At 39.3% G+C, this 68,873-nt stretch overlaps 1 protein-coding gene across 1 annotated transcript; it reads right to left on the bottom strand.

Annotated features, from left to right (window-relative positions):
* Nucleotides 1-14,294: 14,294 nt before the first annotated feature.
* drd1.S (dopamine receptor D1 S homeolog) lies at nucleotides 14,295-51,662 on the bottom strand. The gene is made up of 3 exons (XM_018254697.2): nucleotides 51,312-51,662; nucleotides 49,199-50,083; nucleotides 14,295-17,444 (listed from the first exon to the last, which is right to left on the bottom strand). The coding sequence occupies exon 3, from the start codon at nucleotides 16,986-16,988 to the stop codon at nucleotides 15,633-15,635; it is 1,356 nt and encodes a 451-aa protein (XP_018110186.1). The 5' UTR covers nucleotides 16,989-17,444; nucleotides 49,199-50,083; nucleotides 51,312-51,662; the 3' UTR covers nucleotides 14,295-15,632.
* Nucleotides 51,663-68,873: the final 17,211 nt, after the last annotated feature.

The raw sequence follows: 68,873 nt of genomic DNA on the forward strand, positions 1-68,873 counted from the left end.
GTCTAAATATCAATAATAATACCGTCTCCAGAAACACCACCTGAGTGACGTTTTTCAAGCAGCAATAATATATTCCGTATCCACGCTGTAGTAGTGTATACGTTGACCTTGTAGGCATTATTTGCCCAGTGTGTTTTCATTTTCAAACCACGCCATCTAGCTGTGTGAGCTTGTTCACATTCTGTCTAAATATCAATAATAATTACCGTCTCCAGAAAACACCACCTGAGTGACGTTTTTCAAGCAGCAATAATATATTCCGTATCCACCGCTGTAGTAGTGTATACGTTGACCTTGTAGGCATTTTTGCCCAGTGTGTTTTCATTTCAAACCACGCCATCTAGCTGTGTGAGCTTGTTCACATTCTGTCTAAATATCATAATAATACCGTCTCCAGAAACACCACCTGAGTGACGTTTTTTCAAGCAGCAATAATATATTCCGTATCCACTGCTGTAGTAGTGTATACGTTGACCTTGTAGGCATTGTTTGCCCAGTGTGTTTTCATTTTCAAACAACTGCCATCTAGCTGTGTGAGCTTGTTCACATTTTGTCTAAATATCAATAATAATACCGTCTCTAGAAACACCACCTGAGTTGACTTGTTTTTCAAGCCAGCAATATAGTTCCGTATCCACGCTGTAGTAGTGTATACGTTGACCTTGTAGGCATTGTTTGCCCAGTGTGTTCTTCTTCTCATTCAAACACTCCATCTAGCTGTGTGAGCTTGTTCACATTCTGTCTAAATATCAATAATAATACCGTCTCTAGAAACACCACCGAGTGACGTTTTTCAGCAGCAATAATATATCCGTATCACTGCTGTAGTAGTGTATACGTGACCTGTAGGCCTTGTTTCCAGTGGTTTCTTCTCTCATTTTCAACACGCCACTTAGCTGTGTGAGCTTGTTCACATTTTGTCTAAATATCATAATATACCGTCTCTAGAAACACCACCGAGTGACTTTTTCAGCAGCATAATATATTCCGTATCCACTGCTGTAGTAGTGTATACGTTGACCTTGTAGCCTTGTTTGCCCAGTGTTTTCTTTTTTCAAACCCGCCATTAGCTGTGTGAGCTTGTCACATTTTGTCTAAATATAATAATAATACCGTCTCTAGAAACACCACCCGAGTGACGTTTTTCAGGCAGCAATAATATATCCGTATCCACTGCTGTAGTAGTGTATACGTTGACCTTGTAGGCCATTGTTTGCCCAGTGTGTTCTCTCTTCTTCATTTTCAAACAACTCCCATCTAGCTCTGTGAGCTTGTTCACATTCTGTCTAAATATCAATAATATTTACCGTTTCCAGAAACACCACCTGAGTTGTTGTTGTTGTTTTTTTAAAAATAATGCCAGGCAAAGGCAGGCCGCCACGCGCAGAGGCAGTCAGGGGCCGTGCTGCTATGCTATCCTGTGGCCCTAGGAAATTGCCCAGTTTTAAAAAGGCAATGACCCTGAACTCCCAAAATGCTGAAGAGGTAGTTGACTGGCTTACACAGCACACCCCATCCTCTACCGTTTCTAACTTTACCACAACATCCTCATCCTCCACTGCTATGGCCACCCCACGTAACACTTCCTCCACCACCGGCGCCCCTTCTTCACTGGAGTCAGAGGAGTTATTTTCACATGAGTTTCTTGAACTGAGTGATGCGCAACCATTATTGCAGAAGAAGATGAAGGAGATGAGGACGTTACACCAGATTTAATTCTGGCAGAGAACACAACAGAGATGGACATAATGAGTGATGAGAGGAGGTCCCCGCTGCTGCTTCCTTCTGTGAGCTGTCAGAAGAAATTGATGCATCTGAGGAGAATGATGATGAGGAGATTGATGTTTTGTGGGTGCCCAGTAGAAGAGAGCAAGAGGAGGATAGTTCAGATGGAGAGACGGAGAGTCAGAGAGGCAGGAGGAGAATAAGACTTAGAAGAAGCAGGGAGGACAGCTCGCAGGGAACAGTAGGGCAACAACATGTATCGGCACCTGTGGTCAGCCGGCCAACGCACCCGCCATTGCCGCCAACGCCGCCAACTTCTACTTTACCGCCAGATGCCAGCCTTCAAAAAGGTCAGCAGTGTGGGATTTTTTTAATGTGTGTGCCTCTGACAAAAGCGTTGTAATTTGCAATGAGTGCAGTCAGAAACTGAGTCTTGGGAAGCCCAACAGCCACATAGGTACAACTTCTATGCGAAGGCACATGAACGGCAAGCACAAAGCACTTTGGGAGCAACACCTCAAAGGCAACAGGCAAACTAAAAGCCACCCTCCTTCTGGTCCAGCATCTTACTGCTCTACCTCTGCTGTCCTTGACCCGTCTGAACCACCCTCCACTCCGCCTTCCACCTTGACCACCAGTTCCCATTCCCAGTCATCTGCCCCCAGCCAAGTTTCTGTGAGGGCCATGTTTGAGCGTAAGAAGCCAATGTCTGCGAGTCACCCCCTTGCCCGGCGTCTGACAGCTGGCTTGTCTGCACTCTTAGCCCGCCAGCTTTTACCATACCAGCTGGTGGACTCTGAGGCCTTCCGCAAATTTGTAGCAATTGGGACACCGCAGTGGAAGGTACCCAGCCGCAATTTTTTTTCAAAAAAGGGAATACCACACCTGTACCACCTGTGCAGAGCCAAGTCACCGCATCTCTGTCACTTAGTGTTGGGCCAAAGGTCCATATGACTACTGACGCATGGTCCTCCAAGCATGGTCAGGGCAGGTATGTCACCTACACTGCCCACTGGGTGAACTTGGTAATGGCTGGGAAGCAGGAAATGTGTGGCTCAACAACGACAGTGGAGTTGGTGTCACCGCCACGGATTGCACGCGGTTCTGCCACCACCTCTACTCCTCCTTCGCTCTCTACCTCGTCTTCTTCCTCTTCTTCTCCTCTGCTGCTGGGTCCTCCTCCTCCTCCACACCTGTGCACCCCCAGCTCCCCTAGGCTATTCGACGTGCCAGGTACGCCGTTGTCATGCTGTCTTGGGGATGACGTGCCTGGAAAGCAAAAACCATACCGGATCTGTACTCCTGTCATCTCTGCAGTCACAGGCCGATCGGTGGCTGACCCCACACCAACTGAAGATCGGAAAAGTGGTGTGTGACAATGGAAGCAATCTGTTGGCAGCACTGAGACTGGGCAATTTAACACATGTGCCCTGCATGGCACATGTTTGAATTTAATAGTCCAACGTTTTGTCTCAAGTACCCAGGATTCCAGGACGTTCTCAGGCAGTCCAGGAAGGTGTCGGCCCATTTCAGACGTTCCTACACAGCCATGGCACGCCTTGCTGACATTCAGCAGCGGTACAACATGCCAGTCAGGCGTTTGATTTGCGACAGCCAGACTCGCTGGAATTCAACGCTCCTCATGTTGGAACGTCTGCTGCAACAACAAAGAGCCGTCAACGAATACCTGTTTGAACTGGGTGGTAGGACTGGATCTGCAGAGCTGGGGATTTTTTTCCCCCGTTACTGGGTGCTTATGCGCGATGCCTGCAGGCTCATGCGCCCTTTTGAAGAGGTTACAAATATGGTCAGTCGCACCGAAGGCACCATCAGCGACCTAATACCCTTTGCTTTCTTCCTGGAGCGTGCCGTGCGACGAGTGACAGATGAGGCTGTAGACCAGCGTGACGAGGAGCAGGAAGCGCACGATTTCTGGTCGGAATCACCAGAACGAACCCAGGCACCTGCTGCAACGCAGGGAGAGGTGTCAGAAGTGGAGTCAGAGGAGGAAGGTGGCTTTGTGGAGGAGGAGGACCAACAGGAGCAGGCTTCCCAGGGGGCTGGTGGTGACCTTTTGGGGACCCCTGGTCTTGTACGTGGCTGGGGGGAGGAGACCGTGGATGATGCAGTCCTTGATAACGAGGAAGCGGAGATGGATACCTCTGCATCCAACCTTGTGAGAATGGGGTCTTTCATGCTGTCATGCCTGTTGAAGGACCCCCGTATTAAGAGGCTTAAGGAGAAGGACCTGTACTGGGTCGCGACGCTACTAGACCCTCGGTACAAGCATAAAGTGGCAGAAATGTTACCAACATACCACAAGTCTGAAAGGATGCTGCATTTACAAACCAGCCTGCAAAACATGTTGTACAATGCTTTTAAGGGTGATGTCACTTCAGGAACTCATCAACATTCCAGGGGCAGAGGTGCCAGTAATCCTGCCACGAGCGCACCTGCAAGGACAAAGCACTTTGGCCACTCTGTAACGTCAGACATGCAAATGTTTTTCAGTCCAAGGCAGCGCCAGAACCCTTCGGATCCACCCTCAAAGAACGCCTCGACCGGCAGGTAGCGGACTACCTGGCATTAACTGCAGATATCGACACTCTGAGGAGCGATGAACCCCTGGACTACTGGGTGCGCAGGCTTGATCTGTGGCCAGAGCTGTCACAATTTGCCATGAACCTCTTGTCTTGCCCCGCCTCAAGTGTCCTCTCAGAAAGGACCTTCAGTGCAGCAGGAGGGATTGTAACTGAGAAGAGAACTCGCCTAGGTCACAAAAGTGTGGATTACCTGACCTTTATTAAAATGAATGAGGGGTGGATCTCGGAGGGTTACTGCACGCCGGAAGACTTGTTCTGAGTTTCTGATTCTGCTCCCATGCAGCTGTCCTTCTCTGCACGCCTCATGACTCCACATACAGCTGTCCTTTAGCGTCCTCCTCCCTCCACCACCGTTACAAACTAGGGTGCAAACCCTACTGGTTTAATTTGAATCCAGGTAAATCCTGAGTTTTTCTGGCCTCTGTGCTTCAGTGGCTGCAACCAAAAAAAACAGAATATTTTCAGCATTTATATGGCATATTTTTTCTGGCCTCTGTGCTTCAGTGGCTGCGACCAAAAAAAATGAATATTTTCAGCATTTATATGGCATATTTTTTCTGGCCTCTGTGCTTCAGTGGCTGCGACAAAAAAAATGAATATTTTCAGCATTTATATGGCATATTTTTCTGGCCTCTGTGCTTCAGTGGCTGCGACAAAAAAAACAGAATATTTTCAGCATTTATATGGCATATTTTTCTGGCCTCTGTGCTTCAGTGGCTGCGACCAAAAAAATTGAATATTTTCAGCATTTATATGGCATATTTTTTCTGGCCTCTATGCTTCAGTGGCTGCGACTAAAAAAAACATGAATATTTTCAGCATTTATATGGCATATTTTTCCTGGCCTCTGTGCTTCAGTGGCTGCGACCAAAAAAATGGAATATTTTCAGCATTTATATGGCATATTTTTTCTGGCCTCTGTGCTTCAGTGGCTGCGACAAAAATAAATGAATATTTTCAGCATTTATATGGCATATTTTTTCTGGCCTCTGTGCTTCAGTGGCTGTGACAAAAAAATGAATATTTTCAGCATTTATATGGCATATTTTTTCTGGCCTCTGTGCTTCAGTGGCTGCGACTAAAAAAAACAGAATATTTTCAGCATTTATATGGCATATTTTTTCTGGCCTCTGTGCTGCAGTGGCTGCGACCAAAAAAACCAGAATATTTTAAGCATTTATATGGCATATTTTTTCTGGCCTCTGTGCTTCAGTGGCTGCGACTAAAAAAACAGAATATTTTCAGCATTTATATGGCATATTTTTTCTGGCCTCTGTGCTTCAGTGGCTGCGACCAAAAAAATTGAATATTTTCAGCATTTATATGGCATATTTTTTCTGGCCTCTGTGCTTCAGTGGCTGCGACAAAAATTTTTTATATTGTTAGCATTTATATGGCATATTTTTCCTGGCCTCTGTGCTGCAGTGGCTGCGACCAAAAAAAAATTAATATTGTTTGCATTTATATGGCATATTTTTTCTGGCCTCTGTGCTGCAGTGGCTGCGACAAAAAAAAAATTAATATTGTTTGCATTTACATGGCATATTTTTTCTGGCCTCTGTGCTGCAGTGGCTGCCACAAAAAAAAATTAATATTTTCAGCATTTATATGGCATATTGTTTCTGGACTTCTGGTTCAGTGGCTGCGACAAAAAAAACATAATTTTTCAGGAAAGTACACATGCCTAATTTTTCAGGGTTCTGCAACAGTGGCAAAATCGCATCTTTTATGGTCACCGCAGGTGATCAATAAAGTAGACCAAAACTGGGCCCACACTGCAGAATCAGTGTTTTTTGGTTCACTTCACTGTACATTGAATTACCTCTGCCTGACCATGCACGTGCGCACAAGCACGGTGACTGCTAAACACACCACTACAGAAATATTGCCACCAACAGGACGAACATCCTGGAGGTGACAAGCAACTAGTAATTAAAAACTATTATTTGCTCACTTGACGGTATCATTCATTAAAGCTCTTTGCGTCTTTTTGCGTTGCAGTAAGCACCGCGTTTCGTCTTTGCGTGTGAACAGGCTGTAACTTTTACACGACTTGATTGGCATGTAGACGCCGGACGTTTTAAAGCATTTTATTACACAGGTTTAGAAATGTAGTGTGATTTCTGCCCTTTACAGCACAAAACGCAGCGCTGTGTCAACAATGGATTTTTTAGAAACATTTTTGCCCTTGATCCCCCTCTGGCATGGCACTGTCCAGGTCGTTGCACCCTTTAAACAACTTTAAAATAATTTTTCTGGCCAGAAATGTCTTTTCTAGCTTTTAAAATTCGCCTTCCCATTGAAGTCTATGGGGTTCGCGACGTTCGCGAACCGTTCGCATTTTTGACGCAAGTTCGCGAATATGTTCGCGAACTTTTTTTCCGACGTTCGCTACATCCCTACCCATTAATCTCACTAAGCTCCCACTGTCGTGGCACAGGTAAAAAATTACCTTGGAAGTCCTCGCCCTCAACTTTAAACCTAGCTATTTAAAATCACCTTGAGGACTTCACCACCTCTTCTAACGTTGTCATTGGTACCTATGTGTACCAAGACCACTGGGTCTTCCCCAGCCCCACCCAATAATCTGTCCACTCGTTCCACCACATGCTGAACCCTACCACCAGGCAAGCAGCAGACTGTTTAGCATGAAGGGTCCTTGCGGCAGATTACCCTATTCACCTTTCTAATAATTCTAATGTTGATTGGACAGGCCTAAAAATCCCGTCGGATCGGGGCTGCATCTGTTCGTTGATGCGGTCCCACGATCCGACCGCCCGTTAGCCATCATTAGGATCAGCCCGATATTGCCCACCTGAAGGTGGGTATATCGGGGAGAGATCCGCTCGTTTGGTGACATTGCCAAATGAGCGGATCTCTCCGTGTATGGCCACCTTTAGATGAAGGTATCTAAAAGATAGTTTTCACCCAGACAGCCCTTCCAAAAACCAGGCTGTCCGGGTGAAAACTGGACATTGGCAACCCTAGGACAGAAAGTCATCAGCAGCCCATACTGTGAGGAACACTACTGTGATGATGTCAGCGCACTATGGCACCAAATTCAAAGGTATTCAAAGGGGCCTGTCATTCAAACTAATTGCCTGTTGTTAGGTTCATCTTGTGAGAGTTCCTGGGTGCTATCCTGAGTAATCCTGTGTTCTGATTCCTGTTTTTGACCCTGCCTGCCTGACTTTCCTGATTTTTGTGATCTGCCTGGTAAACCGACTATTCTGATATCCGTATTCCGACCCGTGCCTGTCTTGACCATTCTGATTGTACTCCCGGCTTGACCGTTGCCTGTTTGACTACGCTTTACGTCTATTCCTTGAATTATGACCTTCTGCCCAAAGTGACCCTCTGCTCGTCCAGAACCCTCGCTTAGCTCCTCTCTTATTAAGACCTGGCAGCATCCAATTAGCCAAGGGCTCCTCCCGAAGTGAAAGGCGGCTGTTAAAGGCAGAAGCAAGAGCCAAGACCAGGGCGCCTAACATTGGTTCTGGATTCTGGGTGCCGATCGTGACACATACACAGTAATTCTTTTAATAAAGTTATTTAAAACATTTTGAAATAAATAATTTATTTCTGCCCTGCTATATTTTTAATGTATAGGAATGTGGGAGACTCTCTGTATTTCTGCATAATAGAGACTCTCTTCTAACTGTGTTGGCCCTTCTGCTAATCAAACTGACCATACAGTTAGATTGCAATGCAATTAGATTGCAAACACTACTGAGGCAGTTGCTGATGTGAATGAATAACTGAACTTCCTCTAAGTTCTGCACAATATGTTGTAAATGTTTTTTTTAACATAACTGGAATCCATTTTGAAGGTACAACATCATCAGAAACTTGGAAGGTCTTAAAAAAACAATATTTAATCAATATATGTGATAAATTGCCTAAAATAATGCTTTTTTTCCTACACATTGGGGCAGATTTACTAAGCTCGAGTGAATAGTTCGAATGAAAAAATAGTAATTTTTTGGGTAATTCGACCATCGAATTGAATGATTTGAACGATTCAAAGTAAAAATCGTTCAAACCATTCAACCATTCGATAATCGAAGTACTGTCTCTTTAAGAAAAACTTTGACATCATATTCGAATTCAAAGGATTTTACTTCGAGGGCCGAATTCGAGGGTTTTTTAACCCCGAAATTCGACCCTTGATAAATCTGCCCCCTTATCTCTGACATGAATATTAAAAGATTCCAAGAGGCTGAATATTTTGTTAAATAATTGGGAAGACTACATTCAAACTTTTATTGTACAAATTAAGGAAATATCCTGTGTTCGGAAAGCCTCAGATCCCAAGCATTCCATATACTGTAATAAATGTTACTTATATCTTGGAGTCAAATCAGTTAAGTGCCATGGTTTTTTTTTTTTGAGTTGTTAATTTGTGATTTTTGGGATTCTTACCAGCTGTGATATTAACTGAGATTAAAATTACATACACTGTTCTCTTTACTGGTACAGGCTTTCCTTGTTCTCTATATTGTTATTTCATTTTCCAAACTGTTAAACTTGACATTAAATATCAAGACCAGCTCTGTGAAAAATAAAAACATAATTTTACCGCATCTGTTCAACATTAAATAGCTGTTAGATCTCTAATTATGAATTTGAAATTCACACAAACTCACACAAAGCATCATTTTCAGACATCTTCTCTAGCTGAAAACTGAATAACATGCTCAGAATCCTGTTAATTTTGAAATGTTACTCCAATTGTATCATAAAATAATTATACTATTTCTTAAGCAAATGTTTTTAAAGGTATACATTTTTTTAACTAGTCACCTGTTTACCTGAAAAGGTAAAATATAAAATATTTATAGGATAATTCTACAATTTACGAATGTGCGCATAATAAATTATTAGTAGAGGGGAAATGACTGCTTCCTTATAGAGTGTTAAGAATTTGAAAATAAAATATCTTTTTGGACTTGTGTTAAAACTTTGGAACCCACTGGGCCCTAATTAAGCATCAGCCAAAAAAAAATGGAATGACTTATTCAGTATCAATTAGTGCATAATTTACTTCAATCAGAATTCAGTTCACATGAACAGTAAAACCAGTATCTGGAATAGAAATACAATTGCATAAAGAATAAATATTCCATAAATGTATTAAGACTTTTTATTGTTCATTTCTGTTTATTTGAACATTTCTGCTTAAAGTAAATAATACCTTGTCTTGCAAGTAGACTTTACATTCAATTTCTTTTCATTTTTGGAAATATTTAGTAGAAATTATAGGCATACTTTGGGTTATTCTGTGCAGGAAGGCTCATTAGTCTGCTTGTATTAATATATTTATGTCAATGAATCTGAGTTACTATAATTACTTTGATCAGTTAATCTCATCCATATACACTGACCTCGCTCCGCTTATAAAAACAAAATCAAATTCTTGCTGTGTTGTACAAAGTAATTTTTGACTCAGATATAACAGTTTTATTCTACAACAGTGTATTGTTTTACAATTCCATGACTGGATGTTATAATATCCTTTTAATTCTACAAGAAATATTTTTCTTGCAGCGAGTCCTTCACTATTGACACTTTTTGTACTTTAAACATCGAGGTCAGCCATTTTTTCAGGCAAAATACATTTCAGAAATTTGAAAGCAACACAAAATACCTGACTACATAGTCACAAAACCCTGTCTGGTTACATCTGAAGGCCAAAGAACCTTAATATGTTCAGTATGTATCCTACTCCTACAGTAATTTGTTCTCTTTTCAGAAGCACCAGCCACCACTATGATTTATGAAAGCAAATAAAAAAAACACATCAATTTTATCCGTACAATAGCTCTTGTAACAAAGCAGGGAAAGCCTTTGATAAATAAATGCATTTCTGAGTAACAGCATAATAGGATTTTTATGAAGCTCTGGGTGTCATAATAGATGCATGCTGTGGCCATGAAATCAGAAAGAGTTCTCCTCAAAATCTATCCATCTAAAATAGTTAGTTGACTAATTTAGGGTTGTTGTTTTTTGTTTCATACAATGGGGAAAAAAGTTAAAATTGTGCAATATCAGTGCTGATTTTTTATTATTTATTGAGCATTGTTATAGCAAATTAAAAAATGAAAATATTGTACATGAATTAGATGCTTCTTGTGCCATACAAATAAAACCATAATTAAATAATCCATTTGTTATCAAGGGAAAGTGTACAAGTGTACAATATTAAGCTGCACTTGTGAGTAGCTCTGTACAACTCTGCAGTTGGAGCAGACCTTCTACAGGTGACTAGTTTACATGTAGGGGCATATTTACTAAGCTCGAGTGAAGGATTAGAATGAAAAAAACTTCGAATTTCAAAGTATTTTTTTGGGTACTTTGACTATCGAATAGGCTACTTCGACCTTCGACTACGACTTCAACTTCGAATCGAACTATTCAAACTGAAAATCGTTCGACTATTCGACCATTCGATAGTCGAAGTACTGTCTCTTTAAAAAAAACTTCGACTACCTACTTCGCCACTTTAAACCTACCGAGCATCAATGTTAGCCTATGGGGACCTTCCCCATAAGGTTTGTAAGCTTTTTTTGATCGAAGGAAAATCCTTCGATCGATGGATTAAAATCCTTAGAATCGTTCGTTTCGAAGGATTTAATCGTTCGATCAAACGATTTTTCCTTTGATCGTTCGATCGAAGCATTTGCGGTAAATCCTTCGACTTGGATATTCGAAGTCGAAGGATTTTACTTCGATGGTCGAATATCGAGGGTTAATTAACACTCGATATTCGACCCTTAGTAAATGTGCCCCACAGAGTCCATGCAAAAACATTTATTTCAGTGGTGTGGGCATTTGTGCTAGATGTTACAATAATGTGTGTTCTATCTGTTTTTGGGATGTTACTGTGAAGAGGATTGCACTATTATGAAAAGTCTGAATGGCCAAAACATTAATTAAATAAATGTGGGGATTAATATTCATAATAATAAAAGAAGTATTGTGACAGTAAATATATAGTGACACAAAAACAACGTGGTAGCTGGAAAAACATTCATGTTAATTTCAAACAAAACGGGACCATTTACGGTACAGAAAAGATGGAACTCGATGAGGGTACCCAGTCTCCTTGTAAAAATACTTGAGTTGAAGTAAAAATAAATGCACATAATTTATGTAATATGTTTAGGATTTTATTCATCTTTGCTTTATGTCGGTAATGTCTAGATAAAATTACTCCATCAGTAACTCTTTGCTGTGTATGTAATAATAACAATATCTGAAAGGCTGATCCATCGTGCATTGGCTGACCTTGTGCATAGGAAGATTTTATTTTCATACCGATCCAGTCAATGAACCGGCTGATATCCATAGTACATGGATATCGATCTTCAAACTGCTAAGTTTTAACCAGCGTAACCCTGGCACAGCTTGAAAGGGATGCTTGGAGTAGTTGCAAAGTTTTTCATTCAAAAATATGTGTTTTCCATGGATAAAATAAAATATAAAATAGTCATAGGATGATACTACAATCTACAAATGTCCACGTAATAAAATATGAAGCATGACAAATGCAACTGAAAATACAGTATCATGTTATGGCTGTTGTTAAACGAGCAGTAGAACTGAAGAATCTAGCCTAAAAATGAATATGCTTTCTGACTGCCTGCGGTGGCTGACCCAAGAAAATATAATATAAGATAAGAAATGCAAGTTATTTAAAAAAATGAAAACTGCTAATTATTTGAGAATTTCATTATCTATATAATATTAAAAGTAACATGCACTGTAAGATTACCTTTTCCTATAATATGACGGAGGTGGCTCATAAAACAGTGTGTATATGTGCATATACTGCCTATAATGCTATGGCTTATTTACTTATGTTTCATACTGATGTTAAGATGTTGAAGTCTATGTAGCACGAGCAGTATGATTTAGGGGCAGATGTATCAAAGGTCGAAGTGAAAATTCGTATTTAAAAAATTTGAATTTCAAGCTAATTTTTGTGTACTTTGACTAGGGAATAGTCCAAATTCATTTTGAATTTTGAAAAAAAACGAAAATTAGAATTTCAAAATTTATCATGTACTGTCTCTTTAAAGATTTGACTTTGACCATTCGCCATCTAAAACCTGCCGAATTGCTGTTTTAGCCTATGGGGAACTCCTAGAACCAATTTGGAGTCAATTGGTGGACTTTGAAAAATCAAAGTTTTTTTTTTTGGAAAAACTTTGAATCGAATTCGATTGAATGCGCTATTACTTTGATTCATACGATTTGAATTCGATTGAAAATGAACCTATTCGGCAAAAAAAAACCCTTCATTTTAATTTTCGGTTGGTCTTTTTTAATTCAAATTTCGAAGTTTTTCAAATTTAAAATTTGAACCCTTGATGAATCTGCCCCTTATTGTCTGCTGCAGACTAAATGGCACTGCCATGGGTCATGCCTGGTGATCACTTTCTCTATCCAGACACAATCACATTTTATTGGTATTTGAAAGCTAAACACAAGGAAAGACATTGATATAATTTGATGTCATTAGAACATCAGAGATCATCAAATTCATCTAAAAGGTATGGTATCTTACCCAAAAAAATGTATTCTAGATGAATGAAATAAAGTGCTAAATGAATTGTTTCTTCATACTACATTTTACTAGGTACTTTGTACATTGATAGATGAGCCCCTGCAAGTATTTGGCATAAAGGGCAAGGTAAGTGTACAGAACAATTCCATTAGATTTATACAATAACAGTATTCAGAGGGTTTGCTTCTTCACAGTTTGCATATATTAAGTAGTTTTACTAAACATTTGCTAAAATAGATGTGCCATCTCTCTTTGCATTCATGTCCAGGAAGGGTGAAACAATTTGTACCTAAAGACTTTTTTGTTCATTATATTTTTAGAAAATTGGCAGACAGGTTATGTAATGCACAATTTAGATATAGACAAATGGTTTTTAAAACCGAGAATGTGCATCACAGTTCAAAAAGTCCCTAAATAGTGTTCAATTTCAGATAGTTGAAAGATGCACTCAATTTAAAACTTACCTTTTATTTCTACCAAACAAAAATGATAGATAAGGGGAAAACATAGACAACAACTAATTCACAAAGCTACAATTCAGCTCATATTGCTATTTAATCAAAATGTCTCTTAGCCTGATTAAAGGGTGTTGTACAAAATTTGTGGCAGCAGTTACCATTATTCCCATAGGCAGTTGCCCATATTTTCACTGCTGTTTTATTTTTAAAAATAAAAAATTATATAGCCTTACGCGCTTTGTGCCAATAGACACTTAATCATAGACTGTACCACTACTTCAGCCTATGATTAAGTGCCTATTGGCACGAAACGTGTAAGGCTATGTCATTTTCTATTTTTATGGCCTAAATAAAGTTCTCCGTTTTTTTACAAGCCTGTTTGTGGGATCTGTGAGTGCCTGCCGTTTATATTGTTTCATTGCAAAGAATACCTAATAATAATCAATCTTCCTTTGGTCTTATATTTTCTGTACAGTGCAATAGTTTCCACATTTAAGGTACCAACTAGATCTTACCATCTGTTCATGTCACCAAACAAGTAGGTTTGTCTAATTGGCCACCCAAGCCCCATGCATAGGCAAATATGCTTCCAACTTGGTCGAGAATAAGCCCGTCACCATCGATCTGCTCATGAAGGGTATAAATGAAACTCGTAAAATAAAAACCTATACATTTTTCTTTATTTTATACAAAAAATTTACATATTTTTGTTCTATTATACTTGCAATGAAATTATAACAGCTGCATACTATCAAAAGATGGGTGACATACCATAAACTTTTCACAGAAGATCTTTGTACTTTTTGCTGAACCTGAAACTTTTCTCCTCTACTCATGATACATGGACGTGTCTTAAATATTTTATTGCATTTTGGTGGGAAATTGCATTATCATGTCTGCAATGTCCTTTTGATCCTATAGGCTAGAAAGTGAAAACAATAATTCAGTAGATGGGTAATGATACCACTAGGCGCAGTGATTCTGCTGCAAGGTGCCTTTATTAGCAAAAGGAATGGTTTCGAGCTTAACAGCTCTTTATCATAAAGATGAGAAAGAGCAGTTAAGCTCGAAACATGTCGTTTTTGATAAAGAGCTGTTAAGCTTGAAACATGTCATTTTGCTAATAAAGGCACCTTGCAGCAGAATCGCTGCGCCTAGTGGTATCATTACCCATCTACTGAATTATTGATTACATTGCCCTGGATGGAGGCAAGGGTTCCTGATACCTGAACAATATAAGGAAGGGTAAATATACCGGTGTATATTGACTTAGAAAGTGAAAACTGCATCTAAGGGACCAAAAACACTGACTGCATATACTGTATATGGGCAAGAACAGGAATGTTTGGCCTGATCACTGTATTTAAAGAGTCTTTACACTGAATTTGCAGCTTTTTAATACCATGGGAGAAGCTATTCTTGCTATACTGGAAATGGCATGTTCTATTGGATCAGGGGTGTTGACTATAGATATAAACAAAGCTTTATTAATTGCCAATGCTACACAGTTAATTGCCAATGCTACACAGTTTTTTTCTGACAAGCCTAAAAACAAAATTCCACCATATTGCACATACATGTATCAAAGATTTGCATGAATGAGACACAGCTGATAATAAAGCTACTGACTTATACTTTGATGCAATCTACTTCAAGAGGTAAACACAGATGCTGAAACATGGAGCGAAGAGTGATTGGCTGCTCGTTAAATATCTGTTATGCTGCATGTATCTGTGAAACTCTGGACAGCAATCACAAACTAAGTTCATTAAAATAAACAAAGTAAAGGTACAACTTTATAGATTTTTCTTTTTTAAAAACATTTCTTAAAAATATCAATTTAACATAATATATGAACAAAGTTTATGCTTACAATGATCTCTCCATTAAAAAAATATTCCCTTCTACTATAAGGCTCGGTTGCTTTTTCAAAATGGAATTACAAAGGCATGTACTTATTTTACATACTATACAATCCATTCAGGTGCATTAGATACAAATGTTAAACCATTTGTCAATTTCACCATAACTTTTTGTAACCATATTATGCAAGTTGGTGTTATGAACTACAATCCAAAAACACATTCTTTATATTATAATTTTCAATATTAAACCTTGAAATTGGCCGCACTTTATTTATATTTTCCACTGAACACCACAAATAGTAGCACGCTTATAAAATACAATGGAGTGTTGGAAAAAACAGATGCATTGTTGAACTTAAAAGTACTCAAGCAGTCGCTTGTTTAATGTTTGTTAACTTTCCACATTTCCTTATCAGGTTTTTTGCTGCCCATTCTGTGTAATAGGGTTTATCGTTTCCAGTGAGACATCTGCATCATAATCCAAAATCCCTGAAAATGCAGGAGACATTTTCTCCAAGCTTTTAGACAGGCCACTTTCATCTTCTTTTTTCAGCACTTCATCTTCAGGGCAAATGATGGCGTGGGGGATCAGGTAAACTAAATTGCACTCGTTTGGTATTGAACCTTTAGGCTCTTGCTGGCATGAGTAGACAACAGCTCCATTGTTGTTAATGCTGACAGTCTCTATGACATTGTTTGATGTAGGACAGATCCTGTAGCAGCCTAGAAGGTTTGAAAACGCTTTACGAAAATCAGCATTAAAGGCATATATGATGGGATTCAACGATGAATTTGCCCACCCGAACCATACAAACACATCGAAGGTGGTAGAGCTAATGCAGAATGGTTCTGTTCCATTTCTGATTAAACTGGGATCACAAAATGGCACTATGCAGTTCAGTATAAAAAAGGGCAACCAGCAACATACAAAAACGCCCATAATAACTGATAATGTTTTTAAAACCTTTGTTTCTCTTTTAAAAGAGGTTTTGAATGAGCTTTCTGGTTGCTGGCAGTCAATGCTGTTTCTGTTGCCAGTAATATTTTGACAGTTCTTGGCATGCACTGCTGCCCTTTCTAAAGCTGAAATGCGCCTTATTTGTTTGGCTGCTATTCTGTAAATCCGCGTGTAGGTTACAATCATGATGGCCACCGGTATATAGAAGCTAATTAATGAAGAGGAAATTGCGTATGTCCTATTTAGACTTGAATCGCAGTTGTCCATTGTTCTATCATGTAAAGTGATGTTCAGGTCGAAGAAACTGGTGGTCTTTGCTTTGTGCCAGTTGAGCTGTACAGGAATGAACGATATTAGAATTGACAAAGTCCACGCAACACTGATCATGATGAAGGCTACCTTTGGTGTCATTTTTCTTTCATACCTGAATGGACTAGAGATGGCCCAATAGCGGTCAACACTGATGACACAAAGGTTCAAGATTGAAGCTGTTGAACACATAATATCAAATGCAACCCAAATATTGCAGAAAGTACCAAAGGGCCAAAATCCAGCAATTTCAGCCACAGCTTTCCAGGGCATGACCAAGACAGCGACTAATAAATCAGATACAGCTAAAGAAATCACAAAAAAATTTGTGACTTTGGATCGAAGGTGGCGAAACCTGATGACAGCTGCACAGACCAACGTGTTACCCAGAAGAGTTGAAAGAATTAAGACAGAAAGGAAACAGCCTGTAAGAACTCGAAAAGATGAATCTCTTTCTGTAAGTAAAACGTCTTCATCCATACTTGTGATATTTAATGTCATGGCATTCTCCAAGTGGAATTCATGGCATTGATCAGGATGAACCGGATCCGTTATTATTTGCCAGTCTACAATCCCCAGAGGAAGAAGAAAAGTCAATTCCAATTTTCATTTTAAATGACTACGATAATATAAACACTAGCTTTTCTTAGGGACGTTTTTTTTCAGTCCCAACAAGGCATCGAATAAATTCATTTGACAGTTATACTAGTGTTTTGCCTTTTTTTTTTTTTTTTTTTTAATAAAGTGCGGATGTAAAAGTGAAAATTTCTCAATGGTCCTTTGTAATCACTGTCGCCTGGACTGGTATGTGAAATTGTAATGATCTCTAGGCAGCATTCTTCTCAATCCCCAGCATGTTTTGCAAATGATTCCCAGGCAACACACTTCTTTTATTCAGCTCAGTGCGGTAACCTCTCGAAGTGACTCAGAATTCTTTACGAGAAGTGTTCCAACAGACTGTAGGTAGAAAAACAGGAACATTTTTAGTGTTAATGCAAAGAAACAACCACCCCTCCCTAACTTGCTTCATCCTACACTATTCTAAATTCCTGATTTTTCATTCAAAAGGAAATTCTTAAGTGCCATAATGCAGCTTTTATCACCATTAAAATGACGTGACAAGAGAAGTTATTTCAGCATTCACATCTTAAGCTCTATTTGCAAATGCATGAAGATTACAGTATATATTTTTTGCATTAATGCCCTGCTGAATGCCTCTATCTATGGCCCAGAATTACAAAAGGTGTGATTATAACAGAATAAGATGAGCATGCTGACTGTATCTCATAAAGACTTCTCCAGTTTGTATGACTGACAAACTATATTACTGCACTTTGTGCCGATATCACGCTCCTCCCAAACTGTCACATAAACTCAGGCCATGTGGGAAATATACACATAAATAAATCTGCTCCTTTATGTCTTTAGTGATCCTACTGTGACAGGGCCAGATTTACTTTTTTGCAGCCCCTAGGTCCTAACGCCCGCCTGTGAGTGCCCACCAGGTCCTAGTGCCTGCCGGTGCACAAGTGCCCGCGTCTCCCAATGTTACTCTAGATGCGCCCCTCAAATTTTGATGCCCTAGGCCCAGGCCTTTGTGGCCTAGCCACAAATCCGGGCCTGACTGTGACCCATTCACTCCATGAGTTGTAAAAATAAAACTTATAAGCCCTTTGATAATTTAGCACAGTTTTGGTCTACATTAAAGCAACAGTACACCTGAAAAATCGAAAATATATATGTTTCTATATTATTGCCATTCTAAAGCACTAGTTTTTTTTACTGGATATGCTCCCTCTTCCTTTTATAAACAGGGCAGTTTATTCTGTATCTACCTCTAAGCAAAAAAACAGCAGCCTTTGAGCAGCTCTTTATCAGAGGCTTCTAAGTAGACACTAATTGGGTTATTGATTAAAGCCAGAATGTTTCTGTTTTGAGTTTTAAAGGGGAAAACACAGTTGTTCTAGGACAACAGTTCAATAGTTTAAATTTTTAAGTCTTTAAATATAATATAATTGAAATATAATATAATAATTATGATATTATCCATTATCCGGAAAACTGTTCTCCAGAAAGCTCCAATTTATAAGACTGTCATATCCCATACAGAATCCATTTCCTTTTTCTCTATATTCTGTAATAATAAAAAAATACCTTATACTGGATAGTAACTAAGCTGCATGAATCCATATTGGTGGCAAAACCATCTTTCATGTTTAAATGTTTTAAGCAGATATAAGGTATGGTGCTTCATATTACAAAAACACCTTATTCTGAAACCCTAGATCCAAAGCATACTGGATATTAGATCCCATACCTGTGTGATATAGGCAGCAGTATCCAGTCTGCAATTGTTCCTTGCATTTTGTTGTGCGGATGTTCAAAATGGAATTTAAATTTGTACCACTGGCCCTAGAAATGAGTCAGTGTTTTGAATGATAGATGAATGAAATATGAAGAGGAGTGAGTTTGAACAGTATTAGTTAAACAATATATATATATACCTGTAAATTAATGTGGTATTTTAACATCACATTTGTTACGTATTATGCAAATAGTAACATTTTAAAACAAGTTTGGATCTGATTTTTGAGCGTTTTGGCTTATTAGCTTTTACACTATGTCTTTCAAATCGAAATTACAGTTTCTAAGGTCAGTTACCCTAGAAATAATAAAGTTACTTTATTTTATGTAAACTATATTGTTCTTTTCATGCCCATACCTATAAACTGTACAAGCTACTGTATACAAGGGGTATTGAATCTAGCAAAAAAAAAAACGATGAAAACTTAAGACTTGCAGCACAAAAAAAGAACATGTAGCAAAAAAGTGGAGCCCAACCAGTAGGTCTTTTTTGAGGGTAAATGCTTATTGACTGGTCTGGTGTATCCATTGGACATATAAGCCAGTGGCAATGTAACATTGGATGATTGAGGGAGAAGTAAGTAAATTAGGTGGTCAAGGTACGCCAGCCCCGGACCCTAAACTTCAGGGAGTGGCAAACCAGTATATACGACAAGAAAAAAAAACTATATTTATTAGACAAAGTTAAAAATGTTAAACATCTCCATAGGCCCTAAGCATTCTGTATCCTAAGGATACTTAATCATGGCATTTGTGGCCGTGTCGATTCCTTTGAGTGATGGATAACTCTGTTTGTCTTGTCGTATGGACAGGGTACATTGCCCATTTTCCTAAAACATCTACGCAGCAGCAATCACTGAAACCATGACTATGAAGATTTTCATTCATCCAGGTCATGGTATATCTAGTATAGGTAAATCTAAAAACAACTGGACTTGCTAATCAATGAAGAAGTTTCACTACTCATCCGAGCAGCTTCTTCAGTTCAACTGAAGAAGCTGCTCGGATGAGTAGTGAAACGTCTTCATTGATTACTCAGCAAGTCCAGTTGTTTTTAGATTTACCTATACTAGATACACTGAAACCATGTTAAGAGGGTTTCCCATAGCTGTGGTTTAAGGTAAGACTATGTTATAGAGAAGTCACAAATAAAACAGAACAATAGCACAATAGACAGGCAAATAAGAAGTCATTTTCCATTCCCTTGGACAGAAGTACAAGGTCACTAAAGGGGTCAAGAGCCCTTAGTGTTCATGGATGACACACATCTGCCTGGAGAATTCCTAGGATCAGCATCTTCTCTTGCACTATATAGAAAAGCCAGCATGAGAGCACAATACAACAGCATGGTGCTGGCCAGCCCTGCTGCTATAGGGCAGGTTGCTTCTTACCTTGTGTGTTGGAATAACACTCATTTGGGAACATGTAGGAGAAAAGTCTATATACCACCCCCTGCTCCTCTTGAATCCCTTACAAATGCAATAGAACCCATTCTTTTGCCATTTGCCCACTGCCCATAAGGTCATGAAATACTCAGAGATCTACTCATTGGAATGATCAATCATTGGCACAGGAGCCAACTTGGTCTTGACCACCTTATGAGATGGCAATAAATGGTTACACACAACAGGGTGTGATGCTCTTTGATCTTGCATCATTCTTATTAGTGACAAACACTGACATACTACTGTCTTTACTGATTTCAATTTCATTAATAAATACTTATCCAAAGGACTCCACATGCAACACTGGCGTTTGTCTCACTGGACATGCCAAATATACTTTGGCTATAATTTTCAGGCAAAGCTTTTGGAAAATGCTTTGGTTGATAAAGTAAAGATCGAGTTTACCCTTTAATGACCTGATTGTGCATTTGCTACAATAGCAATACATGTTACAGCTTAGATTTTGTGATCATGCCCTCTAGCTTCAAATAAAGGACAATCCAATATAAGTGATTGCTTGTGAATGTGCCTGAATGGATTTCCTTACACGACAACCACAACAATTTTTTAATCTTACATTTTAAATTATTTGCCGTAAAGTCAGAGTCCATATACATAATAATCTTGAATGAATTGGTATTTTTAAATGTTCCAATTGATTGTGCTCTTTTTAAGGGTTATGTTTTTATATCTCATCACATAACACATTTCACAGATAGTGATGTTCTAGATTGCCATTAACATATCATGTAGTGATGGGCGAATTTGTGTCGTTTTGAAAATGCAAATTTTGACGCCTGCATCAATGTTGACGCCGGCGTTAAAGTCAATGGGCGTCCGAATAATGTTGACTTTTGCGACGTGCGTCCGAAAATTTTTGATGTCTTCAGAATTTTCTCTGCAGTTTCACAAATCTATTCGCCGGCGGCAAAACATATAAATTCGCAGCGAATTCGCTCCTGGCAAATTTATTTGCCATTCACTAATCTCATGTCACAAAATGTGACTGCCCAAGAGCATTGTTATTGGACAGAATTAAACATATTTCAGACAGTACACAGAAGCACACTGGCTTGCCTTCCAGTCATCAGATTCTATACTTGAGTCTGAGCACCATGCAGAGAGAATTTGGCATCAGCTCTTATTTGGCCTATTTGAAAAGGCGATATGGCGACAATCCATCGGCGGCGCTCAATTTCTCCTCCCTGCCTTCTATAGGAGATAGCCAGGGAGGAGAAATCGAGCGCTGGCAGATGGATCGCTGCCATGTCGCCTTTTCAGAAGAGGAGCGCAAGCGGAGTATCGGTGAGATATTTCTTAATAAAGTCTGTGCGAATATAAAGTTAAATGTGTGCTGGTGTTTTTTTTTTTCGTTAAGGGCAAACTAATTTTTTATAAAAAAAAATTTCATGTTACTGTTCCTTTAAGACAGGAAGTTAAAAAACCTTTTCAATATATAAATGATCCTGCTTGGCCAAACTATACAGGCTCATTGGCTGTTGCGTTTGTGGCGTCCAAGGTGTATATTTATAAAAGAGTGAAGTTAGAGGTCGCCACAGTCCACTAGAGTGAAATTCCGCCACTCTCCATTCATTTCTATGGGATTTTTAAATGAGTATTTCTCAATGGGTGAAAGTGAAAGTTCATCCTTTGATAAAAACACCTTTAAAAATCTCATAGAAATGAATGCAGAGTGGCGGACTTTCACTCTAGTGGACTGTGGCGATCTCTAACTTCACTCTTTTATAAATATACCCCATGCAATACTCAGTTAATGATTCAGCCTTGTTTTTAATCTGGATAATAGACACAAATCAATTTGATTTCCCAAATCCTTAGAAGAAGATGTCATCCCTCCATGCACACGCATACTCACCATTCAGTTGGAAATGCACTAAACAGGCTCACAAGGCTTACACAACGTTGCTACTGTTGTTATAAGATATACAACGTCACATTTTCTTCCAGAAAAAAATAATTGTTTATGAAAACCTTTGGTATAAAACAGTTATGTTCATTTCAGCACACAAAACATATTGTGAACTTGTCACAACCCCCTTGTAGCAATGCAAAGGTTCTGGCCTGGGGATGAGACACATGAACTGTCAAGTAGCCTGGGGCATACAGAGTGTAGAAAGGGTTTAAACAAACATAATGCTTATTTAGCATTAGATTTTTCATTTTTCAGTCTTTTAATGCTTTTATTTTTCTTTTCTTAGATAACTGTGCATCCAACGTTTCGGCCCGCATTGGGGCCTTTATCAAGGATAAAAGCACTTTTATCCTTGATAAAGGCCCCAATGCGGGCCGAAACGTTGGAAGGCGTGTATGGTAGTGAAAAGGAAAACGTGTTTGTGTATTTGGGAATGTGTATGAATGTAAGCATAAAATGAAAGAGTGTAAAGGAGAACTAAATGAGTAAGACAATAAGTGTGTGTCAATAGAGAAGTGTCTAATGGGACGTTGGTTTTTTCAAGGCTAGATCCTCCCATGCCGCTAGCATTTATGGCTTTTAAGAGAGAAAGATTGCACAAACCAATGCACAACATGTGAGGGGGACCACCAAAAATATAAAGGGGTGGGTATGAGGGTGCAATAACCACATGAGCTTAGCCAAAGCTTCCGGCAAATACAAAACTAGGGGGGTTGTGGATGCACACCTGAGGCCAATTTCAAAAAGTTTAAAGCCCTGTCTAAATGATTCAAGTAAATATGCAAGTGCATGTAATTTTGAAACAGGGTTTTTTTGTTACAAAGTTATGATCATAATATTGATAAGCCACCATACCACGTCAAGGTAAAACCCCACATGGTGGTCCCTAACTTATTTATCTCTAATCATAGTAAAAAAGGAATATCACCTCTCTGTGTAGTACAAATTCTTTATGTAAACATCTCCTGTGCTTTGGTTTCAAACTCTGTGCTAAATCCTCCCCCGCCAACTGCTGAGCGGCTTTTAAGAGGGAGAGACTGCCTTAACCAACGCCCATTTTAGAAAAGTAGAAGTAAGGTGTTGTAATTAAAAACAAAGTAGAGTGATATGTGCAGTTGCACAATGGTGTGTATACATGTGTAAGTGAAATGTGAAGGTGTGTATGGTAGTGAAAAGGAAAAAGTGTTTGTGTTGTAGGATATAAAAGAAGCCGGTCCCAGTACCACAGCCACACCAACCCCTTCACCCACAGCGTAACAACCTCCTAACGAAATTAAAATCGTGAGAGAGTAGGCTCATACTCTTTTACGATTTTAATTTCGTTAGGCAGGGCGTCGCAAGATACCTGAAATAAATGGGATAATTGTCACCACTGGGAGGTTGTTACGCTGTGGGTGAAGGGGTTGGTGTGGCTGTGGTATGGGGACCTGCTTCTTTTATATCCTATAACACAATTAATGTCCTTACCATCGAGTTCCTATTTAACGACCAGGAGGGTGTTCACTGTGGGAGAAGGGGTTGGCTTGGCAACAGTGGGTAAATGGAATCATAAGTTCATCGCCGCAGCAAGCTTAGAGCTGCACTTACTTATTACTTCTTTCAGTACCTGGGAGGGTTTATACTGTGGGCGAAGGGGTTGGTTGAAGCGAAAACGCCCGAAATTCGCCCATCACTAATCGCAATGTGATTATAATACCGCTGTGCAGAAATATAGAATTAACACTTGCGATAAGTCTATTAGCGCATGCGAAAATACTTTGGTGAATCGTTCCTTAAATAATGCGTCTTAAATAACGCACAAAACAGAGCGTTAAGGAATAACAACAACCTTTAGTGAATCAGCCCCATAATGTTGAACAAAATCTTCCCTGCAAACAGTATTCCCAGCTGGTTTGGTTCTATTCATATTTAAACATGTTTCTATGCGGGAAAAAAAGAATTAAAGAGGAATGTGTTTTTGTTTTTTTTCCTGTGCTTTAATAAATGTACCCTGATCCACAATCTATTCTGAGTGATTATTCCCTGCAGCATGATATATAAAGATATACATTTTATCAATTGCTTAACCTGTTTGATTGAACATCTCAAATGATCCTGGATTAAAATGTTGTTGCTAATGCCAGAGCTCACTTAAATAATGAATTGGCTTCTTAGAATGCAGTCAGACCTTTCCAGCTGGCTGAAATCCATTTTTAGCTTCAGATCGCAGATCACTGGTCTCTGACTTGCAGGTCTCCTCATTCACAGTTCAGTTCTTTCAGAAAAGAAAAACAGCAAAACTGAATGGGATTCGTGACCAATAAATGGAAATTTGTGATTTAACAAATCAATTCTACACCTTCCTTCCTCTGTTTTCTTTTGAAGAGCTGTTAACAAAATGTCCCAGCTTTTAGTACTCCAGGATACGTTGTAGAGGTCAATGTCAAGCTGAAATAAGACCTAGATTTGTCTCCAAACTGATTGATAGAGGGTCAGACTCCTTATTTGTTGGTAGAAGCCCATATGTAAATGTGAAGATATAATTTTATGGGTGTAACAGGTATTTATACATACATTTTCAGGGTTCCTGAACAACCTTCATTGTAAGTTATAAGCAGGCACAAAGGAGCAGAACTGGGTGGGTCAGAAGGCAAGGGGGACAAGGGGGATGGACTTCTCACTCCACATCTTTGCCAGCATCCCCCTTAGACAGTCTAAGTGGGTGGGTGGCTAATATACAGGTATCAATCGGAAAGGGAAGTGCACAAAGTAAAGGCATTGTCTAAAAGGTACCAGAACAAGACTAATATTCTAGTGCTCCAAAAGGTAGGGGGTTATTTACTAAACTCCAAATGCCAAAAATTCAAAAAAATTGTTTTTTTTAGTATAAAATACAAATTGTTAGTAAAAAAAAACCCCACCAATTATTCGGAATTTATTATACCCTGTGGATGGAAAAAGTCCAAATTCAAAAATTCGGCATCTCAGACCTGCCGGGGTTGGTTATAAGTCAATGGGAGAAGTCCCAAAGATTTTTTATCTGCACTGGGTTTCGTGCAGTAATCCGAAGATTTCCGAGTTTTCAGAGTGGAAAATCCGAAAAAATTTGTACAATTCCTCTTTTTGATGATTTTTTCCCACAAATTTTCCGGAAAGTGTATTAATAAATAAGGCGAAAAAACCTGTGCCGGTTTGGACAGAGTTTTTTTCAGAAAATATTGAGATAAATTTGGACTTTGATAAACAACCCCCTTAATTCTTTCTTGAAAAGATTGAAAGAGCACTCCTAAGGGAGGAATTCAGGGATGGAATTCCAGAGGTATAGAGCAGCAAGATAGAATGTTTTGAGATAAGAGGTGGCAGTAGCTGTGGATCGTATGAAAATAAGGTGGCTCTGAGAGGAGCGGAAAAGAAGGCCAGGAACATAGAGTGAGACAAGTGAGCAGAGGAGTAGAGGGATTGAATGTTAGCAGAAGCATTTTATATGCTATCCTTAACAGTCAGCCATGCTAGGGATTTTAGTTGGGCTTGCACAGGTCTACTCTTACGAGAGAGCAGGAGTATCCTGGTAGCAGAGTTTAAGAGTGACTGGAGGGGAGTCCGGAAGACCAGTTAGTAGGAGGTTGCAATAGTCTAAACGTGATAGGATAAGGGTATAAGGGCATGTATTAGTGTTTTGTGAAAGAAAAGGACTTACCTTGGCTATATTGCGGAGGAAGAAGCAATACATTTTGGTAGAAGGAGAAGAACTGGTCGAAGATAACCCCCAAACAGTATGCTGAGTTAACAGGGTTAATGGTCATGCCATCAATAATAATGGTAAAAGGAAGAGATGGGCTAGGTTTGGGTGGAGAAACCATGAGCTCAGTTTTGGCCAAGTTGAGCTTGAGGTGGCATTGGTTCATCAAGGAGGAGATAGCTACTAAGAAGGCTGCGATCTGGGACTGAACGTCAGCGGTTATGACATATCTGGATGTGATTAGCATACAGGTGATATTTAAGACCAAATTATGATATAAGATCTCCTGAAGAGAGAGTATACAAGGAGAACAACAGAGGACCCAGTACAGAACCCTGAGTCACCCCCACATCAGGGGGAGAGGATTTGTTAGCAAAAGTAACAGAGAAGGAGCAGTCTGAAAGGTAAGAAGAGAACCAAAATGCAGCTTGATTATGGAAACAGATTGAATGGAGAATTAGCATTAGGACAGAAGATAAGTCCAGTATAATTATAATGTCCTTTGCAGTGATGAGATTTCTCCCATTTCAATTCGCCAAAAATTCGGGAATTTCCCATGAAATTCGCAAAACGGTGAAAGATTTGTGAAATGCGAATTTTGATGCCAGCATCAATATTATTATTCGCAGGCACCAATTCTGATGCGAATTAAATTCAATGGGTGCCTATTAATTGTGGCCGGTGAATTTTTGCGGCAATTGCGAAATACGGAAATTCAATGTGAATCCGCACATGCCAAATAAATTCGCCCATCACTAGTCCTTTGACATTAGCAGTCTGGAGATCATTTGCAACTCTACATAAGGCATTGTCAGTGGAGTGTGAAGTTCAAAGCCAGACTGCATAGGGTCAAGAAGATTATTGGTGCAGAGAAAGTTAGTAATATGGAAAAAGACAAGAAATTCCAGAAGTTTAGAGGTAAGTGGTAAGAGAGAGACAGGCTGGGTCTTTTTCAGAATGGGCTTGGCCTGTTTGAATAACAAGAGGAAAGTAGCAGAAGTTAGCAAGGAATTGAATATATGAGTAAGTACTGGAGTAAGGATGGGAGCACACTGTTTTAGTAGAGGTGATGGCTTGGGATCAAGTGAGCAAGTTGAGGACAGGAGAAGTTTTAAGACTTCAGACTCAGTTATAGGAGCAAAAGAGTTGAAAAGGGAAAGAAAAGCTTTAGGAAGAGTGAGAATATTGATATCTGAATGGTGGGAATATTGTAGATAGAGTCAACTTTGCTTTTAAAGGAGAAACAAACACCTTATTAAAAAAACCCGTACCCCCTACCCCACATAGACCCCCTCCCTCCTCGCCCCAGCCTAGCTGCTACCCCAGGTAAATGCCCCTAACTTTTTATCTACCGATCGGTGCAGATTCAGGGATCATGGTTCACGGCAGCCATCTTCCAGGTCATCGTGTCTACTTCCGGCGCTTCAACAATTTCCGTGAATTTCTGCGCATGGGGAGACCGGGAACCGGGAAATTTCTCCAACTGCGCATGCGGCACCACACCAGTCTCATTGTCAGATTACCGAAGACCCGGAAAATGGCTGCCGTGAACTCAAATCCCTGAATCTGCACCGAGGGGTAAGTAAAAAGTTAGGGGAGCTTTTCTGTCACTGTGCAATTTAGTTCACCCAGCTCTACCATTCTTCTTCCCTCTAAACAGTGTCAAGGTAACTAACTAAATTCTTTACAACATCAAATAATGAAAATTTCAGTGCAGCTGAATCTACTAAAACTTCAGTTTATTGGCCTTTAAAAAACATTTCCTTTTCCATCAGGGCTAATAAAACATTTCCTGTTTTTGTTTAATTTTTTTTTATCAGTGCCATTATCCATTGTCTATATTATGTAGTATATTGGTAAAGTGTTCATTATATGACATTATGGGGCCTGTTTATTAAACCTCAAATTTTTCTGGTCGAGTTTTTAAAAACTTTTTAGAGAAAAAAAATTAAAATTTTTCGAGATTTATTATGCTCTAAAGCTTCTAAAAACCTGAATCCGAAAATAAACCTGTCAAAATCATGTAAAAGTCATGTAAAAGTCAATGGCTGATGGTGCCTTTAATATTTGGACCATGTTTTTCTCCTTCACGATTCTCTATATTTTCGGGCTGTTTGGCGCTGGTTTTCGCTCAATAATCTGATAAATTTGAGTGGCAACAATTCTAAAAAGTCACACAATTTGAACTACTGCACTTTGTCAAGACTTTCTGACACGGGCACTTTTCGATCTGAATTGTTATTAATTAAAGCAGATCGTGGATGGGAATTTGGTCGAAAAAAATCAGAAAAAAAAGTTTTAGTAAACAGTCCTCCACATATAGATTTATTTTAATTTTTGTCCTTGCTGTTGCTCATAGTGTAACACAAACTATGGGCCATGCTACCTACTGAAGTATAGAACAAATCAGAGCATTTCACCAAAGGTAATTAGCAAGGTGTAAATGACATGCCTTTCCTGGATGTGAATTAAAAAATAGAAGTAGCAAGCACTGAGGCACACAGAGAGCAAACCTTTTTAGAGACACTTTTATCAGCCAGACTCCCTAGTAGCTATTGTTATAATGTGTGCATTTATAGCAGCTATCTGGGGCTTCAAATGTACCTTCATTCTATTGTTGGCTCTGTTTCACTTGAAGCAGATCAGACCATTTAATGATAGAGATATTATCAATGTGAGACCATTTCGGTGCAATAAATTTCAGCCATGAAATCCACAAAAGTCTTCTGTGCACCAAGCAGCAAAATAATATATGCTAACATCCCAGTAATCTAAAATGGAAAAGCTTAGAACAAAGTTTTTAGTTGAATTTACTAAGGAGGTTCGAACAATGGATAAAAACCCACTCAAAACCCCACCATGCAATGTATTTTGCCATAATCCCAATGCTATTGCCTCGCCACTGCAAAGAGTTACATGTCTTTATGCTTGATGCCAAAAAGCAAAAGAATTGGGCCATGCAGTGAACAGCAAGTATTTGGGTGCAAGTTGTATCTGCAATGTAAGAAGCCACACACACACACAAGCTGTTCAGTAGGCTTGGTGCCTAGCATTTTAATTAGCTGCTGATGTTGCACCTAGAGTTGTGCCCACTTGTAATAAATGTATTTTTTGTTTGTTTAACGTTGTGTCAGAGTGTTGTGTAAAGGACCACTGTGGAAAAACTTGAATTGAGACACTCACTATGGACCATGGCACCAGTGGGAAGGAACAATGAGCAGATTCTATAAAACTTATATTCGTTGCTACTAGGGGTGCACCGAATCCACTATTTTGGATTCGGCCGAACCCCCGAATCCTTCAGAAGGATTCGGCCGAATACTGAACCAAATCTGAACCCTAATTTGCATATGCAAATTAGGGGTAGGAAGGGGAAAACATTTTTTACTTCCTTGTTTTGTGACAAAAAGTCACACAATTTCCCTCTCCGCCTCTAATTTGCATATGCAAATTAGGGGTAGGAAGGGGAAAACATTTTGTACTTCCTTGTTTTGTGACAAAAAGTCACACAATTTCCCTCTCCGCCTCTAATTTGCATATGCACATTAGAACTCGGATTTGGTTCGGCTGGACAGAAGGATTGGTCCGAATCCGAATCCTGCTGAAAAAGGTCGAATCCTGGATTCGGTGCATCCCCAGTTGCTACTCAATAACGTGAAACATACTGCTGAATAAAGAGTTGATTTTCTTGTTTCTTAAACCTTGTTGGTGCATACATTATTCGCTTTTTTATATATATATTATTTCTCTTTCGGAATGAATTAAGCTAAGGTCTAACCACCTGAAACAGAAGCAGTGTGTGGCAGCACTACACACTGAGCATCTTATTAGTAGGATAATCTTGCTAAAACGAGCTCAGTTCAATTAAAAAATGGAGCTGTTTTACTATGATTGCCTGGCATGCTTTTGTACGAGAAGCAGCAAGCTCCATTGTTCTAGCTGCTTAATTTAACTTTGCTAATGAGCAGCAGGAATAGAGCATTGAAACTTACACGGTTTCACTATAAGTGGTATAATCCTTTTCAAATGGCATTACAGGAACATAAGTAATTCAGGATGATGCAGTATAAACATTAATTGCAGTATCCCTTTTTGGGTGCCTGGTTCTATTTCTAGAACAAATACCGCAGTCTTAATAGTTGACTGAATGTAAAGTTACAATAAATAAAGCCATTATAAAGCAAATTCATTAAGTATTTGGAACTAAGAAGTGGTTGTCTCTATTGTTTAGGACAAGTAAGAATAGAAAAATCAAGCAATTTCCAATCTGTATATGAGGAATATATTTTTTGAGGCAAAAGGAATAGAAAATAAAAACTCTTTCCATCTCATCAAAAATATATAGGGAAATTATTAAAATGTTATAAAGCAATGGGATATCACTATCCCTTAATGCAGTTTCTATTTTTATATCAATAATTATTTTCCTTTCATATCCACAAGTATTTTTTATGCTTTATTATTTAGGCAAGTCTATTTCCCTATACAACAGAAAATGGCAGTTTATTAGACCAATTCGCAATAAATAATGGGCTGTTTTTATCCTTTTGTCTTGTAATTGCATTCTTACTCCTTCTTATTCTTTTCCTCTCTATAACTGTTCTCTTAGTATATGCTTTGAACTTTTACTTACTGTTAAGTGCTCACCTAAATGAAATCAATACCTTTCCCTCCTGCCCTCCTAATTCAATTCAGCACATTATAATAAGTGACTTTAATAATGTATAAGGCATTAAAGCAAGAAGATATTAAGATGATCCCAAATGGCTTCATAGTATCTGTACACAATGAAGACCATTTCTTGCATATGCTGCCTAATTAGTGATGGGCGAATTTATTCGCCAGGCGTGAATTCGCGGTGAATTTGCGCGATTCGCCGCCAGCGAATAAATTCGCGAAACGGCCCTGAAAATTCGCGGCAAAAAAACGCCGGCGTCAAAAACGGGCGCTGGCGTCAAAAAACGAGATTCGTTCGAAATTCGCAAATTTTTCAGCAAAGCAAAATGGCGCAAATTCGCCCATCACTAGCCTAAATCTAAAAATACATTTTCTTTTATTCAAAATGTTATTACGTCAATTGATTTCCTTTGGGGCAGTTTATTTCCTAGACAATCTGCAAACATAGTACCAGACTTAAGGTCGCCATACGAGTGGATCTTGAGGTGGGCATCATTGGGTTGATCTGATCACTTGACCCTTGGGCCAAACGATCAGATCAGGCCTTTGGAGCAAGATCACATCAATCAGCCAAAGTGGTCCTCGCCCCTATAGAATCTTCAAACCTGGCCAATCCACATCCGCCTGATTTTCAGCCATTAGGGATGTAGCGAACTGTTCGCCGGCGAACTAGTTCGCGCGAACTTCGACTGTTCGCGTCCACCGAATGTTCGCGAACGTCGCGCGACGTTCGCCAATAGGCGTTCGCGTCAAAAATCGTTCGACCATTCGATTCCTTCGACCGCTAAAATCGAAGGATTTTCGTTCGAATCGAACGATCGAAGCCATTGGATTGAATGAAATCATTCGATCGAATGGCTTCGATCGTTCGATTCGAATGAAAATCCTTAGATCGAACGATTAAAATCCTTCGATCGTTCGAATCGAACGATTTTCGGATGTTCGAAGTTCGCGAACTGTTCGTGAACTGTTCGCATTTTTTGCCGGTGTTCGCGAACGGCGTTCGCGAACACATAAACGGCAGTTCGCTACATCCCTATCAGCCATATGGTGGTGGGGTAGGCCCGTTGGACGACCACATATATAAATTAATAAATTGCCAACAGGTTTTATCTGCCCATCTATGGCCACCTTTATAGAGGTAAAGAACCTGTGATCCAGAATGCTGAGGACCTGGGGTTTGCTAGATAAGGGATCTTTCTGTAATTAGGAACTCCATACTGTACCTTATAGCTACTGGAAAAAAAATCTATAGTGTGGTGCCTCCAATAAGGATTCATTATACAGTGTATATTGCTCAGTTAGAATCAAGTACAAGGTACTGTTGTATTATTACAGAGAACAGGGAAATCATTTTTTTTTTAAAAAAAGATTTGATTAAAATGGAGTTTTTAAGTAATGGCCTTCCTGTTATTCAGAGCTTTTTGTACAATGGATTCTGGATAACAGATCCCATACTTTACTTTAAAACATAACCAGCTACAGGTCTCACAACAATCAGTGGCTTCTTTCCATAAATAAAAATGAAAATGCTGTAATTAGTGATGGGCGAATTTGCGCCGTTTCGCCGAAAAATTCACGAATTTCCAGTGAAATTCGCAAAACGGCGATAAATTTGTGAAACAGTGCCGGCATCTCGTTTTTGATGCCGGTGTCTGTTTTTTTAGACGCCGGCGACAATTTTTTTTTGACGCCGGCGAATTTTTGCCAGCGAATTTTAGCGGCCGTTTCGTGAATTTATTCGCTGGCTGTGAATCGCGCAAATTAGAAATAAATTGACGCAAAAATAAATAAATTCGCCCCTCACTAGCTGTAATATCATTAAATACACTAAATACCGATTTAACTTACCACCGACATATAGGTGGAGAATTAAATAACCATTTACTTATCCATTTCTTTTATAGTTAGGATCTCATTAGTATGGGTAGTGTCTATAATGGATTAAAATGGTTCTATACTGAGTGCCTGTCTGAGTCCTGTTTCTCCATTGCCATTATAAATGGCAATTGATAAATTTAAACAGTAACTCAATACACCATAAAGAATTATCACCAGTTATTTTCAACAACATAAAAGAGCTGATTATCAACATTCGAAATAGAATATTTACAGCAATTTATATTTTGATGCGCTAAAACTCATGAATTCAAATGATGGTATCCAAAAATAAAACGTTTGATGCTTATAACGCACAAAAAACGTTGGCATCTAAGACTTCATGAAAAAAATCAATGGGAGTTTTCATAGCCAAAGTTAAATGTTTTTTTTTTTTTATCTGAATTGTTCAAGCTTTTTTAATTTTTCAAAATGTTTTGAAAATGATGCGTAAAAATATTTTTTAATAAATGAGCAAACATTTGAGTTTGGGAAAATCTAAGTTTATTCAGTTAAAATAATACTCGATATAAACAGACCTCCCTGTGTCATTTCCCCCCTCCTGTTTTGAAATTAATCCTTTTGTTTTAATCTGCAATCCTGGCTTGTTAATGTATTGTATTGTATCGTCCTGTTATAAAATCATTGAAAGAGCTGCGAGAAGCATGTGCAAAAGGTTTGGGACACTAGTCAGTATTTAGTAACACCTCCATTTTAACAAATCACAGCTTGTAAACACATTTGTATCCAGCTCTCAGTTCTTCTTGTAGGGATATGTGCCCTCTATTCCTTGTAGATCTCTTCAAATTCTAACATCTTTTTGGGCTGTCTTAAATATCCTTACAAGATCTACCCATAGATTTTCAATAATATTTAAGTCAGGGCTCTGTAATGACCATTTCAAAACCTAAAGGCTTGATTTGCTTCAAGTAGCTCATGGTGGCTTTTGAGAGTTACAGTATAAATAATCATTGTTTTGTTTTAGTCAGATCCCCTTATTAGCTTCAGCTTCTTGGCTGACTGTTTCACATTGGAATCCAGAATTTGCTTATATTTAGGGGCAGATTTACTAAGGTTTGAATGGTCAAATTTTTTAAAAAAAATTTTGGTCAAAACTCACAAATTCTAATTTAAAACCACCAACTCAAATTTGAATTAGAATGTGAGATTTATCACACCTCAACCCTGGAAGCAGTTCTACAAGGCACCTTTTTTTAATCAAATGCTGCTCCTTTTTTCTCCAAACAAACCTTGATTGTGGCATATTACCCACTTAATGCTTGTTTCCAAAGGGCCTCTGGTTTATATAGATGCTGTTGCATCCCTTAGACACTGTTTGTAATAAGGTTGCAGGTAAGGCTTCCAACTGATGTCTCTTCCATGCAGATGATGTCAAGCAACATTGCAACCACTCTTGTCAGCCAAACCTTTCTACATGTCCTTTAAAGTAAATTATGATTTTAAGAAACCCCTACAGTGCTTTTTATTTCAGTTCCCTGTTCTATCGTTGGGAGGTGCTGCCAATATATGTGATACTATGTGGTTTGCTTTTCTGGAGGCTGGGGAAATGCATTTAATCTGGGCTTTAAATAGATTAGTATCATATACTGTTTGTCTATGGAGATTGTCATATATCCAGGTCATGATATAAAGGTGGCCATACACCTTGTGGCCATACACACCTTGAGGTGGGCAATATCGGGCTGATCCGATCATGGGCCCTAGGGCCCAACGATCGGATCCTAACGCATGGGAAACGGGGGTCGGATCGCGGGACCGCATCAACGAACAGATCCGACGGGATTTTTTGTCCCATCTGATCGAGATCTGGCGACTTTCAGCCAGATCTCGATCGGGGAAGCCTCATACACTGGCCAATAAGCTGCCAACTTGGTCTGTCGGCAGCTTTTATCGGCCCGTGTATGGCCACCTTAAAGCAACTGGACTTTCTTGAATTTTCATAAAAAATTAATCATGGCCTTGTGGGGCCCCTATACCTTCTGGGCCCCCTTACAGCCGCAGGGTCTGCTTCCACTGCTTCCTCTGTAGTTACACCCCTGATATGCAAGTTTGCTTTTGCCTTCTGGCCAGCATAGGTGCAGTTCTTGCTGAAAGTTTTCTAGGTCTTCCAGATCTAACCTTGGTTTCCACAGTTCCCCTTACCTGCAATTTCTTGGTGGCATGAAGGACAGTGAAAATTTCAAGATGAAAGGGTTTTGCAATATTTTTATTTCCCAGGCCCTTTTCTGTAAGGTGAGGGACCTTGCAAAAACAAGGGGCCCGCCCCCGAAACGTTACATTGTAATAAACACGCAGGGCTTTGCCCGCATGCATCGAGCTCTGAGTGCCAGTTTTTCTTCTATTACGCTGACTACAATTGGGGTTGCCGATCCCTTCTGACTGTGCACCGGGCCAACTTATGCTGGAGAGGCCAGGGTGTGCTGGTGGGTTCTGGAAAGAGGGACCTTGCAAAAACAGTGTCATTGGACACACACCACAATTATTATTTTCTTTGTATCTATACACTATATGTATTTTAGTTTTTCTAGTTTTCACTTACAAAATGAACTAAATATTTAATTTGGCAAGGGTTGGCCAAACAGTCTACACTTGAACAGCTAGAAGATACCAATTTCCAATGGACCAAAAATATAGTAGGTTATATTTTCATTTATTACTATTAATATTGTATTATATTATTTATTAATATTATTATTTTACGTATGTGTCCATTAAAATAAAATTCCCCACTAATACTAATTATTGTATTGTATAAGAAGAGCTGGGAGAAACAGTCCACTGGAGTTAGTTAATATCACAAATATAATACATCTAAGTAATATCTCATTATTACGCTCATATTGAAATGAGGAACCTACTCAGCATTTTCTAATCAGAATAGTTCATCATTGGAAAAATTCTCACCCAAACTTTTCAAAATGCTTGATTAGCAATTGTTTCACTAGGTAACCAAAATGTCAGTATCCTCATTGTTTCCACATTTGTGGGGCAATAAAGGATGAGTGTTATGATTTAGCAATTTTAGAAAGTTAGCACTGGTTCACCCACCACTAAAGAATATGTCGTCAAAAAAGATGCCTCTCATAATGTAGGAAAAACATTTGTTGAGTGACCATATGTTTGTCTGAAAGTTGGATATTATGTAAAATAAATTCTCTCTTGAATATGGTACCCACAGGCTTTAGAACTGGGAATTCTATATATAATCACAAACTGCTGAACAAGAGTTTTCTGCAAGATCCAGCTGATCCCTATCACACCACATATGCTGCCTGTGAATAATGTCTCCTCTGACCCACAGGTCACATTGAGCTTCTGCATTATCACCAGCTCCAAGGCATGCAACATATGGAATCCTGGGCCATGCCACACTTGGTAGTCTTCCACAAGTTGATTAGGACTGGACTAAAAACAGAAACTAGCAAGGATTTACTCTGCCTGGGCCCATCCAGGAAGCACCACTCTCTTTTGAAGGAAGCAATCTAGATTCCAGGTTTGAGATTCATCAGTCCAGTACCTCTTCCACTGCCTGTGTTGTAACAAGCACACATTGCTTACAAAAGATTGTAAGCAATAAACTAATTTGCAGCAAAACATCCATCTTTGTAAGTGAAATTTCACAAGATTTTCTGTCCATACAAACCAAATGCCATCAGGAAATTCCAAACATCTGGCAAGGTTGTGGGTGAAAAGTTGCACCATCAACTTAATGTGGGCTGGTTTTCGAGTGACATAACCCCTTTCTGCCTGCACCCTAGATCATGTCTGTTTCAGGTGAATAGGCAGTCAACAGTGTTTCTCATAAAGTTTAACTTCCTGGCTTGAAAAGCTTCCTGCCCATTTCGAGGTATGTTGAGCAAATGTGTGACTGATTATCAAACCCGTCATGACATCATCATTTGACACTTTTCACTTCTTTGTCACTTTGTGCCATTTTCTCCTCTTGAACATTATGGACCAGTATGAGTCAGGTCTAGAAAGCAAGGATGGCGTTGGGTGTGGGTAGTGGGATCGTTCGGGTCAAATTGCAGGTCGCAGATTTGGGTTGCCAGTATGGGTTGGATCTGAGTTTTAAAAAATAAAACTCCTCAGGACTGCCATTATGGCGGCACAATGATCAGACAATCTGGCCCCATCAAATTTCTCCATACAGGACCATATTTAGTTTAAAAAAAAAAACAACTATCCAACTATTTGCTATAGGTCATAGACTGGTTCAAAGATACACTTCTAGGAGTGGAATGACTGTTAATACAAATAAAACCTGAACATGCCTTAATCAAATGTAAAATATATGTTTTTATTATTAACTCTACTTATGCAGTGCATGGAGTATGCAGTGCAGTTTTGGACTCCAGTCCTTAAGAGGGATATAAATGAGCTGGAGAGAGTGCAGAGACTAAGTGCAACTAAATTGGTTAGAGGGATGGAAGACTTAAATTATGAGGGGAGACTCAGGGCCGGATTTACATAAGGGGCACCCCTAGGCCCACTGCCGTTCATTGCCCCTATCCCCTCCTCTTTATTCATGCAAATTTTTATCATCGGGACCGGAGCAATGGGGATTGGCGGATGGGAAATTTAAAAATTTTTTGTATCTCCAGCGCATCCCCAGTGATTTTGAACCAATGTGGGTGTGGTTGGGCAGCATGCCACCCCCCTAAATTCTGCCGCCCTAGGCCCGGGCCTAGGTGGCCTTTCCACAAATCCAGGCCTGGGTAGACTGTCAAGGTTGGGGTTGTTTTCTCTGGAAAAAAGGCGCTTCCGAGGGGACATGATTACACTTTACAAGTACATTAGAGGACATTATAGATAAATAGCAGGGGACCTTTTTACCCATAAAGAGGATCACCGTACCAGAGGCCACCCCTTTAGACGAAAAGAACTTTCATTTGAAGCAACGTAGGTGGTGAGGACAGTGAGGTTGTGGAATGCACTGCCGGGTGATTCAGTTAATGCCTTTAAGAATGGCTTGGATGATTTTTGGACAGACATAATATCAAAGGCTATTGTGATACTAAGCTCTATAGTTAGTATAGATATGGGTATATATAATTTATGTGAAAGTAGGGAGGGGTGTGTGTATGGATGCTGGGTTTTCATTTGGAGGGGTTGAACTTGATGGACTTTGTCTTTTTTCAACCCAATTTAACTATGTAACTATGCAGTGACAACCACAGTAAATTGCACTTTATATTGTCTATCTGTGTCTGTAAGTTACCCACCCACTGTGATTGTAAGCTCTGTGGGGAAGGGACCTCCCTTCTCTTGTCGCACTAAGGTCTTAGTATTACTTGAGAAGTTTAGCCACCAACTTTTTTCTGTTTTTTCCCAGACTCAGCATTACTTACCTCAGACAACATTCTGACACAGCTAAGAGTCCTGCATGATTCTGCCCATCATGCTAGGCAGGAGGTGGAGCGATGCTTCCATAAGCTCTAGTAGTATTTTCATTTGTAATTGGCCTATAGAAGGATTGTACCACCCCAACCCAGCGTGACCAGAGGAAACAGCACTCTGTAGGCAATTCTCAGTCTCCTGCCAAAACTGCAGGTACCACTGTGCTGTAGGTGGCATGTAAAAGCAGAAATATGTAGGTTCATAAGTACCCCAACAAAAGAAATATGTTCCTATGGATCTTTATAGGAACAAGCCTGTATCACAATTAATCTTGTAACTTTATATAATTACATAGATACAGAATTACAAATATTACAGTGTCGGACGGGGCTGTTTGTGGACCATTTGGTCATGAATGCCACCAACCTCCTCCACAGTTGCGAGCACAACACACACACTGCCAAACACTGCGTACTAGTTTTTACCCAGTGTCCCAGCTCGGTCCGAGGCTGACAATTAATTCAGGGTCGGGCCGAAAATAGACTTGCATCTGCAAGGAAATAACCATTGGATTTTTGAAAGTCCACATGTACTTTAAGCCCCCAAAGAGCTCAAAAGTTAAAGTAAGGAAGACGTTTATATGGTATATTATGACCATACCAATTTCAGCCTCACACAGTGTTGACATGACAGCCATTGTCGCCTGCAGTGGATTGTATTGAAAAACTTTAGCCAACCCCCTGCATCTAGCTATGGCAGAATCTGGGATATCAGCAAATCCCTGCATGCTTCTTTAACTTTATGGAACCAGTGAACCACAGTTTTAAATCCACCTTTTAATGTACTGTAAATCATGGCATGGAGCTGGGTAAATGGCTCACTATTAATAAATGTATTATTTTTTAACTCAGTGGGAAAAAACAAAATGAAGCAAAGAAAATATGAAAGTAAACAACAAATTAATTAAAAATATTGATCTTCCTGGCTTACATTTGATGTTGTATAAATATCAGTTCAATAGCAGCTGACCTCATAAATACAGCGGCAGTGCCCAGTGGGCCTGTGGGAGCTTTATGAATTAGGTCACTACGTGAAGTCACATGATTCTCATATACCAAAGCCAGAGATTCAATCTGTGGTATAACTGTATGATCCAAAAGAAGCATTTACAAGTTTCTAACAGGGTCTGTAACATCGGAGGTTGTTAAAATATAAATGTTATGGTCAGCTTATTTATATAAAAAGAGAAGTCAGCAAAGTATGTTAGGGTCCTTGAATGGAAAATGCCAAGGTTATCTTGTGCTTTTATAAATATGATAGACTGATGGAAAGCAGACCATTAAGAATCAAATCTGTGTAAGTGACAGATGTTTCCAGGTCTTAGATGAAAGCTCTTCGATATGAAAGATATTGGCAGAATTTTGTGCCCTGACCGGAAACAGGAGCAGGAGGCTGAAGCAACTTCCACCAAGCACAAAGCATGGAGACCAACTCAGGGGCAAACTTACTAAAGGGCGAAGTGGCTAACGCTAGAGAAAATTCGCCAGGGTGACGTCATTTTGGCACTTCGCCAATTTACTAACGGGTGCTGGCGTAAATTCGCTAGTGAAGTGGACCTACTCTAGCGCTACATGGCACCCTTACGCCAGACAAAGTAGCGCTCTGGCGAAGGGACGGACCTACGCTAATTCACTAACTTGCGGATTTTCGTGAATGTTACCTCTTGCACCAGACTTTACTTCGCCACCTTAGACCAGGCGAAGTGCAATTGAGTAGATAGGGAAGGTTAAAAAAAAGTTAAACATTTTTCTAAGTCAAAAAAAAACTCTGGCGTCTTTTACTTTTTATAGGGTGATAGGCTGAAAAAGATTGAAACATTTTTAGGGTACCCTCCTTCCCCCCTACATTTGATAACATATGGCACCTAAACTATACAGTGGGCACATGTGTAGGGCATTAGAAAACATTTATTAAGCTTCCCTGGCCTTGTGTAGTGTAATGTGTTTTCTGCTGCATATACGCCCATTGTACTTTAACTGCACGCACACTGATCGTAACATCTCTAACGCAACTTTGCAAACGATCGGTAACTTGTGCGCAACTTCGGATATTTGTTAATTTGCGCAGCCCTGGCGAATCTACACCTGCCAAAGTGCGGCAAGGGCATGTAAAGTCTAAAATAGAATAAGGCTAGAAATGCTGTATTTTGTATACTAAATATAAACATGAACTAATCAAAAAAATAATTTATGATTTCAAAGTTGGCTACAGGGGGTCACCATCTTGTAACTTTGTTAAACATCTTTGCAAGACTAAGACTGTGCACATGCTCAGTTTGGTCTGGGCTGCTTAGGGATCATCATAAACAAAGCTGCTTGAGTTCTGCATGGCTGGGAAGTAAGGCGGGGGCTCCCCCTGCTGTTCATAAGTATGATTGTTTCCCTGCTCAGCAGTTAGGGACCATCTGACAATTCCTATCCACAGCAGTAAATGAAGGGACAATTTCACTGCATACAGTCTGGTTTCTTATAAAAACGGTACACATTTTTTATGAAAGTATATTCAAGATAGGTTTCTTTTTCATTATAGAAAGTAAAAATGGGATTTTATTTTTTTGCCTTTACATGCCCTTTAAAGGCACAAATCTGCTATTGTCTTTTATTAAACATGTATTTATTGGTGGAATATTGGACATACAATATCTAGTAGAAATAATTCAAAGGCAAATTGACATTTAGGGGGTTATTTATTAAAAAAAATTATCTAAAACTACAAGATTTATTATACCCCGAGACTGCAAAAAGTCTGAATCGGAAAAACTGCCATCTCAGACCTGCCGAGGTTGTATATAAGTCTATCCTATTTGGATAGTGCTGGAATTAGCCCGAAAAGAAAAAAGCCAGAAAAAAATGAGCAATTTGGGAAAAAAATCTGAAAAATTGTACGATTCAGATTTTTGCTAGATTCTATTGAGTTTTTACCCAATCCAATTAAGTTGTGTTTTTTAATAATAAATAAGGTCAAATTGACGATTTGGTCTCGCTTTTTTATTTTGAAAAATCAAATAAATTCGGAATTTTATAAATAACCCCCTTAGAGTTTTTCTTGAAAACATTTCAAGAGTTTTCAAGAAAAACTCTAAATGCCCAGTTGCCTTTGAATTCATTTTACTAGATACTGTATATCATGACCTGGATAAATGAGAATCTTCATAGACACATTGTGCTAATCCATGAAATGCTACAAACTGGGGGAATGGCTGGACTTTGGTCTGTTAGACCTTTGGGGTTGCACATGATGTCATTGTCCTTTTACAATAACACTTGCGACACTCAAATTACTATAAATATATATTTTCACATCTTCTACAACTTCTATCACTTTATTCCACACTGACATATTCCATTATACAGCACATTTCCATATTCTCTGTCCATATGGATGGCTTTTATTACATCTGTTCACTCTTCCATCTGTATCAGTATTTGTATTATCCGACGTTCTTTAAATTAATTGTTTTCAGGTTTGCTATGTGAATTTCAGTATATGCACAGCCTATTACCTCTTATCCATATTCCCGTATTTCTTAGTGATAGAGCAGGCCTGGACAATAGCTTCTGCTTATTTTGTAATTTGCAGGGAACTCTGCTGATAACCCATAAGATATCTGGGTTCATTAGTGGCTCTAAACAAGGGCAGTGAGACTGTAAAAGCCCTAGGATGATGGGGAAATGATTTAAATGTTTCACCTCCCAGTTCCTGTGCACTGCTTGCCACAATTAAAGATATTTTTGGAGCTCTGAAAGTAATTTCACTCTGTCTGAGGTTTCCCTAATAAGCCTTGGATGTCTTCTTGAACAGGCAAAATGTACAGAGTTATAGCAATCTCCAAGGCTAGAGTTAGTTCTCTCTATGTAAGTGAATGTTTGTATATCTAAATATATAAATGTTGGGGATTATACAGAAGGGTTGCATTAATTATATATCTAAATGTAACTACTGAAACCACACTATGATTATACTTTGTTTCTCTTTTGTTGCAGTTCTCTGCCAGCAGTGAACTCAAATAATGGAGCTGCATCAGGTAAGTGAATGCCATGCAATCATTGCTAAGGGTCTGGAACTTCATTTAACCCTTTAAAAAGGACATATGTACTTCTAGGGGTCCTTATGTCCGCTATCCTGGCCACAGAATAATTCATAATTTAAGGTTAATTGTAACAATTTCTTATGAGGTATGACGGCTCATTTATTTGTGGTCCCTTCGATTTCCCCGCTGTGAGTTGTGTATAAAATCATTTTCATTAAAGGTACATCAAAATGTACTACTTGCACCAGTTGTGCTTGGCGCCACTCAGTTCTTTCTGCCTTCCATTCTGAATTAAGTTTTGCTGCACCTACTAATGCAGAGGAATCCTGTAGTTACCGTCACCTGCTTACCAGGCAGTCACTGCAGGGCTCCCTTCTCACCCAAGGTCTATAGGCACAGCACACTTGTACCTAAAGTATTGGGCACAAGTTTCACTTGTATGCTGAACACCAGAAATGGCACCAGAAAGACTTTTGCTAAATTGTGTCCCCTTTGCTGTGAATTCCACGCGCAGTTGCATTAATTTTGGCGAGTAGGAGGTAGCGGCAATTGTGCCAAGTGCATTCCCCTATTGCTGTGGCAATGATGCTGGAATTCTGGTTTAAAAAGTTGCATTGTGGGGAAAAAACAGGATGATTGCTCTAGAAACTGCACTTTGTTCACTGCACTTGCAAACATAAATGAGCTCCATTAATTAAACCCAAAAGGATTCATGCAGCTTAGTTACAAGTTACTGTTTTATTAACACAGCAGGAAAGAAACTTTCTTAGAGAATTTATTTGTTAAAAATGGGCCCTGTGGGGAATGGACTCCCCATAAATTAGAGCTTTGGATAACAAGTTTCTGGCAAGTCATTCCACACCTGTATTAGAAATGTACAGCTGTGTGTATGCAAACAGCATTATATCATTATGTATGTATTTAAATACATACATTTACTTAAAGATACTACCCGTCATGAACATGTTTTATTACAATAGGTATTGTATGTCATTATAACAGTGTTGGGCTGGAGTGGGGGTCCATAGGGGGTGTGGAACCCTGAGGTAGCAGAACCTGTACACCCTACGCCTCCCTGTCAGACAAGGGAGGCCTTATCAAAATCCAAATTGTTTTGAGTATTTAAAGAACAAAAGTCCGACAAAAATAGTATCCACAATTGGACCTTATTTATTAATAAAAAAGCAAGATTTAATCGGATCTGGGGCAAACTAGATTAAATCGAGTGAAACCCCGAATTTTATGATTTATCTGAGTTTTTTCCCCGAATCACTTTTTTTCAGATTTCTGCCCGATAAGTCCAAAATAGTCAGTTTTTCAGGATAATTTCAGCACAGACCACAGAAACTTTCAAATAGGGTAGGGACCTCTCCCATTGACTTATATACAACCTCGTCAGTTCTGAGATGACAGATTTTTGGATTCTGACTTTTTCCATTCTCACGGTATAATAAATCTTGAAAAATTCAAGTCTTTTTTCCAATTAAAATTTACATTTTATAGTGGCTTATTTTCTCCTTTTAATTTTAATAAAATAGGGCTCATTTCTCAGCAAGTGCTATTTGAAATGCCAATGTATAGCCCATTAAACAATGCAACTGGAAAGACAGATATAAAAAAGGGATAAAGAGGAGTAAAGAAAGAAGCAGTAGCTGTAATATGGTGCAAATAAATAAAATATATATCATGAGATATACCAAGTCATTTTAGTAGGGCTCTTGGGCTGGGGTCATGGATGGGTTACCCACTAGGTACCCGAGACATTTGACGAGGAAGTCGCAGATGCTGGCAGAAGAGGAAGGCCTGGCAGAGAGAACCATATGGTGGACAGAGAGAGAGAGACTAGAGAGCTCCTGGTGGGCCCAGAGAGCTGAGAGGATCCAGCATTCATTTGGATCAGGCTGGCACAGAGAAGCCAGATACTGTGCCTGGAGGGACATAAGGTGTGAAAGGAATATAGACTGGAGGAACAACCAGCAAGAGATTACAAAGGGGCTGGTAGTCACACTGTGTGTCTGAATGTGCTGGAAACGCCTGAAGAGAATTCTAAATCATTGAAGAGCATTTGGAGTGAGTGTGCTATTTAAAGGGACAGTACCCCAAAGAAGCGCTTGAAGATACAGAGACTGTTTGGGGAAAGGACATTAAAGGACTTTGCCTTCTTTAGTTAGCTAGACAGATTGCGCAAGCATATAAATCAGTGATGCCCTATTGCCAAAGGTTAGGAGTGCTGCATGTATTAGGTGCCAATTTATTTTAGATAAACCGTAATTTAAACAATAGAGAGAGATCCGAAGGGAGGAAGTTAATGTTCTACTTCGAGAGAAGAAAATCATAGTTCTGAAAAGACTTCCAGTGAGGAGGAAGAGATTACTGAGTTGAAAAAAGAGCCTTGTGTGTCTGGAAAGGATGAGATGCCAACTATGTCTAGACCGGCTCCCTCTCCTAAAGTATGTAGTGCTTGCAGAGAACCACCCAAGTGTTTCCTTTATGGCCAGTTGGCCCATTTAACTACAAACTGCAATAAGCAACGTGAAGAGGTTGCGGCTGCAGAAGTGACCTCATCTGGATGTGATGTGAAGAAGATACCCCAAAAGAGATATTGGAAGAGATGTAGGCAGATGAAGTGTTACACCTGTGGTTGGTATGTTCATACTTCCCACTCCTGTGATTGGGGATAGAACGAAGAATCTTATGATGGATATGTGACATTCTTCCAATGTAATGTGGATATTCCTGAAGAGAAGTCCTGTGGCATGATTATGGTCTCTGAGCACTCTGCCACCCCTGATAAAAGTGAGAGACTGGGCCTGGGAAAGCGCAAGCCTTCAGGCAGGGGAAATGTTAGGGTAGTTAGTGAAAAAGTTTTCCCCTGTTATTCTCCTCCAGTTGTTAGGGAGAATGAGGAAGGGCAAGCGAGGACGTTGTCTATTCAAGCAGGGGGAGACTGTAGGGAGGTAGTGCAAAACCATTGCACTTATCTTAACTTAAGAGATCAAGCACAGGGCATGTGTCTATGTGCTGTTACCTAGCAACCAGCTGCTCAGCTGATCTCAGTGCAGCAGGAAGTGACACAGCAGCTAGTGAGTGGCTAGCAGGAAGAGGAAGTTGCAGATGCCGGCAGAGGAGAATAGCCTGGCAGAGAGAACCACATGGTGGACAGAGAGAGACCAGAGAACTGCCGGTGGGCCCAGAGAGCTGAGAGGCTTCACCAAAAGCATTCATTTAGATCAGGCTGGCACAAGGAAGCCACATACTGTGCCTGGAGAGACAGAGAGTGTGAAAGGAATACAGACTGGAGGAACAACCAGCAGGAGATTCCTATCTGAGCATCCAAAGGGGCTGGTAGTCGCACTATATTTCTGAATGTGCTGGACTCGCCTGAAGAGAGCTCTGAATCATCCGAAGAGCATTTGGAGTGAGTATCCTGTTTAAAGGGACAGTACCCTAAAGAAACGCTTGAAGATATAGAGACTGTTTGGGGAAAGGAAACTAAAGGACTTTGCCCTCTTTAGTTAGCTAGACAGAATGCGCCAGCAAATTAGCCACCGGTTAGGAGTGCTGCATGTATTAGGTGCCAATTTATTTTAGATAAACAGTTATTCAGGGGCCACCCGTAGGTGCATTCCCGGATCCCACTAGGTGGAGGCACTGCGCTAGAAAGTGTAATACCTATAATAGAAGCCTGCGCCACAGGCACAGGATAAAACAAACAAACATAGGGCAATATAGTTTGAACTGTGACCCCCTTTTTTTCGGTGCTCGAAAGGTGCTATTTAAATTCACCACACTAGGTGTAGCCCCCTCTTAACCACCACCATAAACGTTTTCAGATCAAAGGATTTTTGGAAAACTCTCCTTCAAATTTTCAGGTGGGTACTCACAAACAGGTGAGTTTCAAATGCATATAAAATATATCCTTGATGCCAACGCACGTCCCTGGTACAAGCTGTAGGATAGATGCAGCAGCAATTAGTGTAAAAATACCTTTTATTGCTTTTAAAATCGAAATGATTAAATGGTCACAGTTCAAACTGTATTGTCCTATGTTTGTTTGTTTTGTCCTGTGCCTGTGGCACTGGCTTCTATTATAGGTATTACAGTTTGGACTTGAGGGTAAACAATTGAAAGCCGGCATGAGGACTGTGAATCCAATTGAACTTTGGGACTCTATATTTTCTTGGACTGTGCTAGAAAGTACCAGGTACCCAATCTCTCCCAATTCCACTGCGGAGTGGCTCAGGTTTGTCCCATGCCATCAGGAAAGCACCACACATGCAGTGTAACAACGACAAAGGGTGTCGAAAGGGTTACAATAACACGCAAGTATACTGGATCAACCATGGTCTCCCACACCGAACATTTTGGGGTCATAAAACAGCCACACTAGTCAGATATATGCCAACTCAGCATGAGCTTATTCTGATAGGAAGAATATTTTGGTCATTATTTAGACCTTATTTATACAATAAGTGATTGGTGGCTTAAATCAACGGCTCAGTTTTTCTCTAAAGCATCCAAACACTATTTAACCAATTTGTATATCTGCATTAAATATGGGCAGCATGGTAGCTCAGAAGTTCGTGCTGCTTTCCTGTAGTAATGGGATCCTTAGTTTGATCTACACTATCTGCAATGAGTTTATATGTTCTCCATGTGTTTGCATTCCTTCCAGGTACTCTCAATTTTTTTTCCCTACTGCAAAAACATACAGGCAGTTTAATTGGCTTCTGATAAAATTAACACTAGTTTGTTTGTTAATGTGATAGGGATCTTCAATTGAAAGTTCCATCAGGGCAGGGCCCAGCATCTCAACCCTATACAGAGGCATAACTACAGAGAAAACAGACCCTGTGGCTGCAGGGGGGCCCAGGAGGTATAGGGGGCCCCATGAGGCCCAAGTAAAGAGCAATTTCAACATATATTGGTAAAACAGGACAACCTCTGGATATGTTGGGGCCCTAAAATGAATTTGCTGTGGGGCCCCGTAACTTCTAGTTATGCTACTGACCCTATATAAATAAAGGATAATAGATAAAATATACAAACATACATTGGAAGATTTAGTTCTCCTTACATGGCTAACCAAGTTAGTAATGAGAGCAATGAGATTTTGTTGTGGTTAATTCTGTCACTTTAAGAAAGAAAACCCATTAAAATGATGCAAGTAATTGGGAATGGTCAGGAATGCTTTTCCATCAGTAAGCAATTTTGGCATCTGTTATCTGGAGACCGTTATGTATAATTACAGTCTCCTATAGACTCTATTTTATCCAAAGAATATACATTTTTTACAAATTATTTTCTCTGTAATAATAAAACAATACATTTGACTTCATTAATAAAAAATCAATCCTTACTGGAAGCAAAAACAACCTATTTCAGGGGTTTATTTCATGTTTAAATGATTTTGTAGTAGACTGAAGGTAAGACAATCCATATTAGGTAAGATCCGTTATCCGGAAAACCCCAGGTCCTGAGCATGCTACATAACAGGTTCCAGACCTGTATAGCGTTAGGAAAAGGGGGGCAACCCAGTTTTGGGATTCTGGCTTCTGACAGGTATGTACGTACCATTCAAAGGACAAGTGAAACCAGAAACAGACACTAGAGAAAAGCAGGGTTTCCATACCAGTGGAATGACAGCCTTTAGATAATACAACTACTCTGCTCTACACACTTATAGGGAAGTACAGAACTACATTAGACTATGCATTTATACAATGAATTAAGCAACGCTCTGCCAAAAAGGATGCATTTTGTTTTATTCTACAGACCTTTAAGTCTTTTGAATTCTGTTTCCTTAAGAGCAAAAAAATTCAGTGTCCATTCTGTTGTTATTCGTGTTTCTATTCTATCCGAAGTGACTGCATTTCTCATTCATCAAATGAGTGAAACAACAGCACTAGTTCAATGGTCAATGGCAGATCCAGTTTGTCTATGTGAAACGACCTCGTCACGCTATCATACGCTGAATGCCAGTTATCTCACAATTGGTGTTTTAATGTTCAGAAACTCTATTTCTTGAATAAATTAACTGATACGCTTCGGTGGGACAGTCCATGTGTTCTCTGAATAGATTCAGTTAATCGTCTGGGGCTGATTCCCCAGAAGAAATGAAAAAAAATAAATTTACATTGCAATAATTTGCTATTATTACTGCAATGATAAGGCAATATGCATCATTATTTCCATTATGTCGGGCACATTAAAGAGATGTTCAATATCCACTGGACCATGACAAGAGACATAACAAATGGCTTTCTACCACTGTACCTGTACAAGCCACATCAAAATTGTTTGAGGCTGATTTGGCATGTATAACTGCAGAGCTATGAGTATAGTAAAAATTGTATATATTTCTTTACATTCCATTTACTTGCTGCAAATACAGTAGATATAAAATGCCGTTATCCAGCTATCTACTCTCAAATACTTTTACTGCTCTGTGTTTACATTCAGGTCAGCTCTGCCATTGTAAAACTAGATTTCAAGCATATCATGGCAATTCAAATATATACTTTTATGGTCTACTGCCCCCTTTTATTTCTCCTATTTTTATAAAAGAAAAGTTAAGCCCACACATTTGCCAGTTTAACTAGATATGATCATCCTAATAACAGCTATTAAAGCCCCATAAATCTAGATATGATCATTCTAATGACAGCTATCAAAGCCCCGTCAATCTCTTCACATAAAACTCTTCCGTTGCTTTATTGCTCTTAAAGTTTCCTGAAATGTTGAGGTCAGCCTTAATATCAAGTTTTTTTAACCTGTATCTCAGGGGATCCAACGGTGTGCCCCGAAACTAGTAAAGGACAGGCATATGTCTTACTTTAATTACTATTTACTGTTTTTAGAGGCAATGTCACTATGGAAGGCAGGCTGGGATCAATTAGTGGGTCCTGATCCATTGGTTAAAAACCCTCCTTTATATATTATGTATATTTTTCACTCTATTGATTTGTCTAACTAAACAATACCTACCAGGGGAAAGAGAAATACAATATAGTACACAGATCCAACCTTCATCACTATTCTAAGCTGACTTTTAAAACTATTCATGTTCGAGTGGAATGAGAGTCATAGATTGATAATAAGGGCAAGCCTACAATAACGATGTTTTCGAGGGCAATTATTAAAGTGTAAATCAATATCTTCATGTTTTGAGCTAAAGATTAATAAAGCTGCCAGTATATCACTATGCAATGCTTTGCCCATTAAAAAGCTGATACAGTACTTTACCTGGAAGGAGGCTGTCCGTTGGCTTCCAGATAGGCTCTAGATAGTAGTTTAGATGCAGAACTTCTCTAAGAAATAGTTGAACTCCTTTAAGTCTGGTTGTACTTCTACATTCTTTTATTCCACAGAGTTGCCGGATAACCAAGAATATTCACTGTACGCTGGCTCTTTCCCGAGGGCTTTGAGGAAATGCAAGCACGTCTTTATCCTCCATACTTGGGTTCTATCCATGCCAAGTCAGACAAAAGCTCTCATACATATACTTTTGTACTTACTGTTGTCCAATACTTATTTTTATTATTTAAATGTTTCTAATGATGAACTGACACTCATGTCAAGTGACTGCCATAAATGCAGTGTTTAGAAAAGCTCCCAAATGAACTGTTTAATCTTCCTACAAGTCAGAATTTCAAGTGCCCTACAGTGCGAGAGAAATGTTCTAGGAATTTCTTATCTGCTGTCAAATTGCCTGGGGATTCCAGAGGTTTTCGTGTGAAAGCAAAAATTCCAAACAGTTTGTCAATCGAGGCTTTCCCATAAAAATCTATCGTGGAATCATGCCTTTGTGTTTATATTTTCCCATCCCTCAAAGCTTTTCTCAAGCAAACAAAAGAAAGGTCCATGCTGGAGGAGACACCTGGCTGTAGTCCCACATTCTGACATTTGGCTGGTAGTATTTTATCAGAAGGCATTGTACTGCTCTGGAGCAACATCAATCTTGCCATCCAGTCTAATGTATGTATCTGTTATTAAATGATATCATCAGAGGGCTGGTTCTTCCTAGTTCCAATAGCCAAGCCAAGAGCAAGATTCCGTGGTAAGCCCCAGCAGAACCTGAGCCAATAAAGGGGTGAACAACTCCAGTCCTTGTATCACAGTCATTCCTCTCTAAAATACACCATATGGGCAATATGAGAATATTGACAGACACTTCACATGATAAAAGCAGTAAAAGATTAGATATGTGATCGATAGAGAGAGAGAGAGAGAGAGAAAGAGAAAGAGATAGAAATATATAGAGAGAGGGGTGATAGATAGATAGATAGATAGATAGATAGATAGATAGATAGATAGATAGATAGATAGATAGATAGATGATAGATAGATAGATCGATAGATAGATGATAGATAGATAGATGATAAATAGATAGATAGATAGATAGAAAGATAGATAGAAGATAGATAATAGATAGATAGATAGATAGATAGATAGATAGATAGATAGATAGATAGATAGATAGATAGATATAGATAGATAATAGATAGATAGATAGATAATAGATAGATAGATAGATAGATAGATGATACATAGATCGATCGATAGATAGATAGATGATAGATAATAGATAGATAGAGCGATAGATGATTGATAGATAGATAGATAGATAGATAGATAGATAGATAGATAGATAGATGATAGATAGATAGATAGATAGATAGAGCGATAGATGATTGATAGATAGATAGATAGATAGATAGATAGATAGATAGATAGATAGATAGATAGATAGATAGATGATAGATAATAGATAGATAGATAGAGCGATAGATGATTGATAGATAGATAGATAGATAGATAGATAGATAGATAGATAGATAGATAGATAGATAGATAGATAGATAGATAGATGATAGATAATAGATAGATAAATAGATGGATAGATAGACAGACAGACAGACAGACAGACAGACAGACAGACAGACAGATAGATAGATAGATGATAGATAATAGATAGATAAATAGATGGATAGATAGATAGATGATAGATAATAGATAGATAAATAGATAGATAGATAGATAGATAGATAGATAGATAGATAGATAGATAGATAGATAGATAGATAGATAGATAGATAGATGATAGATAGATAGATAGATAGATAGATAGATAGATAGATAGATGATAGATAGATAGATAGATAGATAGATAGATAGATAGATAGACAGTGATATATTACAGACACAATACACAATATAGTATATAAATCCTTGCTATAACAATGAAATGTGATGTGCTTGTGCCAGAACTGCACATGATTATATTGGTATATTGAGATATATCAGGACATAAATATTCACAGGAAAAATAAAGTAACAAGGAATTTCATCACTTACATTGTGTTGGTAGAAATTGAGCTGATCCTTGAAAGGGTTCTGGAACATGATGCAGGAGATGAAAGCAGCATCCCTATTCAAACAAAGCTGCCTTGTCTTTAACACTTTAGAAGTGCAGTTGTTTCCATAAACCTGACTGTGCTTCCTTCACATTGGTTTTTTTGTCCTGGTTAGAGAATGTGACTGTCTCCCCCTAGTGGTCAAAATGAAATTAGGAGGCGAGCGCATTACCCGGCTTCTTTCCGAAGAACCGCAGCAGAAGAAATGGGGAGATTGAATGATTGAAGAATAGCAAAGAATGTGAAATATGATACATAATAGCATTAGTGAGTTGGATGTAAGGTATGACTATTCTGCATAATATGCAGTAAATGGTATATAAGTGCTGTGTCTGCTGCTGTGTTCAGGTGAAACACAAAGCGGAGAAATCACTCAAAATCGCCTGCAGCCTTTGAAAGGATGGAAAAGAATCATCTTATGGCACCTGGTGATGTATGTGTAGCTATATTGCATATTTCAAATTCGTTTCTAACAAGCTAAAATCTATGCATTTTAAGCACTTCACATGCAAAAAAAAACTCCAATACATATCAATCACAATTCAGATGTGCTCCCATTATGTGCCCCCATAGACACCTAATAAGATTCTCAGCATAAGTCAGATATCAGTAAAGTGTGCATTGTAAGCACTGGAATTAAAGCTTGGGAACATCCCCCAGTGTATTTCTATGTGCATTTCTGTATGTCTTTGCAAACCTTCCCCATTGCACAAAGCAAATTAAGGACAGTGTGGCTGAAATCCCACCCAAACCTACAGCTGAACATTGTGCTGCTAATTCCTTCATCTGGGTTTCCTTCCAGAAATAAAGAAATTCATCATCCCCCGTGGATATTTGTAGGAAAAGAGTTATTTTAGGAAGTGAAGCAAAGTGTAGTGTATTGTCACCATTTTATTTCTAATGTTTTTTTTTTATTGTTATTATTTCTAATGGGCTTTGAATAAGTTTCAAATATGATCCACAAGTGAGAGAAAGGCTTGTGTAATGAAATGTTAACAGATAGCTTACTCTTTGCAATGCTTTGCACTCGCCTGGGGTTATAAATGAGAGCAGGTACGACTGATACACTGAATCTTTTTGCTGCTCGCTGGAGGGATGCAGAATGGTGCTTCAGCACTGAAAGAGTTAAAGAAAAATATGTCACTCTGAGAATCATTAAAAGCTTGTGTTGCTTGATATTATCATCAGTAAACTGCAACAGGGCTTATGTGCAAGAAGGTAGCCCAGGTCTTCACATTGTTAATATCACATGTGCTCTAGGACATTTGTCTTTGGTGCCTCCTCTATGCGTGCACCCTTTTATTTCTCTTTATATATTTACTATGGAAAAATCTTAAATAATTGAGCATAGTGAGATGAAAAAAAAAACTCTACTCTACCTGTGCAGGCCCTGTTCATAAGTATGATTGTTTCCCTGCTCAGCAGTTAGGAACCATCTGACAATTCCTATCCACAGCAGTAAATGAAGGGGGAATTTCACTGAATAAAGACAGGTTTCTTATAAAAACGGTACACATTTTTTAATTAAATTATATTGGAGATAGGTTTCTATTTCATTAGAAAGTAAAAATGGGATTTTATTTTTTTTGCCTTTACATGCCCTTTAAATGTGCTTTTTTCAGCAACAGCCTGCTTTGAAAAGCAGTTAGTGGTTTTTGCAAGTTGAAAAGGATATCATAACATCATTAATGACACCAGCTTATAGGATATGAAGATAACGTATCATGATTTTATCATGAAAATTTCTCAAACTGTCACATAACTTATCCAGCAGTATAGCAGCAAGCTCTAGAACTGAGAATGGAGCCACTGTACCTGTAAAAAGGTAAGTTTCTTGCACTGTTTCAGAGTAGTCAAACAAACTTACCATCTTGATCTACAATTCCTGCACATTTATTTTCTAAGAACCAACCACCCATGCTTGATGTATGCAATTTGAATCTGTGTATTTGTAATAAATGAAGATAAAGTGATGACACTTTCTATATTTGCCTCCTCTGCAGACACTGGATGTTTCAGGGAATGTAAAGAAATGAAAGGGGCATATTTCATATATGATGGGAATGTCCTAATGTAAGGTTTCTTCAGCAATGCTATGCCATTTAATATGAAATAGTTATGGCAAAGAGCAATACAAACAAGATATACCATTCAGGATTCTGTTGCCAATTGGATGAATTGCCAATGGATGGATTAGTACTCGTTCTTATAGGACTCACAGGGGCATTTGACATAAACAATAATAAATAAATCAGCATTAGAATATGCTGCTAGGATCAACCCTTCATTTAAGACTCAAAACGACACTTTAAACTGTGTTGGCTGTAATCTGAAACAATGTGCAATTGGTCTTGTTATTTTTGTCTGTGTGTTGGGTTTTTGAATGACGTGCCTTTCTATTCTGCCATAAGCTGTGTGACATACAGCATAAGACAATTTATATACATACTAAGTAATAATTCTGCTGGATTGCCTGATTGGCCTACAATTTACCCTAGTTTGGGGGTTTTGTGACAACTTTGCTTAGATGGTTAATTTATAGTGTTCCCTTAGGCTGTTTGGTACAGGTTACCAAACAGAGGTTACAGAGCTCAGTAGGCCCAGATAGATAGGACTTGGGTGTAAGTGAGTGGGCATTTTGGATACCACATGGTCACATGCTACCCAAGTGCTGTGATACGTGTTAAATTGTTAAGATTAAATTCAACAAAAATAAATTGTGCACGTGTCACCAGCCAAGGTGCCACTAGCACCCTAGGATGACAAGTGGAATTCAAACTGCTTCTTCTGTTGAAAGGGAGCCTATTGGCAAGTCCTGGAGCTGCCGGCACCCTGTACATGACAGTAACTCTAGGGTTCCAACTGAGGGTTGTGTCATTAGTAGACTTATGTGAAAAGAATGACTCACAAACATAATGGAAGTGATGCAATCCCAACTCTGGCCCTTGCTAATGTAACAAAATGATAAAATCTTAATTAGGATCACAACAACTTCTAAACATAACTTTTATTTCATCATCATTTGTCTTGTTTATGAATGGACAAATGCTAATATTCTGCCAACAAAGGAAATGACATGCTGACCTGAAGAAAACAAGACTGTACTACATGATTTCAACCATGACTTTGGATGAAAATCTGGAAGTGCAAGATCTGTTTCTAAGTAGTAACCCTGGTCCTCATCAAATAGTCCTGCCAAGGCAGAAACATCTTGACAGGCAGTTCTATGTTTTCCATCTTTCAAATAAACAGCTGACATGATTAATAGATAAGCATGATTTTCAGGTCAGAGCTTCTTTCTGTACAACCAATGAACAGCCTGTAAGGTAACATGTATAATGAATTCAATTACTGTATATCACAACTCTCAGAGGGAAATAATGTGCTACTTTGATTTGTCCAGAAAAGTTATGCAACATTGATATGTATTACAGCAGTAATGGACTGGACTGTCACCTCTTTTCTTTCCATTACCCAGTTTAAATTGTGCGTCGGTGATATCCAATCAATTGGCTTCACTGCAAGGTCCTGAGCTCCTATTGTAAGGTATATGGCACACATTGCAATGCTGGGTCATGTGCCAGCCATGTTTTTGTCTTACTAAAAGCCTAATGTTAATATGCCAATGTCACCCCATTCCTGGCAATGGAAACTAAGCATTATTCACAGCACAGGTCATTTTCATGCAGTTACCTGAAAACACATATTTGTCCATGTTGGTGCCCTTAAACAATTTCCAGTGCCAGCAATATGTGTTTCGGGGCATTTTGATGCTGCATTTTCAGCAGAGAAAAAACAGGGCAGGCAAAGAATCTAAATATTTTGGAAAGGCTTGTTTATTTTCTCTTAAATTCTCAGAAACTTTGACTGTCTTCAGTTTGTAATGTCAGTTATAGACAAAAGTAGAAGGTGAAAACTCAATAATAACACCACTTAAATGAAATATCCAAAACCCATTTAGCACCTATGATCTTATGTTCCAATCTGCAAGAAGCAATTTTTCCAGTAAACTAAAAATGAACTGGGTACTGTGGACTCCAGGACAAATTCCAGTGAGCCTCTAAAACTGAATGAAAGCACCTTAGATTTAGGTTATAATCAACATTCATTGGGCAGCTGTATCATAATGGAGGTGTTCCTTGATGATCTGAGCTTCCAAAATTGTTCACTCTAGCTTCACATCTTACTTATCTTCTCTGGCTATCTCTTGGTGGTTGGTGGTCCAAGCAAGCACAGTGCAGTAGTGATGAGTGGGTCAAGAAAAACTCAACCCGCACCTGACCCATACCTATAAAATGTTACCACTGTAGGGCCCCTTCCCGCATCTTTTCCCCTCTGTACTCTACTTCTGTGCATACCTCTGGTTCCAAGGCATGGAATCTTTGGGAGCAGTCTGGCTCTCACCCAAACCTAACCTGCAATGGTTGACCAAATTTAAACTTGAACCCTCCCAAGTAGTGGTCAACCTACAGTGCAGGCATTTCAGCCATAAGGCAATGTGGGAGCTTCAGTGCAGTTGGCACTGAATCACTGGTAGCAAGCTTTCATGCACTAGATGTTACATGGCACCCAATGGAGCACTTGGAACTAAGATATAAAATTCCTTGGCAGACTGCATATGGCCTTATAGTGTAAAGCTCATCTGTAAATTAGTGTATTTCTTTTTGACACATAAACATTTATCACAGGGGGGTAATTATCATACAGTATATGGGTCTTAGCATGCTTGGAGTCTACTTGTTGTATGGCTCAACCACCCCCACCCCTTGCCATCCATCACAAGTAAGGTGGAGTGAGTGGAAGGTGGGTTGTAATTTGAGATTGTGCGATTGAAAACACTCAAACATGGCAGGATTTTTTTTAATTTGTCAAATTAAATAGTGAGTAGTTCCTGACATAAAATTGTTGCACTAAATTTGTGAGTGAGATTGACGAGATATTAAAGCTTTTTCTGGAAACTATGTGACTAGCTTTAGAACTGTTTAAATCAAGCTGGTTATTAGTTAACTGACCTACATTTTTCAGAAATAAAAAGAGAATAGGATCTGGGATTTATCCGTTCTATGCTAAAGAAATATCTGACAAACCCTTAATAAGAACAGCCATAGTATATATTGGGTACAGGGGAGCCCAAAAAGTAGATAGGGATCAGTAGACCTTTAGCTGGTGTTCAGTATATCTGAAGACACTGTCAACAAACAGCTTGTCTAAATCACCCTCCAATTTCATGTTTTTCATTCAGATATTTATTATGAATAACAATGCTTTTATGGATGTAGACTACAATGGGACAACATTACTAAAAGTAGACATCACATTAGTAAAGTATTGGCACTCCTGGGTTAGACTAATGGAAACCACAAATGCATTTGTATCTTTTGTTTTCATATTTTCTGTGTATTTGTGGCATGAAAATTAAATGAAACGCTGTTGTGTGTATTTGTTGCCTTATTGCTTAAGAGCCTCCAAGTAAATATTTAATGTATATTGCTAAACATGGGAGGCTTCTATCCATAATTAAGGCTACAGAGAAGGTTGGGGGCATAAAGAGAACAACTGCTGCTATTTATTTACTATTACTCATCTATACAAATCAATTTTTCATCTTAGAACATTGCATATTCATTCTGCAACATCAGTCTTAATGGTGGTCAGACATTCACCAATAATTTACCACATCCAATAGATCTCACATTTAATATGATTAGAATGAATAAAAACAACAACAAAAAAACAGTTCACTCAATGAGAAATTCAATTCCTCTGAACCGCCAACCTTTAAAATCTCAGGTAGGGTTAATAACTAATAGTGATAATAGTGATACACCAAAGGAAATACCCCAGAGCTGTTTAAAATCTTTGCAAAGTGACAAAGTCTATGTCTAGTAATCCATAGCAAGCAATCAGGGGGTAGCATTTACAGGTCAGCTGTTTGAAAGCAAACATATAATTGGTTGTTATCATTACTAAACCTTGAGAATATTTGCCCCTATTATTATATATTAAGCATTAGGTAGGGGGCGCTGTGGAGACTGATGAGGGAAGGGTGAGTCATTGAGGCAGGAGCTGTATGTGCCTAGGGAACATGTTAAGGGAAGGCAGGAACAGGTTGAAGAGGGCGATGAATCAGACTAGAACAGGTGCAGAATGGAACAGGATGGAGAGGGCAAAGATCAGGACTGGAATAGACAGGAAGAAGAGGGCGAAGGTCAGGACAGGAACAGACTGGACGGTGCCGGGATAGATCAGGAGGAAGGAGCAGGCTAGAAGTATAGGATAGGATGGTGTGGGTGTAGATCAGGAGACAGGAGGACTGGATCAAATAGCAGGAGAGGACTGGAGTGGATAGCAGGAGAGGACTGGAGCGGATAGCAGGAGAGGACTGGAGCGGATTATAGGGGAGGACAGGAAAAGGCAGGGCAAGATGCAGAGTAAGATAAGGGAAGATATAGACAGGGTACAGGTCAGAACAGAACAGGAACCAGAAAGGCAAGGTCAGGTCAAGGCAGAATAATGTTATGGCAATATCAGGTTTGGAGTGAGAAGCAGAGCAAGATTCAGAATAGCAAGGAATGCTGAGCAGGGCAAGGCAAGGTTTAAAGCAGGATCGGAGAAGAACTGGAAGGGGAAGATAAGGCAGATCAAGACAGGACAAGGTTCAGAGCCAGGCAGGACAAGACAGGGAAGGGTTCAGACAAGACAAGATAAAATAAGGCAAGGCAGAATAGGAAGGAGGCTACAACAGGAACCCATAGCTAGGGACAATGCCGCACTGCTAGGATGGGAACAAATGTTCAGGCATGGAGTGTTTGGAGGGCTGGCCTTAAATAGGGAAGAGTCAGCCCTGATTGGCTGACTGCAACCAATCAGACTGCTGCTGGGCTGAGGCTGCAGAGGCCAGGTAACATATAGTGAGCAACCCTGCAGGCTGCTCAAATGGTTAAGGTATCAAGCCAGAAACCCAAAGGTCCCTGGTTCGAATCCCAACAGATCCTGACATTATATTACCCCCAAAGCAGCATATCCTGCTGAATCGACAGTTCAAGTTAGGCAGACCGTATGTTTCCATCTGGGACCCTAGGTTATTGCATCTGAATTCTAAATATCCCAGAAAATTGAGGACCTACAGGTGATGGCACCCAAAGCTGTGCTCAATCATCCTCACCCCAGGTGCTGCAGTTGGCTTGGCCACCAGTAGGCTCTAAATGCACTCTACCCCACCTACACCTTACCAGTGACCCCTTCACTGAATCTCCCCTACACTGCTGTCTCTCTGACAGCAGTGCAGGGGAGATTCAGTGTTCTAGAAATACTTAAGAAAGCCCATAAGGGAATGCAGAAAGAAGAGGTTCTTGGCCAACGCTCTCCTACCATTGCACCTTAGGGACATGCCTCTTCTGCCTAGTCCCAGTTCCAGCCCTGGTTCTTCCACCACAGACATCTACATACTTCTACATATTCTGCAGGATGTGCACAATCGATTTGAAGGAGTGGACAAGATTTGTAGCAACTGAGATGAATCATTCATAACCACTTTATCATAGATTATACATGAATCTTTATCAAAGACAAAAATGAGTATTACCCACAATGACATCCACAACTGCCTTTGGTGTATATAATCAATGCTGAGAGGCCATTGCTATAAATCAAGTAAAGGAGAAACTTGACTTACAGAAGACATGTTGCTGCTCTGCTTCTATATTAGTAGACAGGAAGCAATGAAAAGCCAATTTAAAATGTGATTTGTTAACTTTTAAATGTACTGTTTGGTATGTAATGTATCAGCGCACTTGCACAAAGAAGCATTGATAAAATGGATGATTACATACATACTCGACAATTCATGTAATCTCTCATCCAGTCCTCATGCAATCCAGTGTTATTCAGTGTGTGTATGTCTATGTGTATGTCATGTAAAACATATTATGATTGTGCACATATGTAGATCAATGGCAGGGATTGTGATCTTGAGATATTTTCTAGTTGTACTGTGTTTTTATTAATTTTCTGTTTCTTTAATTTTATTAAAGTGTTGCTCTCATTTAGGTCCTTCGGCTTCTCACAGTGAGAACAAGGGGTATGTCACAGGTAGGGGATCCGTTAATCAGAAACCCATTATCCAGAAAGCTCTGAGTTACAGGAAGGCCATAGACTCTGTTTTAATCAAATAAATTATCTCCTTTTACTCTGTAATAATAAAACAGTAGCTTGTACTTGAGGGTTGCTAAGCTGCACAAATTTTTTGTAGAATTAAGGTAGACATGCAAATAATGGAAAGACCTCTAATCCAGAAAACCCCAGAAAACTCTGAAGGGGATTTTCTCAAATCCTTTTAGCAAGCATTCAAGTGTTGAACCCACTACCGAGGCTTAATATAGTATACGATTCAAATTGTATAGCAATTCAAATTGTGGCACACTAAAATTATTTTTTCCATTTCTGTATAGGGAAGACAAAACATGGCTAAACACAAATTGGACTTTTCCGTGACCAGGGTAGAGTGGCAGGTCAAATAAATTGCACTCTTCTTATAATAAGCTGGTATGTGTCATTCAGCCACAGCACAGCATCTATGAACTCCATTCAACTACTATACATTCAAACTCTCAGCACTTTGTATGGTAGTGTACTTGACAGTAGCATCTGCAAATAGTACTCAAGCATTCATTACTCTCTCAGCCATTGTTCCTAAGTATGTGCTATAACAGTTTATTCTCTTATTTTCTCCTCACTCAAGGTTTACATAGCATAACTATAATTCTGACCTGACAGTTGCTATTATAACTGACTGAATTAAGAACCTATGCACAGAGAACCTAGAACATATTAGAGATATTTGATTTCCTTGCTTTTGTTCCATATGTATTAGTTTTATTCCCTATATCTATGTGTGTGTATATATATATATATATATATATATATATATATATATATACACACACACACACATGTATATAGTCTGATCCTTAAAGACACGAGGATTGAAAATAACCTCTAATGGACTTTTTAAAAAGGAAATCAATATTAAATGTTTTGGAAATGCTTCTCTGCTCTGACTACAACCTGTTGGGTTATAAAAGATAAACATAAAAGAAGGGGCACGCTCCCTTTGTGTAAAATTGCAAAATTGCAAATGAAGATATATTGCACTTACAATTGGCAGAGAATGATTGTTCATCCAAAAAGTCAAATCTGTTCCCAACATGTTTCGTCTTACCCAGACTTTTTAAAAGGTAATGGAGTGCTGCATGGGTTATATCAACATTGGACAAATTTGCCCATGGGCAGTAACCCGTGGCAGCCAATCAAATTGCTGCATTCATTGTTTTACTTGCAGCTGGCTTTAAAAAGCTACTCTGATAGGTTTCTATAGGTAACTGCCCATAGGGAAATTTGCCCAGTGTTGATAAATGAGCCCCACTGTCTGGCTATTCTAGATACTGGGGGTCATTTAGCAGCACTGAGCAAATTTGCCTCAAATTTGTCGCATTCGTTATTCTCCCTGCAGCTGGCTGAAAAAAGGCAATCGCTGCTATGGGGTTCTGCCCACGGGCAAATGTGCACTGCATGTATATGTTGCTAATCCATACTGAGTGCAACAGTGAGAATAATGTTCTGTATTTAAGTCAAGCACCCAACAATCTGCAATTACATAAGAGCACTACACACATTAAGCACGCATAACTTACCAAAGATATCAGTGAGTTCAAAGAGGATTTGAGGGGCACACACCTGGTTAATTTTCTCAATTGTTTGGGTGCACCTCCCGCAGTGTCCTTCCGCACTGGAATACAGGAATCAGAGACGAAATTGGCAGCAATACAGGATAAAGTTAAAAAATTGCCTTTATTTACCAACAGCAGGGCAGCATAGCATGCTGCCCTGCTGTTGGTAAATAAAGGCAATTTTTAAAGTTTATCCTGGAGTGCTGCCCATTTCGTCTCTGAAAGATATCACTGAGAACATATTTTAGATAAGGGAAGTTAGTTAGGGATTGGCAAAAGTAGCCAATATGAGAGGCAAGAGGAGCAGAATATTTAACAATATTATTACACTTTTAGTTCAATTTAAAAGGTGTTGCAAACCCAAAATATACAGTCATTTTGCCTTATGTAAGAATAATTGTAACATTCCAAGGTATACATTCGTCACCAATTGGCTTTAAAGTTATTTGTAATTCAATTTCCATTGAAAGTAATAATACATGGCTGTCAGTTGCAGTTCTCTGCACTGCTGGTTTAGAGCACTGAAACAATGTAGAAGATGCCAGCTGATTAACAGAGCTGGGAAGAATCATGCACGGCACTGTTGGAAATAGTTTCTTAGCTGGAGGAGAGAACTTCTACATTGTTTCATTGAGTGGCACAGACAAATACTGCTTTGAAGTGCAATTACATCTACAAATAATTTAACAATTTAACAGGTTTAACAATCGATTTTGGAAAGTTACTGAATTACCTTTGTCTCTTACATTTTCCATCCTGTTTAGCTCAGTTTATAAATCAGTTCCCTGCCGGAACTGCAAATTTTAATCTTCAATGCCCCTTTGTAAAAAATATCCATAAAAACATAGTTCACAACAACAAAGCATGCATTCTCTATACAGATATAACATTATTTTTTTTAAAAAAAAACAAGACTCCATAAATCTTATTTATATTTTCCTTTAAGGTAAATTGCATCTTCTTTTATAAATGTAATTAGCTCCTGGGTCACATTTTCTCATCAAATCAATGTGCTACTCTGGAAATTAAGAGAGTTAATTATACATTTCTGCATGGATTATTAACAAATATTTGTACTGATGGATTACAAAAGACTTGCCTATAGAATATTACTCTTTCGTCTGACCACAATTAACCTAAGTGCTTTTTTTTCTGTGAAACCCAGCCAGATATATTAAGCTTTATATTCATTTATTCAATATTCTAAACAGTAAACAGCAAAATTACAACAAAAAGCACACTTTGTATTATTCAAATAATAAGGATAATTAATATCCAGCTGTACTTTTTTTCCACATTAGATTCATTTGAACAATGACAATAGGGGGTCATAAAAAAAATCCCTATTATTGGATTTATGGAAGCCACTTTAAACAAACACCTACGTCAGTGTTTCCATTTAACCAGTTTCATGGTGACTTCATACTGTATGTGCTACTTCATCTACAAGTAAAATGACAGCATAGTGCATGTTTCCTGGTTCAAGGCTAGCAATGAGCAACCAATACTCCTTTTCCGGAAGCATCCTAAACCAACCAAAATTGCTGACATGGTCAGTGTTAAACTCAATGGATCACTTGTAGCCACAAGTGCAAGTGTGGGCATGGACACATAGGTTGTTTGTATCAATGCCGTTTATTTAATGCATCCGAAGACACTCGTTACACTTTCGTATCTATGTGCCAAGCACCATTAATACCGTCCAGTCTGCTCTGATAAATCATGTGCAAGCGCTTCTATTAATACTGGGGAACCCTGAAGCGGACATGGATGACGTTACAGCAGTTGGCATCAATTGGCACAACACTTGCACTGCACATTGAAAATGACTTAATGTTCTCTCAGAAAGTGTGAGGGGAAAATATTAAAATTTGATATGAAAAGACTGTGCTGAAAACATTTTGCATGTTTTAATTACAAATAAAGTTATTTCTTGAACTAAACAGGTCAAACAGGGAAGCCAAAGCTTCTCCATGCTTGGTTCTTGCAAGGTATAGATTTAATATCAAATGCCTTTCTGTCCCCCTTTGTTATGACTGCTTTGTTAGGAGGAATCCATTATGCAGGGGGGGTTATCAGTGAAATACTGCAGACGATGGCTTTGTCTAATACAATATTTGTTCATAACGGTTGATTTATGATATGAATAAGCTTTGTCATGTTATCAGTTATCTTCAATGTCTAGTGACTTCTGTTGTGTCATGTCTCATTGCAACTTACATGTCATTATAATGATGACACCCCCATGGTCACGAATTCAAGATGGCAGAGCCCATGCATGTAACCCTGATGCCGGCGGGATGACATCACACTGCCGGCGTTAAAATCAAAATAAAAGGGCACCCAGGACGCCGAATCCTTGCCAGATTATAGGTCTTGTTTCCTGTGAGTACCTGGGTGCTTTATTATTATATATTGATTGATTCCTGGACTTTGACCCCTGCTTTGATCCTGTCTTCGACCCTTTGCTGCCTGCCTTGTGAATTCTTGCCTGTTTCCTGGCAACGTCTCCTGTTTAATCCTTTGGGTACCGCAACCTGGACTTTTGACCCTGGGCTCCCTCCTTGGTCTGGAGCCGATAGGCCCCCTGATAAGTAAAATATGAGGATATTATGTTACCTCTATGTTTTCACCTGATGTCTATATATGGTCTATCAGGTATGGTGTCCTTCAGGAGGGCTTTATCTTACTGTCATTGCCAATGCCTGCCAGAAGTGCTTAGCGAGGACTGAGGAAGAAGCAGGTCCTGGGACAGGTCTAAATAGAGATCAAATCCAGGCACAAATCAGGGCAGACAGAGTTCAAAATACAAAGTCAGACAAAATAGGCCAAAATCCAGCAGCAACTGTGTTCTCTGGAAAAGGATTTGGGTTCGCACCTTTGCTGGAGGCTAAACCTGGACAAAGGGATTATTGTTAGCGATGGGCGAATTTATTCGCCAGGCGCGAATTCGCAGCGAATTTACGAGATTCGCCGGCAGCGAATAAATTCGGGAAACGCCGGCAGCGAATAAATTCGGGAAACGCCCGCGAAAATTGGCCGGAAAAATTCGCCGGCGTCAAAAAAAACAGCGCCAGCATCAAAAAACGGCGCTTTGCGAATTTCGCACGAAATTCGCAAATTTGCCGGTGAAGCGAAACATCGCAAATTCGCCCATCACTAATTATTGTATCACTTACAGGAGATTGGGTGGATTTCTCTCTGGTTTTAATAGCCTGTTTGTCTGATCTGGTTCAAAACCACTGACTTATAGTCTAATAGGGCATTGGTTATGGCTGGGGGTTAAAATATGTAAAGGTCATGCAAAATATGGTCTTCTCACCCCGCTGATGTAATGTCATTATACAGAGAGAGCGATAACATTAGCATTTGGCACCCATACCAGCACCCAAGTCAGTGGAACTACCTGTCATTGTCATGGAATTTATATGACCTTATATGACCTTCATGGCCTTTGTACAGTAAGGCATACTGTATATTATTCTCCGTATCTGCAATAGGTATTTGGTGCAAAACTGCAGCTAAATCTGTATTGGCTGCTGTTTTATAATGATGCGCTACTTTTCCTTCCTTTTCCTTCATATTATTCACTAAACGTCCTGCATGTGATCAGTCAGTTAATGGTCTGTAAGCAGCAAAAGCAATTGACCACAAGAACAAAGATTTGCACCAAAGCAAACACATTATAGCGACATCTATCTCATTGCAAAGGGTGGCAGTTGACTTATGTTAAAGGAGAAGGAAACCCCCAGGGCGCTAAACACCTCCCCCCCCTCCCCTGTGCTGCCCCCCCTCCCTCCTCCCCCCTGGCCTACCTGTCCCCCTGGGCAAATGCCCCTAACTTTTTACTCACCCCTCTGCGCAGGTCCTGTCCACGGAGTTCGCAGTCGCCATCTACTCCCACGCGCGTCTTCTTCCTGCTCTGATCGGCGTTTTCTGGCGCATGCGCAGTAGGAACAGGTACCGGTACGGCTCTACTGCGCATGCGCCGAATGTCACGAAGTGAAATCGGAAAACTTCGTGACATTCGGCGCATGCGCAGTAGAGCCGTACCGGTACCTGTTCCTACTGCGCATGCGCCAGAAGACGCCGGTCAGAGCAGGAAGAAGACGCGCGTGGGAGAAGATGGCGACTGCGAACTCCGTGGACAGGACCTGCGCAGAGGGGTGAGTAAAAAGTTAGGGGCATTTGCCCAGGGGGACAGGTAGGCCAGGGGGGAGGAGGGAGGGGGGGCAGCACAGGGGAGGGGGGGAGGGGTTTAGCGCCCTGGGGGTTTCCTTCTCCTTTAAAGGAAAGCCCTGGAGCTATAAATGCAGGGGCTGCATGACAAGGGATCCAAATGACCAGCAGCCAAAATTATACTGGTTTATGTTTAAACATTGGCAGAATCACATGTAGCTGTGATTGGCTGAGAAAGAATGAGTTAAAGCAGGAGATGGCCGGTCCCAGGGGCAGAGAAAGAGAGGGATATGATGTCAGGGGAAGAAGAATTTCACTTCTATATCTTCTGAGCAGGTAGAAACATCCCCCTTTTACATATTTTGTTGTAAAAATGTTTCTTTATGTTTTTATATTATCTAGTAATAACCAAATATGGATGTTTTCTTGAATGCACATTATGGTTTCTGTATCTTTATACTGTATAAACGTGAGAGTCCGCAATGTATTAATTCATGTTTCAATGAATGTCAAACGCTTGATCCAGGGAATGTTTCCGATCACATTGGGTTCAGGAAGGAATTTTTTCCCTCTTGAGGCATAATTGGCAGTGGTTTCAGGTTGTTTTTTTGCCTTCCTTTGGATCAAAATAGTGGATATGTGATAATGTATTTTATTTGTCACAGCAGTGGTAGGAGCTTGCCAGAGTACTGCACAGGTACACTTTAGAGGAGGTAGAAAGGAGGTTCTCTCCTGTGACTGCTCAGCAAGTTGATTGATACAGACGCTACTACTGCTTGTGCTGGTGACAAACTGCTTGGATTTCCTATCATCAATGCAGATTCAGGGCTGCCAGAAGGGCTGCTGAACTTCTCTCAAGTTAGCGGCAGAGCATAGTAGCGATCGCTTGTTAAATTCTGGCTTTAGAATATTTCCTCGGGTTAGGCTGGCAAGATCCTATTTATTTGATAAAATGTGAATAAATGCTGTGGTCATTTTACACCATCTCTGTCTCCTGGTTCCATGAATAACTATAATAATGGGGATCAGTGGGATGTTTCAAGGCGAAGGGTCAAATTGAGGAGTCCCCTTGTCATAAATGAGATCAATACAAGATGACGTAGGCTGACGGACTGTCAGGGATTTGATTCCTTTTTTTCATTGAATAGAAAAAAAGGTCTGAAATTTGAAATTTTGTAAATGTGTTGATAGAGATGCCAGACTGTCCAGCAATGTGCAGAATTTATAGAATTGAAAGGATTATAGCATGTAGTTGTATGTGGTCTGTAATCCTTGTTGTGTTTTCCTGTCCTACTATTGAGATAGACTACAATCTATATTTTAGAAAGGATGGATTTATCCGGTTTCATTATTATGCAAGGATAATTACTGTGGATCTGAACAGATGGCAGAAGTTTAATAATGAGATGTGAGTTTCGAGAAATTGTCTGGGTTAGCCGTAGGTTTCCAATGCAATTGAGGCTATTTTGTGGGGGGCGGCAAGAGTTGTTAACCCTTCGAGATTAACCGCAACAGATGCCAGTTTGTTATATAATTCCCTTGTGTTCAAAGGCCCTTATAATGATTTAGGACTTATTTGTTTGCTTTTACCCTCACATACCATCATGTATACTGCTGCAGCTGTCATCTCCATTCACAGGAATTGTACTGATAAAAGAATATGAATTCAGTTTCAAGCATACATGTTTTGATCTGATGACAAATTATAAACGGTACTATGAGATGACATTACTGATGTTCTTATACCCTGAATTAGATCACATGATTACCTGGCCATTAATCCTTAGTGGTATTAATCAAAATAAATGAACATATGAAGCAACATTAGAGAATCATTTCAGTTATCTCACAATTCCTTACAGGGTAATAATCAGAGGTGAAATTTTATATTTTTATCACAGTTTGTACGGCAAGTGCAAGTAAATTATAATCCCTATTCATTCCCTGTCACGGACGGCACCCTAAATCCTGAACCAGTGCTAAGCACCCTGTTCTCGGCTCTTGCTACCGCCTTTAACAGCCGCTTTCATCATGGGAGGAGCCCTCGGCTAATTGGATGCCGCCAGGTCTTATTAAGAGAGTTGCCAAGTGAAGGGTTCTGGACAAGCAAAGGGGCACGCCGGTAAAGCAGAAGTCTTTTGGGCAGAAGGTGCAGTACAAGGTGTAGACAGAAAGTGAAGTCAGATCAGGCCGGGTCTGGGCAGGCAGAGTACAAGCAGAGTCAGACAGGCAAGGGTCAAACCAGGAGATCAATCAAGAGGGATACGGATAAAGAAGAGTCGGTTACCAGGCAGGGTCAGGATTACAGAGATCAGAATCGTCAAAACAGGCAGGGGTCACAACAGGAATCAGATAACAATCAGAATAATAGGCTCAGAAGCACCAGGAACTACAAAATATGATCCTATAACGGGCAAGGAAAAATAAATTTTGTGGCTTTAAATACTTTTAAACTTTGCACCACTGCGTGCTGGTGTCATCACGCCAGCACGCATGTGCCAATAAATAAGGAAGTAGCGCACCTCGCGCGCCTTAAGAAACTGAACTTTTAGAGGAGCAGCAGCGTGGGGGGCATCCCTGCAGACCTCCTCCCACTAGACCACCAGGGTAAGTTATTACATTACCAAAGAATCAAGAGTACATAACTATTGGATCCAGGGTTCTCCTTGACTCAATAATTTATGTAGCTGATTAACCTTTCATTTCATTCTGTGTATCACTCTTTTAATATTAAAGCTTAATTGTGTGGGTGTGATTATAAACAAAAACTAAATGCAGTGGGTTGACTTATGTAAGCCCTTCTGATAGCAGACTTATTTCGTTAATAGGGTCCCTAACTTTATAGTACTATGTCAATACACATAATCCCATAAAGGCACTTTAACGCTTATGTAGTGTATAAAAATATCACATGTGAGGTGACTGCCCTTCTGTGTGGGTGATAATATATAGGACCGTTAAGCAGTCTGAACATTGCTGACTGGATAAACATCAACATATATTACATTTTCATGGAAGCAATGTCTGTTGTCCAATACATTAATCAGTTTATTACAAAAATGAGTAATCGTTTTGTAAGAAAGTGGAGAATTCTTAAATGGAAACACCCACAGCATTATATATCAAAATATTCCAGTTAGATCTAATTTTGTTTGGCATGTGTAGTTGACGTCAGTGGCTCTGCACACAAATAAATATTAAAATAAAACAAAATAGAAATATTAATTGAAAAAAAAGCTACATTGGCCCTAACACACTGGGATCCTAGGCAGGGCCACCATCAGGAGGACATCATGGGGATCATCCCAGGCCAGTTGGCTTCTAAGTGTTAAGGGGGTCCCAGTCATGCTGCCCTTTCTGGATTAGCTATGCCCCTCTTGAGTCACTGAAGTAGGAGATGAACCACCAAAGTAGGAGACAAACCACCGAAGTAAAAAGTAAACTCAGGACCTGAACCACTGAAGTAGGACCTGACCCAGGAGTTGAAGCAGAAGCTGACAGAAGGAGCCGAAGAAAGTAAGAAGACTTGAAAGGTAAGTTCCGCTGAGCACTAATCGTCTTTTTTTTAAAAGAAAAACCCTGCCCACCAATTTTTT

The sequence above is a fragment of the Xenopus laevis genome, chromosome 3S (assembly GCF_017654675.1).
Source record: "Xenopus laevis strain J_2021 chromosome 3S, Xenopus_laevis_v10.1, whole genome shotgun sequence".
In the NCBI taxonomy this organism is placed as follows: domain Eukaryota; kingdom Metazoa; phylum Chordata; class Amphibia; order Anura; family Pipidae; genus Xenopus; species Xenopus laevis.

Coding starts and splice junctions, on each gene's coding strand:
- drd1.S (XM_018254697.2), bottom strand. CDS start 16,988: ATGACATTAAATATCACAAGTATGGATGAAGACGTTTTACTTACAGAA.